Source organism: Pelecanus crispus, chromosome 1, assembly GCF_030463565.1.
Source record: "Pelecanus crispus isolate bPelCri1 chromosome 1, bPelCri1.pri, whole genome shotgun sequence".
NCBI classification, from domain to species: domain Eukaryota; kingdom Metazoa; phylum Chordata; class Aves; order Pelecaniformes; family Pelecanidae; genus Pelecanus; species Pelecanus crispus.
Window position 1 is genome coordinate 154,395,034 of NC_134643.1, and position 59,756 is coordinate 154,454,789.

Below are 59,756 nucleotides of genomic sequence, written 5' to 3' on the forward strand. Positions count from 1 at the left end.
GGGTGGCTACTGCAGACCACTGCCCCGTGCTGAAATACCCCGGTTCTGCCTCAGCAAGAGGAGCTGCAGACCCGAACGGGGCAATCTGCCTGCTAGAAGCACAACCACCCCCAAGCCGAGCTCCCCACGCAATGTACCACCGAAAAGAAAGATTCCTAAACAGGGGGCGAGTCGGCAGGCAGCTACCTTGAAAACAAATCTTATGAGGAGCGGCTGAGGGAACTGGGGTTGTTTAGCCTGGAGAAGAGGAGGCTGAGGGGAGACCTTATCGCTCTCTACAACTGCCTGAAAGGAGGTTGTAGTGAGGTGGGTGTTAGGCTCTTCTCCCAAGTAGTTAGCGAGGTTTAGATTAGCTATTAGGAAAAATTTCTTCACGGAAAGAGTAGTCAAGCATTGGAACAGGCTGCCCAGAGAGGTGGTGGAGTCACCATCCCTGGAGGTGTTCAAAAAACGGGCAGACGTGGCACTTCGGGACATGGTTTAGTGGGCATGGTGGTGTTGGGTTGGTGGCTGGACTGATGATCTTAGAGGCCTTTTCCAATCCTAATGATTCGATTCGATTCGATTCGATTCCATTCCATTCCATTCTATCCTATTCTATATCCTATCCTATTCTATATCCTATCCTATTCTATATTCTATCCCACTCTATATCCTATCCCATTCTATATCCTATCCTATTCTATTTCCTATCCTATTCTATTTCCTATCCTATTCTATATCCTATCCTATTCTATATTCTATCCCACTCTATATCCTATCCCATTCTATATCCTATCCTATTCCATATTCTATCCCATTCTATATCCTATCCTATCCTACCGGAGGGACGGCCACTCCCTTTCCGAACCTCGCCTCCGGGCTTCGGCTCGCGGCTGCACCAGAAGCAACTCGACCACCGACCCTGCGGGGTCAGCAACCCCCCGCCGGGCCCCCCCGCCGGTACGGGCAGACAGACAACGGACCGACTGACAAACCCCCCGCCCCTCGCCCGCCGCCAGCGCGCATGCGCGCCACAGCCTGCCGGAGCCCCGCCCCCCGCCGCTCAGCGCCGGCGCAGTCGGCCCCCGCCGGCGTCCCGGAAGGGCTCCTGGCTCCCAGAGGCCCTTGCGCGCTCCTTTCCGGCCGGTGCCCCGGCAGGGTGAGTGGCGGCGGGGGGGGGCGGGCTGCCCAATCCGCCGCCATCCGCCTGGCAGAGCCCGCGGCGGGGCGGATTTTTGGCCTGGCCCGGTGCGGGGGGGGGCGGCCCGGCCCGGCCCGGCCCGGCCCGGCCCGGCCCGGCCCGGCCCGGCGGGCACCGGGTGGTTCCTCTCGGCGGGTCGGCGTTCGGCGGGGCTGGGGCCCATCTCCCCGCTCCCCCGGGGCCTGCGCTGAGCCGGGCAGGGCGCAGGCGCGGGGAGGCCTGCGGGGCACTTGGGGGGGGGTTACGGGCCGTGCTGGGCCTCGGCGAGGGAGGAGGAAGCCGGAGGAAGCCGTAGGCCGCCGTAGGCCGCCGTAGGCCGCCGTCAGTCCCCGGAAAGAGCCTCCCGGCACCGGCATCTCCTTGCCGGGGCGGGCCGAGCAGCCCTCCTGGGTCGCCTTGAAGAAGAAAGGGGCTTGGGCATACGGAAGCAGCACGGGGTCGTTTGAAGGGTGCTTGGGGCTGGCCAGGAGCCCCGGTTGTCTTGGGAAGCGGCCGAAGAGTCTCAGATGTGTTTCACGCTCCCGTCAGGGAAATGAGAGTAAAATCTGCAACTGCTGCGGCCCCGCGGATGAATTAGTCGTAAATAAGTTTCTGAGTGTGGGAGTTGTGTGGCTTGTAAGGAGCTGGGGACGATGGGAGGAGGGCAGGTGACAGGGGAAAAGTCTGAGGGAAGTTGGGCCTGTGCTTGACGCCTGCATGGATGCTTTTCAGCGTTGCTCAAATGGCTCCTGCAAAGAAAGGTGGCGAGAAGAAGAAGGGACGCTCTGCCATCAATGAGGTGGTGACTAGGGAGTATACCATCAACATTCACAAGCGGATCCATGGCGTGTAAGTTCTTGTTTGATTTGTCAGTGAAATTGGCCTATGTAAAGTGGCATTTGGAAATGGGTTCGGTAGGTTTTGAACTGCAGAGAACGACAGTCCTTAGCGGCACCCATGCTGATGCATGATCTTGTAGTCCCCTGTGCTACGGCTGCGTCCCAAGGAAGCAGCTCTCTACCTGTGCAGACCTATACTTGCAGGTGGCTTTCAACAACAAGCTCGGGGGGGTTTTTTGTCAGTGTTCCTGGACATAATTTGAAGTTAGAGCTATTTACCTCTGTGCACAGGGCGTCATTCTTTCCCAAGCGAAGTTTAAAATTTAGCCCACTGTACTAAGTTTTAGAAATTAAATATTGTTGCAGTCAAATGATTGGCTCTGTGCTTGTCACTAAATTGTAAGGTATGATTTGAGTTACACAATATTAGTTGTGTGCAGATGAGAGTAACTTTTTACCTGACAAAATACTGAACCTCGTTACAGCCACGTAGTAGTAAAGTGCTTGAGAGGACTTGTTGAGAAACTGCATCTCCGTTTGATTCTGTCTGTATGTGTATGGCTGCAGTCACGTGAAAGAAGACACTTTCTTTGATCCAAATCAAAACAATTAGTGAAATTGCTGAAGTTAACTTGGAATAGGAGAGAAGTGAGACAGTGGGCTACTACAAAACTGTGGGTGAGGATGGGAGGCAGTGGTACCTTTAAATGGCAATAAGATGTTCTGGCCTTGCCTGCTGATTGTTTATGGCAATTCAGTGTGTTCTTAATGATGATGGTCCTGCTATCCTCTTTTCTTCTGGGGTTATCCTCTTTTCTGTTTAGGCATGAAGTAGTAGGTGGGGGAAATACTTTATGTTTAACGCTTGTCTGGCTTGTAATCAGTCACCCACCCCTGATTTCTAGCACTAAATACCAACAGCAGTGTACAAGTAATACTAAATATAACCCACCGTGGGACCTTAGATCCTACTGACTCTATAGTTGCATGTCACAGTGTGGGTATAATATCTACAGCAAAGCACTCAGAGTGCAGCTGTAACTTTCAGTGTAAATGGCCAGTCATGCACAATCTGTCCATAACAGGCATGAGAGAAGCTGCACTTGTCAAAAACCAGTTCTGATGGTGGTTCAGTCATGATGACATGAAGAAAGTAACCATCAAACACCATTTAGCAGAAGCTGTTACTGAGAAGAGCATCAGTTTTGTTCTTCCGCTGTTTATTTCAATACTGAACAGTTCTGTCAAGTTTATGTTACCATTGTTGTATTGCTTTTTTCATAGGTTTTTCATTTAAAGCATCTGTGACAGCTCTGATCCCTTCGGTAATATTGCAAGAAGTTTTCATGTCAACATGTTATAAATAAGACTTAGGATCTGGGAGATCTTGCAGTTGCAAAATTTTACTGAAATTACTCAACATAACTATACGTGGTTTCTATTAGGCATAGATATTAAGGTTAGCAGCTCCCTACCAGAGTAGAGGTCTGGTCATACTATGATGCAGCTATTGAACTGCTGTTGAACACAGTTCTTTTGATTGTATGTTTAGAGAACGTCAGTGGTTGAGTGCTGCAACAGGTGTCCAATGCTGACAGTTTCCTGAAGTTAAAGAAATTGCTCTTGTGTTTGTCCTAGGGGCTTCAAGAAACGAGCACCGCGTGCTCTCAAGGAAATCCGTAAATTTGCAATGAAAGAAATGGGTACTCCTGATGTTCGCATTGACACCAGATTGAACAAAGCAGTCTGGGCTAAAGGAATAAGGTAGGTTTCTGCAACTCTCCTTATTGGGTGAGGAAGAACCTTTTAACTGTGTATGTGGAGGTGCAGGGCTTGAAGAGGTCGAAGAGCATGTATCCTTTTTGCCATATTTGCGTTTCCTTTGCAAATGCTTCCTTTCTTACAGTGTGCACGCCAAGCTAATGTTCCTGTCACCTCTACGTTCTGGTCAGCTCCCTCAGTGTACTTGTAGCAAAGCTTTGGTAAATTGGAATTGAAATAACTTCATTCTACCTCTAATAAGAATAAAGCAAAGGAAAGAAGGAATGCAGGTTGGGGGCAGGGGAAGGATTGGGGTATTGTAATACTCTTGTACCCCAGTTCCTATTGTAGCAGACAGTTTTTAGAGACATAGCTTTTTAGTGCTACCTACAGTCCCAGGGTAAGTACCTGGGATTTGTGTAATGTGTCTGAACAGGATTAGATTTCAAAGCATGCTGAACTGATAAATGTTACACAAAGAAATAATGAGGTGTGGTTTTAAATAGGGCCATTAATCTTGTCTTGAAAGTATGAGTACTTTGGGGGCCAAAAAATTACAGCTTCTGTTAAATCACTGCTACAGAGGCAGTTGAATGGGCATTTGACAGCGTGAAGATGGTCCAAAGGGACTCCTGTGAGGAGTGGGACCTCTTAAACCATAATGGAAGGTTAACTGGTAGAGATTAATACTGTGAGTGATACACTAGATACACATGAACCCTTGTTTTAAACCATGCCTTCTGGGAATTAGATTCATGAGTCTAGCCTGTGACATGTTTACAATCCTTTACCTGGAGCTGTGTGTTCAGGCCAACCTTCCTTCAAAAACAGGGTGGGAAGATGGGGCTAAGTTAGTGGGTCTTCTGGACAGGGCTTCTCTGTTCTTCCTGTTGAGCTCTTCCAGTTCATATACAACGAAGAAGTAGCAGTTGAGCCAGGTGACAGCATAACTTCAGAGCTGAGTAGTGAGGCTACTGACCAAGACTTCCTTATATGAACTGGTAGAAGTGTGTTCTGTGGAGCAGGGATTCATCGCATCTGTCTTTCCAGTGTGAATTTAACTGCAGTTTTCACTAGTTAGAACAGATAATGTATGCAAAGTTAAATATCTTCCTCTGGAAGGATCAGGAGAGGCTAATATCACCATGTCGGCTAGTGTGATAGTTGATGATCTAAGTAGTGAAAAATGTCAAGAAGGGAGTAAATCGAAGCAAGTTCCTGTGTCTTAATTATTGCATCCATCTGATTTAGTAAGTATGCTCTGAGAACATACAGCAAGGAGGCAGTTCCTTCTCATTCTGTGGAACAAAGTACTCTGAACAGGAGTTTCCCAAAATCCTGAGTTCATTTGAGGTAGGAGATTACTTGAAAAATGGTGTGGACAAATAATTTTGTGCCCTCTCTCAGCAGCATATTTTGGGTGTTATTAGGGGCAAGCTGTGATTTGCCTATTCAGAACAAAATCATGTAAGCAATTTAGTTGTGGTTCCATGGGCTTTGTGAGGAAGAAATGTTGATCAGTTGTATGCCCATAAACAAGATCTTGGTTCAGGTCTAATGCTCACTAGAATTTCCACAGCTTCTGGCAAACAGATTGGGTGGTACTCTGACTCCTGACAGGAGCCTCAGGCTTTCAGACCAGATTGTTGTGGTTTGGTTTTTTTTTTCCCTTGTTATTTCTATTCAAGTAATAAAAGCTTGTTAGTAACAGCTGCTTGCTGATCATATTCACGCTGTGCTTCATGATCTTTTTCATAGTATATTTCCTGGATCAGTGGATCCATCAGTGGACTGATGGTGCACTTCTGACTTTATGCTCCCACTGGATTACGGATTCATCTTATTCAAGACACAGTTAAATCTTACTTGCTCACTTTAACAAAACAAAATGCTCCTCTAAAGCAAACAGTATAATCTCTAAGGTACAGGATTTCGCTCTTGTTATGATGCCAAGATAGAATTGACTCATGATCATGTCTTTGCACAAATAAGCAAAGCCTAAGAATTTTGGGCCAGGGGTAGTAACCATGGAGCAGAGAACTCTTCTATGAATTAACAGGTTTCAGTACATATTTTATTGAAAATTAATTTGTCATCTTCATTTTAGGAACGTTCCTTACCGTATCCGTGTGCGTTTGTCCAGAAAGCGCAATGAGGATGAAGATTCACCAAACAAGCTATACACACTGGTTACCTATGTACCAGTCACAACATTCAAAGGTAAGGTTGCATGCCGTCTCCTCCTCCATGCCATGTTTTTCTGAACAAGTAGCCAAGTGGGACAGCTCCTCCTGCAATGCAAAATTCAGATGAAGAGTATGCTGAAGGGGTCAGACTGCTGGCTTAAACTAGCTCTGCTGTAGAGAACAGGGCTGCTAGCTTGCCTGATCAGCATTAAAAAACAAATACAGAATTTAGTGAAATAATCCTGTAAATTTTGAGAGAATAAAAACCACTGGCTGTAGTTGTTAGGGTAGTTTAAGGTTTGTGTTTTCCTATATAAAGTACATCCTCTGATGTCAAAAGCTCAGGCAGGTTGAGCCTTTTCTGCTTGTCATCTGAGAAGTATTTTATTTGCAGAATTGATTTAATATGAAGTATTTGTTTTAACATTTGGTGAAATACTTGCCTATATAGTTTGCTCTTCCAGAAGTAGATCAGCAAACTGGCTTTGAAACTGTAGGTGGACTTTCCTGTGAATACACATATATTGCATATACATAAAGGGGATTGTCCTAGTAATAGGTGGTGATAGAATTTCTTGTTTTGCAGGTCTACAGACAGTCAATGTGGATGAAAATTAAACCGATTTTCATTACAATAAAAGGATAAAAAGAGTTTACTCCGAAGTTGGGGGTTTTTTTTATTGTCCAGTCTCTTCAAGCTCTCATCCGTGAAGCACTGAGTTGAACAGGTGACAAACTCTTGAAGTATCTTGCTCCCTTTGGCCTTGTACATAATGGTGTAATTTTCTTAAAGATGCTGTAGACTTCTGTTGGATGTGCATGAAGTAAGGAGGAGATGTGAATGTTCCTGTGTGGGTGGCAAAGTCCTAGTGTTCTTGTTTTGTTCCTTTGGGAATAAAGAGCCACTACACATGTATTTCAAGTTAAGGCCAAGTTTGTTTAAAAACCAAAACCAAACAAAACCAACAAAAGCCCCAACTCCCAAAACTGTTAGCTCAATCCTTCATATATGTAATCTCCTGCAGATAAAGTAAACTCCCTATGTTTGGTTCCCCGCTGGTCTCCTCGGCAGAGTCAGTAGGCTTCTCCCAAGCAAGTCTGTGCACTACACTGAAACATAGGATTCTGACCAGTGAATTAATTGTGAGCGTGCTAGCTCGGGGAATTTGTTTAACGAAGTAGGGACTAAAGGCACTTACCTTCCATAAATCAATAAATACTGTCAATGCAAGTCTAGTACAAAAAGGGTTTATTGAAAAGTGCATGTTTTCACAGGCCAACATCAGAAGCACAGTCCATGTACACTTAACATCTCAGCCAGACATACAAATTGGAATACAATCAAATATATTAAAATAGTTTCAATTACCAGCATTGAAACAGTTTTCAGTATTAGTGCAAAAAAGGCAACCCAAACAAACTGCAGACAGTAGCTGAGAAGTGTTTTCCCCTGTTTAAAGGGGAAGAAAAAAAGAAAAAAAAAAGACAACTGGAGCCAGCCTCTGCTCTCCCTGTGCGGAAGGCGGCTTCGGTGTCTTCACACTGTAGACAGATGTTTCCTTTTACATCCAAAACAAGAACATAATTAATAAATCAAAGGCACAAAACAAACCTACACACCCTTTAGCTTTTAAAGCTCTTAAACTGAAAACCACAGACCAACAATTTTTTTATCAAAAGTCCACTGCTAACTGAAAGCCTTTTACAGTATGTGCTTTGGCATAATTTCAGTGCATTTCATTTTTGACAGATTTGCTACTACTGTGTGTTTAGTTTTGTATTTTCACCCCGTGACTGGCAGCTCATTCCATTTGTTTTGAGACTGTACTGATTTAGCTTTGCATTCTCAAGTTTTGGCTTCAGTTCTAAGGGTTTTTCAAAGAAGTTAACTAATGACTGTTCAGTCAAGAGGGATGCTAAAATGTGTTCAAAAGAGACAGTCCAGTCCCCTTCAGTCACAGGTGAAGGCTGAGAGTCTTTGTGAGGGGTCTTCACAGTGTCAGTAAAAACAGAATCCGGGTCCGAAGCCGAGGCCTCGGGCTGTAAGTCCTCGGTGAACTCGTCCGATCCGCTCCCCAGGCTGATGCTTCTTTGTCCTACTTCTCCAATCTGAAGTAACAGTGTGGTCACAGTGGCAATGGCTTGATAGAGATCATTCTCCTCTGGATCTTCGTGAAACATGCTATACAAGGTTTTGCAGAACTGAATGAATTCCCTCTGGAAAGGATGAAAAACCAAAATCAAACTACTGAACAGCTGCGCTGTGGGGAACTGTAGGAGTCAGGCGAGGGCACAGTACGGCAGAGGAAGGCAGAATACCGTATACAGACTTGATCATTTATAACTTTTGCCTGCATTTTAAAAAATGTTAGCAAAGGGATTTCAACCCCCACTGATGCTAGGAAACCTTGGTGCTGCAAATCCAAAGGGGAACAGAGCAGAGAAGTATTTTGCTGCCTTGATGAAGGAGACCAGGACCTCCCAGATGACCGAAGGGCAACTGAGATACAACACAAGGGATACAATCCGTTACTGGTGGAAAACTGGCGGCTGTTACGCAACCAGTTGCAACCAAAGTAGCCATCCACAGGCTTGCAAGCAACTTCCCTTCTGCTGTTTCTCCACATCTTTCCACAGCTCTTTTTCTTCTAACACTAAAATGCAGACATCTTCCCTGCCCAACCTCTCTCTCCTTCCTTCCTTCCCTCGCTCACCCGTCACAGATGATTATCAGGCTATGAGAGGACGTTTCCATATCCTGTTACGAAATTTGTGAGCCCTCAAGTTTCATACAGTCTTATGTTGGATAATTCAGGGTGGAAGGGACCTCAGAAGTTCCATCAAGTGATGTCTCTATGAGAGATTGTGTGGCCCTGCCAAGCTGAGAGGTTAGGTACATGCCAACAATATAAAACTTTATTTAGCAATGCTAGCACAGAAGGCATTCTGGTGTAGTCCCATCTTTCTTTGCATGTCCATACATTTGTTTTACTGATACAGGACCCTTTTCCCTCCAGTAGATTTTCTCATGCCAACAACATACACAAAGCTCTACTGGCATTAGGGAGGATACGGTAAGATGATGAGAGCCTTCAGCTGTCTTACTTAATGCAGTTCTAGTCAGCATTTGGGTATGACAGGGCAAGTCCCAGTTGGTGATGGACTAAGAAAGAAGTTACTGGTTTGGTCAAGAGGAGGTCAGGGAAGACAGAACAGCAATATGCATTCTCAGGAATTCTCTGGGCTTGGTAGGAGGGCTTTTTCCAGCCTGAATGAGCCTGTTTTCCAGCCTGTTGTGCTGCAGGTGCAGGTAAGTCTGAAATTCTTTCTATTCATCCGGCAGTCTGAGGCAAGGGAGGTGCTAGAAAGGCGGCTGAGAGTTTTTGAACATGATTCCTGCTCCCTGGATCAGAGTAGCCCAATCCTGATATCTAAGCTCAGGCTGAAGTTACACTCTCAGAAAGAGCTAAACTTGTATTTAGTCTTTTCATTTTTGAGTGCCCTCCACTTCTTTACAAACAGACTGTAGCCCCTAGTATACATACCTGGCTCATTTTTGGCAATTCTTTTTCAGTTTTAGTATCCTTTTCTTTGGCTAGATCCTTCAGCATCTGCTTCAACTGCTTCTGGTAATCTACTGCATCACCTTTTTTAGAGCAGATGCAAAAAGGAGAATTAAGTTTTCAAGTCGCTAGAGTAAATTGGCATTTCAAAATAAAACCCAGAGGGTGGAGATAATGGAGTTGGTTATCTCATGTGCACATGCATTACAGAACCATTCTGGACATACCATTCGCTTTTCCAATGACTAGTGGTCTTGAAGTTGACAGCAAAGGATTCTTTAATGGTGACTGGCTGTCTCGTTCATTTTCTGTGAGAGCTAGCCAAAAAAGTGAAGAATGTAATGATTAATCCTTCCAATGTTGCATAATGGTTATTTATGCTTTTAAAATTTACATGTTTGAAGAAAGCAAAATAATTGGGCAAAGATGTTTTTAAACAGTACTTCATTAAATCATACTGTAAAATTATGTTAATGTAAGTAAGACTGGTGCTGCAGTGCAAGAGTTGGAAGATTGCCAAGAATGGCACAGTTAATTAAAAACACTGCACAGAGAAACTACCACAGAATTTTGTCACTTAATCAGAACTGGATCAAAATGCGATAAGGAGATTTCTGCTGTACATGAGAGTACCAGCCATCCAGAAATGTTATTCCAGTTCAATATTTTGTCTAGAAGAAACCATGTAATTGGCTGCAAAAGATCTCTGAATGCAGCAGACGTGAGCCTTGACACTGTAGATCTAGAAATTTCACCCAAAAAGGTTTTGACGGGAGTAAATTTTAAAATGCAGTGAGTGTAACTACAAATGCAAATCCTATATGCTCCCAGCTGAAGGAAGCAAGATAGGGCTCTTCATTAAGCAGCCTTTTCCCAAAAGCCTTAAGCAAGAGTTTTGAGGCAAACTGAGGTATTCAATCCCTTTCAAATTTCTTACCAGGTGGGATATGCAGCTTATATAGTAACTTTATCTTTTCATTCATTTCTCCATTATACATAACATCTGCAAAAAAAAAAAAAAAGAGCAAGAAGGAAGTGGACCAGAGCATTTACTTCCACAGTTTAAAATAAATCGGGCATCTCTGTGCACAAAAGATAATTGTTTGCATGGACAATACATGAAAACATATGGCCAGTATATTATACTGAAATATTTTAAGTTCTGCCTGTCAATGAGGAACAGCAGGTGAGAGCCATCTGGTCTGGTCTTTGTTCTTGTAAAAGAGACTGGGAGTACCTAACCCTACGGAGCTTCAGAATCGTTTAAAAATATCACAGAGAATGGCAGGGAATCTAGCAAAGGCTGTTTGCTGCCACAGATTAACAGGACTGTGAGGGGCGGAGAGACGGAAAACTCCCTTTGGGGCCTTCACGTTGTTAATATTTCTCCCCTTCAGCCCTTACTGCTGTTCTGCAGCATAAGCCCAAAAGAGGTAACTACTTCACATGTAATATAATTCGTATCTTCAATGACCAGTAGAAATGACATTCTAAACTTTCAAATGCACTGAAATACTGTGAAGAACTTTTTAATTTTTAAAGTTGTATCCCTCTAAGAATCAAAATCCTCTAACAATATAATACGGGTTGGCTTGCTTCACATAAAAAAGTTCTAGAAAGCTTAAGGAGCGAGAATACTGATTTACTGATTTTACTCTTCAGCCAGATTTTGGGATGGGCAGCCTCATCTCATCAGAACAGCTGGTGGGCCTCAAGACCAACCCTAGCACAGCTCTCAGTCCCTGCTGGCCAGATTGGTTTTTGTTCTGCTTGTTGTCAACATACAAGGCATGCAGCAGTCAGTTGTGTGAGAAGCAGTTACAAAGAGGTATGCTGAGGTTTCCAAAGGTACACTGAAAGCAACAATCCAGTAGAGAGGATTTCCTAGCAGACCCAAGTATAATTTGAGTTCTTAAATATTTTCAACAAAATTACTATTGTCCAAGAAATCAAGTATTTTAATACAATATGCAATCACGTCCTTAGGCCGTCTTTTAAATCTAATCGACTTTGGGTGATTTGAACGTAAAAAATCAGTAAAGGTCACTGGTTAGGCTAATTACAAGCCCAAGAAAACCATCTGCCCTCATCCTCCCCTGCCAGCTGTATGGCATTTTAACATCCATGTCTCACCCGCCTGCCGCCCCCCACCTCTGCCCACCTTCCACCCCCCGGGGGAGCCAATACCTAAGCAGCTGGCGAGCCCCTTGAATTCAATCAGCCGGTCCATGTTCTCATCCAGGAGCCGGAAGGTCCTTTGGGCGAGGACATCGGTGTGCTCCCCACAGGTCCAGGGCGAGACCAGCCTGTACAGGTTAGCAAACTGCTGGGCATCGATGCGGTACTGCTCGGCGTACGGTCTGCTGGGGTCGTGTCGCTCGACGACCGGACTTGTCGTGTCCCAGTAACACCTTATTAAATGTTCCCTCTAGGAGAAATCAGAGGCAGGAGAGGGGGGATTGTGGTGTGCGGTATCAGAGAGAGCGCAATCGGCAGAAAAAGGCATTCACATCAAAGTATGCTGGAAATGCTCAAAATTCTCTTTGTGCAAGGTGTTTTAACGATACCAAGACCATTCCTGTGAGAAAAAGCAAAGTATGAATCTTTAATTAGAGCAGCCAAGCGCTCTCATGATTTCCAACAGATAATTAATAAATTTGAAGGGAGACTGGACAGGCTCTTGGAAGAAATTCGCTGCAGGCTACTGACACTCTACGAGCCACATCTGGCCCAGGATGTCTCTAACCGTCCAAAGGGACAGAGGGTCAGAGAAAATTCAGGGTAAGTGTTATACAGGCTTGACCTGCTCATTTGTTCTCTCTCAGACCTCTCCGTTTGGATACCGTACCTATTAGTCTTCCCTAGGGACAGGCTGATGCAAAACAGAGAGTCCTAACAAAACAAGCTGTCCCGGGGGAGCAAGAGAGCTAATGAAAAAGGAACCACCACCACGAAATGAAATGAGGAAAGGGAGGAGTGCAAGCCAGTCAAAGCTCAGAAACAGAGCAGCAAGGAGGAGGAGGGAAGCACCGAAGAGCAAGCCCCAGCAACATCGTCTTAAGAGCCACTAATGGAGGGAGGATACACTGCTCTTAGCCACAAAGCTACGTAACACTAAGAACAAACCACAGTCATATTCTCAGTACCTAGCATTTGTGGCTATGAACAATACACAAAAGAAATGGTCCATTAAGGGCGGTAATTACATGCTTGGACCTCTAAATCAAGTACAGTTGTATAAGCTTAGATGTCCCTGTCTCCAAATAACTTTTATAATAATTCTTTCAAACATCAGCTTGACAGAAAGGAACTGAAGTAGCAACTGCTTTTACTTCTAAAAAAAACCAAAATTAAAAGTACTAGAAAATTGGGAAGAAATAGCAAGGACACCAGTTTGTGGGGATTTTTTCCCCCATGGAAAACAGAGTCTGCCTTTAAAGAGCATTAAGAGAGCAGGACTTAAAAGTACTGCAGAGCTCCTCCTGGTGAGCAGAGCTATGTATTATTTAATTTATTATTAAAACAGCACCTCTCCTACGAGGACAGGCTGAGAGAGTTGGGGTTGTTCAGCCTGGAGAAGAGAAGGCTGCGAGGAGACCTTATTGCAGCCTTTCAGTACTTAAAGGGGGCCTACAGGAAGGATGGGGACAATCTTTTTAGCAAGGCCTGTTGTGACAGGACAAGGAGTAATGGTTTTAAACTAAAGGGGGGTAGATTTAGACTGGATATAAGGAAGAAATTTTTTACAATGAGGGTGGTGAAGCACTGGAACAGGTCGCCCAGAGAGGTAGGGGAGGCCCCATCCCTAGGAACATTCAAGGTCAGGTTGGATGGGGCTCTGAGCACCCTGATCTGGTTAAAGCTGTCCCTGCTCCCTGCAGGGGGGTTGGGCTGGATGGCCTCTAAAGGTCCCTTCCAACCCAAAGCATTCTATGATTCTATTCTGCATGTGAAAGTTACCAGAACTTAATTTCTCATGGACCATTTCCAAGCAGCAAGTTAGAAAGGAAACTCTGAAGCAATTCTCCTTTGAAGGGTCAGTTCATCACTATTCCTCTTTAGCAACTGGGCAACCACAGGAAGGACAAAATGACAAGATCCCATCGGAATAGTACCGCCCCCGCAGAGGACACGAGGTCTGAGGCGGCACTGCAGAGCTGGAAGTTACACCCAGAAGCCTCAAATAGGTGCATCCCCTACTTCTCAGGGAGACCAACCTTGAACAAGTCATACAATTCCTCTAAATCTTCAGGAAGAATCGAAACATCTGGGATGACAACTCGGAGCTTAAAAAGAAAGAAAAACGTGTTAGTGACAATCTTTTCTCCTGTCATCACTGACATGGGCAGGCCCATGAGGTCCGCAGGGACTGCATTTATGTGGTACAGCTGAAAACCGCAGTACTGAAAAATCTTTGCCATTTTTCACCCTTCTTCAGGTTCACCGGTTGGACAGATCTGTGAAAAGAGAACTCCCTCAAGGGCTATTGGAAACAAAGACAGGAAGTCCCTAAGCTACAGGTCACAGGAGGCTGGGGAAGCATCACATCACGCTTGCTCTCTTCTTACACTCTTCCCCGGGGCATCTGCCTAGGGCCATGGTCAGAGATAAGGTGCTGGGCTGGACAGTCCTGCAGTTGTTCTGAATGTTAAAGCCACCCTAGAAAATAATGCACGTGGCCACAAAAGAAAAACCAAACCCATCAGCATCCCAAGAAAGAGCTTTTTCCAGCATTAGTAATGATTCTTCCTGTTTTCAAGATCTGGTGGTGCCTTTAAAAAAAAATGAAAGCTGTCTGCCTCCAGAGAGGAGGTGTTAAGCCACCTCAGTTGAAACAATACCCTACTCACCACATTTTGCTTGGTTGTGTCTTCGTGGCTTTGCAGGACACGGATTCGGTGCTTGTAGCGCATGTGCTCTATCTGTGCTACAGAGTGGTCTCCAAATTTCTGCAAGGGAGGAACAGAAGTTTATTATGTTTATAGTATTTTATCGTATTTGTATTTCTCATTTACTGGAAATACAATTTTTAAAGTATTGTGAGTCCTTGAAGAAGAAGCATACCCAGTCTTTAATTGATCTGTGTAGGTATTTATACTACACCTAGCATTGTGCATTCGAGCACTTATTTGACAAATCTGTAATGATATGTATTAACTTTCAAAACATTCGTGTTTAAATTTAACCTTTTCTCTTTAAAAACTGTAACTTAACTGACCAGTAGACACGGAGCTGTGTTTTACCTCATAGGAGTCATGAATCAGGTTAGCTATTTCAGTCACTGGAGATGCTTCCTGGTCGTCGCTGAAGAACGCGTGGTGATTACCAATAGGTGGCAGAGGGCTTTCCTCGTTTTTGACATGCTCTAAAAACCTGAAGGGAAGAAACATAAGCAACACAGATTACTCAGCACTGTGCTTTTCTCAGTATAATTCAGCAAACAAGTCTTATGGCTCAGACTTAGAAATAAACTGGTTTTGGGACTGCTAGGTTTTTTAAAAATGCCTTCACAATTACTCATCTGAGGAACGGCAAGCCAGCCAAATGACTAAATGCTGCCCAAGGAAGAAAACTTCTGTCTCCTTGAAGTCTGGAGCAGGAAGCCTGTCAGTCTAGGGAAGGCACAAAGAGCAGCAGTAAATATTGCACTTTGACGCAGTTGATGCATGTCTCGGCGCTGCCAGGAAATTTCACAGGACATCTGATGCACTCGTCTGATGTACAAAGCCCATTGTTTAAGCCAGACACTGCGAAAGCAGCAGCAGCAAGGTAACACGGAGGGTCCCACTGGTGCCTACAGAGCACTGTCGATATCACAACAGCACCCAAATGCCTTTGTTTTATGGTCCGTGATGGAAGGAGCACTCCTGCGTGGCCATACCTGCTCAGGATCATCAGGGCCTGCCCGTCATCCTTGCTGTTACACAGATCCACGGCGTTGGCTTCCAGTATGGCCAAGCCCAGCTGGAAAATGGCTTTGATCCCGTCATAGAAGAAGCAGTCCACAACATTCACAGCACTTTCCAGAGGCATGATGCTCAGGAAAAGGGTAAGGAACCACGACAGAGAGATGGAAGCTAAGGTTGTCAGATCCTTCATGTGTTCAGCCAGCTCTGGAAGTTGCTCTTTTATAAGCTCTTCGAACACTGACTGGTCTACCTGAGCACCTGCAAGTCATAAAGAAACAGTATTAGCCAGGACTGACACAGGAAAAGAAATTCTTTAATGATCGCTGTCAACTATCAACTGCAAGACTTTCTTAAAATTTAAACTGACAAGATATGCACGCATCTACAATAAAAATCCCATTATCCTCCTGCTGTGATCGCAGCCCCAATCTTCATGTCCGTAATCCTTACTGTACAACTTTCTGTAAAAAGACCATGTTGATTCTGCTAAGGGCCTTTAGAGTGCAATGAAACAGTAATAGCAGCAGCTGTTGTTTTCGGCTAAAAGAGCACATAATAGTTAAGTGCTAGTGAAAGCAATCTTAAAGCATTTTACTGTTTGACTTGGGATCTATGCAATGAAAATAAGACAGTACACATTCCTCTCCAGTGTAGGTACTCAAGCAAGCAGGCAGTAGAGCTTTCGTTCTAAGTGAGAAAATTTAAGATGGGAATCCAGATATGGCTACACACAATAAGCAGGAAGAAAAATATTTACACATAAACAGACATGCAGATATAAATACATACTTGCATGCATAATTATATACAGAGAGAGAGAGAGAGAGAGAACAAAAGATTTCTGCAATGTCCAGATATAACCTTTCCTAACTGTCCCAACCAGTCATTCCAAAAGGAGCAGATCTGGGCTCTGTTCCTTCTGTTTTAGCTACTAGCTCAGTCCTGCTTTGTCAATAGATACTGTAGAATCAATATAGTTTCATATCATTGAAGTGGCCTGTGTCTACAAACCAGGTCTGCCACATTAAGAGCTTTAACTGAAGACAGTAGAAGTTAAAAATGTTCCTGAATATAAAATGCAGTCACCTTTTCAATTATTTTGTCTTTCAAGTTATTTCTTTCTCATAGTCCATATTCTGGTAATATGACGAGACAACTTTAATTGCTATGAAATTCCTGAGACACATATACCCTTAGCACTCAAAACTTCTGTTGTCCACAAGCAGAATATAACCTGGACAATTTGTGGCAGACTGCCAGCGTCTTTTGGCTTTGCATCCAAATCACAAAAAACCAGATACGACATTTCTCTGTCTTTAGAACTTTTCACATCAAGCCGCAAAGAGCTTCTGCTGGTGGCTGAACAAACATTACACCACCACAAATCAAAAGTAAGTGCCCAGGGACATGCAAAGAGCTTTTGAGAAGCACATCAAGCATGGTGCTTTGCTTTGAAGAGATAGCCTTCTCACATCAGATGATCACAAATAAGAATGGTAAAGAAAACAGAGGCAAAAACGGACTGGGGTTACTCAACAGAGCGCAGGTTTTTGTCTGGTTGTTTAACAAGCTTAATACAAACAATTTCATAGCCATAGTTAACATAGAAAAAAAAAAAAAAATAGAGCTGGTTTTAGGGGTATTTGAAGGAAGCCAGAGACAGATAGGCAGACACATATAAAAAGATCATTCCAGGCTCAGAGGCAGCACAGGAGAGACAAGCAAAAGCAGAGGTTTAAAAGGAATGTGCAATGCTACCCAGATCTTTTGCAGATCATATTATCATTAAGTGTTGACACTGTAGACAAAAGTCAAGCCAGGTGTATTCAAAGTTACTTTTATGGCCACGTTTTCATTAGGCTCCCAGAAACCATGATACCCGAGCAACTGAATCTCTAATTTATTATAGCACGAAACCATAATGAGGTAGGGGAATACCAGGGCAACCATTTAAAAAATGATGACCCAAGATGCAAACTACATGACACCTCCAAGACTGAAAAGGCAAATCAGAGAAATAAAGTGAGGTTTTCACTGTTTCAAGAATTGTAATAGCAAGATGATGACAGTCTAACAGATGAAGTGGGGTGAGATGGTCTGCTGGAGAGGATGGAAAAGTCACGCTAACCTGAGAATAGGATGTACATGACCCACCACTCCTGACCCAAGTACAACTTGTTTCTATCTTCCAGCTATCTGCTTATAATTTTCTCTATGCATTGCAGAAGGGAGAAGAACAGAGGGACTTCCTGAAGTAGGAGATAATAGGTGCCAGCCCTGCCTGCAGGCTTTTCCCATTTGTAAGCAGTGAAATGATGAAAAGGCTTGTTAAAAGACAGAGCGATCATAGCTGGCAAGGCTGAAGGAGGGACATGGTCATGTGATAAAAATAAAAACGTTGAATAGGACTGAACTGCCTACATTTTGAAAGCAAAAATTATAAAGAAATAAATACATAAAAGATTTTGAATGTCATAAAGAAAAGGTCCAAGAGAAGATGGAGCTAAGAAGGCCTGTTATAAGCAAAGTCATTAATTCAGTAGCTTTTTTTACTGTAGAGATTAGTGGCTGACACTGAAGAGGAAAAGCACAGTGATGGGTACCAAGGTCAGGTCACCAAAGTTATAGAGAGATCAAAATTTGGACAACAGTGTTGGCAGTGTGGACAACAGAGAAAAGTTGGGTCTTGGAAGTGTTATGCAGGAAGAAACAATACAAAGTTTAGACAAGAGCTGGTTGCAAATCAAAAAAGAAGGTCAACTGAAATGTGAAGCCAAGAACACTAACTCAAGCAACAGGAACCAGAGGAGGAGCAGGGTGGAGAAAATCAGTAGCACCGATTTGGTCACACTAAGGTCTAGGGTAAATCAAAGCTGCAGAAGTAACTGCTCAGTGAAGCAACCACGCTGCACTGTGGTGCGGGCCCTAGGCTGATGATATCTAGAAATGCCCAAGGACAGATAAAGTTGTGTTTCTTTTTTAATCAAGGAAAGAGACAGACAAATGTGGGAGTAAGTCATTGAGATGGCAGATTAAAGTCACGTTTGGAGACAAGAACCAAAGTTCTGACAAGTGGGACAGTTACAGCACCCAATCCACTAGTTGAAAATACCAATGGCATTCAAAGCACCACAAAACATCCTAAGCATCCAGCAAACTTTGCAATAACTCTGCTTTAATTTACCTTACCTGCCAGTTCAGTGACAAGACAATAACTGCAGCAGCACAGTGTCAGGAGGGAGGTATGACAATCCCATCCTCCAAGCAAAAGATAAGAAATCTTCTCAGACATCTCCTCCTGCTCCCCAGGCAGTACACGAGTGCCCGCACCATTTCTAGCTCCCAGAACCACTACCGCCAGGGATTTCCTCCTATCCCCACCTCCTCACAAGTGACCCTGACCCCTACCTTTGCTATGGTGATGGTGTAACAGCACACACTGTAACTACAGAGTAAAGTTAGCATTGAAGAGGGAAAAGCTATCAAACATCTCTGTAAGAGGAGGAAGTGAAGCGACTGCAAAGAACAAATACTTTTTCTTGTATGCATACCTGCAATTACTGTGTCAAGCTGCTCAGCCCCTCTTTTCTGTGTTAGGCAGGCGTTTTCACAACAGTCTTAAAAATAGTTGCATTGCAAAGAACAGGAGACACAGCACAGGCACGCACTGCAGAGGGACTGGGCTTATTTCTCAATGCAGCAGCCTCTCACATTCAGAGGGTTTTGTACCAGCCCTCGTTACCAACGGCCGGTTCAGGTGCAAGCCTGAAACATTACTCCGGCAGCCAGGCAATGCAGACCATCAGATCAGAAATAGCTACCCTAGCAGACCTTTCCTAGTTCACCTTAAACAGCTCGAGTCTCTAATACTGAACACTCCTAACCAAGACATGCAAGCTCTTCTGTTTTTACCTAACAGGCAAAAGCGTCACTGCCTTCTGACCAACACGAAGAAAAAGACAAACTGTAAAGTTGAGCATATATTTGTAGGTCTTGCAGTTCAAACCCTTCGAATCAAAACCAACCTTAGCTGGAATCTGAGCAGCCACCGCTGCTGCCCCTGCACACCACACAAGTCGATGGACCACCTCACCTGGGGGGTCTGGACCTCAGAAGACCTTGAGCATTTTACTCACCCCAGTGCCATTTGGCTGCCCCTTCCCAGTTAGCAAGAGAGGCACGAGCTCACCTATCACTCGGCGGTTGAAGTAATCCGGCAGCATTCGCTCACACACAGCAACCAGCAGCCAAAAGGCTTCTTCCTCTTTGGCATACAACAGCAACACGGAGGTCAAAATATTCATAGACTTACAAAGGCAAAGAAGAAAATGTGATTCGTTAGTGAGAGCAAATCCTGAAAAAAGCTAAACTGTGGGTATTTTTAAAGAAAGAAAACTAGCCTAACATGACATAAACAACTAAAAAAAAAACCAGCAAGAGAAAGGTAACAGACAGTGAATACATAATTGCAACCCAAAGGCATAACGAGTTTTTCAAACTGCTTTTCTTAAGAGCAATAGGAATCAATGGAGAAAAGCACAGTACTGGATTTGCCCAAATGCAAACTAGGTAACTGATAGTGCAAGATGTTTTGGGGCTGCTTTCCCTGCCTCCCCATATTTGTATTTCAAAAGAAGATAAGGGATCTGGAACTGGTCTGATGTTAATCAGCATTTAGGGAGCTGCACGGAAGGTAAAGTTATCATTTTAGCTGGCCAGCGGGGTAAAGTACTTCATAATTTGTCATCAGTTTTGGAAGAAAGGAGAACTTTAGTTCATTAAACCTATGTCCCAGTGCTCTATGTGAATCTCATCTGTGCAGGCCAGTTTACTTTGCACTATCTCCAAGTATTGGGTAAAAAACGCACTTTCAAACAGAAGCATTAGAAACGTTTTTTTCCCTCCTTTAACTCTAAACACAACTCGCAAAATGCTGAGGGAAGACTTCTGTTAAGCCAGGGTACCAGCCTATGCACTTGTTTTCCAGAGTAAATGACATTTAATGTCTAGAATTATGCATTTTTCATAACTAAAAAGACATTATTTATCAAAACCACTGTTAAAAATACTCCCAAGAGACTGATAAAACTGGGAGAGCAGAAAGAGGAAAAAGCCGGCGTTACTCTGCTGGGAGTTTTTCACCTGGCAGTATCCTATTTTGGGGTTCCTGTGCGCATATGCCGTGAGCACCCTTCTCAGGGCTGCTATCCCCGTCTCGCTCTGGAAGGCGGGGTGCTCGGGCAGCGAGCGGTGGAGGTCACGCTCGATCTCCTCCGTCGCCATACAGCACTTGCCCATGGACGCCTCCACCAAATGCACGTAGTAACCGGGATGCGAGGCGAGATCTGTCACAGCGTCTGAAGGCAGCAGGGAGAGAGAAAGAGGAACACGGAAGTGGATTAGGATGACGCTAAACTTAAGTGTTGTGGATATTGCTGCTCAAAATAATGTAAGCAAGATGGTTTTCCCCAAGGTCTGTGAATTTAATGAAATCTCCAGACCTGAAAGAAATAAAGTCCTAGCAGAATACATGTCTTGAAAACAAAATCAATATTAGCAAAGCTTCTGTGATGCAACATCATTCAAAACACCTTAATGTTGACATTGAGCAGAAAACTTCCCCAGCAGAAAGTATTACTGGGAGAAATGTACTCAATGCTGTTCACACGCTCCAAGAAGGAAAAACGCCACATGAAGGAATGCTTTTTACAAATGTTTGAACATGTCATGTACTGTATTAAGGACTAAACTTGAGATCATATTGTAAGCACATTCTGGCTCTGCCAGATCTGTGGATGAAACAAGTTGTTTTTTCCATCTCCGGTTTCTATTACCCTGCCAACATCCAACAAGAAGCAGAAGTAGGACTGCTTACTTCAAGATGCCATTATTTTGCAATAATTTGATTTGTCTAGAGTTAAATCAATATTTATGCTACAATCTAATTGTTGCTTGAAGACGAACATTATTTTATGAAAACACGACGTTAATTTTAAATTACACAGATGAAGCAGATGTTATTTCAATTCTTCTGCACATCATGTCATATTATCCAGAGATAAAATTTTTACAGATCTACCTAGGTACTTCCTTGCACTTATTAGTTCGGTAGCTGATCATCTCTATTCTGTAAGCACTATCATAAGCTCCATGTAAAGGACATTTAATTGCCCTTGGGAGATCTCTTGCCTAAATGTTTTGCCATGGTCAGAATCAGATGATGCTACAGCCAGCATTTCTCAGAGTGCTCACCTGAGAAAAGCAGCCAGAGTTTGCCTCTTAAGGATTCAGGGATTCCCATTGCAACAAGTTTTCTGATCTTCTCTGTGCGAAACATGCACACAGTTCTGCCGTATTCTACAAAATGGTCATCCCACAGACTCTCCTTGATTTGCTCCCTAGACTGGGAACAAAATGATATATTTTAAAAGAACAAATCATGTGCACGTGAGAACTGGTAAACAGAAACATTTTACATATTAGAAATTCCGCAAGGTATTTGCATTACCAATGGATATGGGAAGTCTGCTCTAAGGACTACAACTTTCCACATTTTGCATATGGAATTCACCACACGGGGGAGAGCAGAACTGATTAGACAGGGAGAAAAATTATAAATAATCTCCAGAAAGAACTGGGGGAGAAGGAGAAGAAAAAACTTCAAGCAAATAGAAAACCTGTTACCCCATACCTAACTTCTCCAGTCAATACAGAGTTCATTTTACTAAAAATGAGTATCTGTTTGAATGTCATCCCAGCTTTTTTTTTTTTTAATTAAAAAAACCTCTTACAACTTCCCCCAAATTTTATATACCTTTCCAAAATCAAGGCCTGCCATTCCTGACTGATGAAAGTCCGACCTTAGTGCTTCTGCATTGAGCAAGTAACTGCTCTCCTTTCCACATTCACTTCTCGCCTTGCTTTGCGAAGCCTCTGTTCCCAGATGCGCAGGCTCACCGTCCCTGAGCAGGCACGTGGATCCAAAGGGAGGACTATTCTGCAACACAGAATCAAAGACTGAGAAGAGGCTAAGAACCACATCCTCAGCTGTCTTCAAGACACAGAGCTGGGTTAGCCTTTCCCTTTTGCATCAAAATGTTTCACACCTTTCAGGAGGAAAGGCCTTACTCAAGACTTTATTCAAATTATCATTCATTTGTATATCAGAAAAGGGGTTGTTACTTTAAAACAGAAGTTGTTAGTCAATTCTACGTTTCCTTGATGACAAGCTACCAATCTTCTACTTTGGTTAGGATTTGAAAAACAGAATCAGAGAAGAATTTAGGTTGGAGGGGACCATCTTTTTCAATCCTCTGCTCAAAGCAGGGCTCCTCAGACCAGGCTGCTGGGAGCTGTGCCCAGTCAAGTTGAGTAGTTCCATGGAACGGGAGTCCACAGCCTCTCTGGGCAGCCTGGTCCAGCTCTGCCCACCCTTGAGGGGAGATCTTTCTCTTTTTATCTGTTCGGATTTTCCCTTGCTGCAACTTGTGACGGTTGTTGCTCGTCTTTTAGTAGGCACCTCCAAGAAGAGTCTGGCTCCATCTTCTCTGTAACTCCCTGTTAGCTAGTGGAAGACAGGCTGAAACAAGGCCTGCTCCCTCAACCTCTCCTCATAAAGCATGAGGGCCACTCATAAGATGGCCCTCCACTAGACTTACTTCAATTTGTCAATGCTTTTCTTGTATGGTGGGGTAGAGTCAAAACGGGACACAGTACTCCTGATCAGCCTCCGAAGTGCTGAATAAAAGGGAATAGTAACATCCCTTGACCTGCTGGTTACACTCCTGCTAGTACAACCCCATATGCTGTTGGCCCTCTTGACTGTAAGAGCACACTGCTGACTTACAAGCTCAACCTGTTGTCCACCATGACTCCCCTGCCTTTTCCACATGGCTGCTCTCCAGCCAGCCAGCCCCCAGACCCTCCTGCTGCATGGGGTTACTCTGCCAGGCTTCACATTTGCCTTTGCTGAACTTCACAAGGTCTCTATCAGCCCATTCCGCCAGATCGTTGAGGTCTCTGCGAAGGGCAGACCTGTCCCCCAGCATATCCACTGCTCCCCACAGTGTGTCAATCACAACTGTGCCGCGGGTGCGCTCCATCCTGTCAGGCAGGTCATTAAAGAACGCATCAGACAGCACTGGCCCAAGATCAGATCCCTGAAGAAGGCAGGACAATGGACCAATGGATAAACATATTGAATTCATAATCCAAAAAAACCCAGAAGTTAAGTACCTCGTTCTTATTTTGCAAGTTGATACAGTGGACTGGGTTGCTGGAGTTCACTTCTTTTAGCCTCTGGAGCAGGTTCTCCACCAAAGTATCCCGGTCCTTCAGCTCAATGAACTGAAAGGCCGTCTTGCTCCTTATGCTAACAATGATGGGATTAGGAAGAAGGCTTGTGTCCTCCATCTTCTCTATACTGATTACCTTTTCCAGAAATATTATAGAAAACATGTTATGCACCACATCCACAGAAACATCTTCAAATATTCTACATGTTCCAAAATGTACAAACAAAGCATTCATTTACACACATGCTTTAAACATGCTTATTCATATTGGCTTTCCTTGATCAGACACATCCTATGACCTGAGGTCTATGGTCTCTCTAGAAGCTCAAAGCAGGCACCAAAAAGTATCCCAGCTGCTTTTTTTTTCTTTTTTTAAATGACTTTGAGGCCCACTTCTGGAGAGTGGACTGAGGGGAAAGAGAGAAAGGGGAGTGATGATTAAAACAAGACTTAGAAAAGGATCAGCTTGATCAAATTCTGGGGGATTGAGGAGGAAATTTACTTTCACACTCCTGAGGACAGGGGAAAACAGTTGTTTTGTTGTTTCTGATTAAGTATACAACACTGTTCTCTTATTGGTTTCTACTTCTGTAACAGTGGAATATAAGTTGCTACAGTTAGGATATTTTGATGTTACTCTGTTATTAGTCAAGGATGAAAGGAAAGCTTTAATTAAAAGATCATAACAGCCTTGTATCCACAGCAGATCAGGCAGGTGTTTGCTGACAGCTCCCTTCTCCTCTCCTACTCCCACCACCTTCCCATGCATCCTTTGTTCCATTTAAATAAGTCTCTGACTTCATGGAAATATGGCAGCTTGTCACTGCCTCCAGATCATCCCCTTTTTCTCTCTGCCCCACAGGTTTGCTAGAGTTTGTCTACGGAGGGGGAACTTCAACACTTCTAAGTGTTGATCCCAGGCAAGGATGCTTCTATATTGCTAGAATGGGTCCAAGCTGAAGTTTCCATCAACATCAAGCTGGACATATGTGTTTGTGGAACTGGGAGGGGAGTACTGTCCAAGGCTTGGACCGATCAGACTCTGGTTTTGCAGTGCTCTGTCCTGCTGCATTATCTGTCCGTACTTCACTTTGAGGATCATGTTGAATCACCCAGATTTTCAGGAACTCATGTCCTAACGAGTCCCAGAACAAGCTTTACAACAATCCTGTAGGCACGATACACACAGACATCCTACTCTTTTTCATCAAAGTCAAGTGACAGTGGATGCTTATGGCAGAAAAAGGCAAATAGAGACCCGAAATGAAACAAACAAACAACTCTACCTCTCTAAGTGGGATGATAACATTGCAGCAGCCATTTTCTTTGCTGGCAAAACAGATATAACTGTCTGAAGTATACATCCTTCCCGCTGTGTGACAGCGACTAAATGGCGTCCAGAGAGAACAGTCTACAACTTCATGCAGCTTCTCCTTCCTGGGCAATCTGAAGAAGGCCCGAAAGAATTCATTCTGCGCTCTGGCTTCAAGATCCCTTAAGAGAAAGCAGTAAGAGCGAATCACAAGACCCCGAAAGCCAGGACATCCAGCGCAAGGTTCGTTTTCTTGTTAGCCTCACCAAGAGCGAGGGAAACAGAATAAAAGCACCGTGCACAGCAATCTTCACTGCCTATGTGAACAGATCGATACAAGACCTACTTTGAAATACAAAAAAGAATCATTATCAACACTTGCTTGTTTAACAATAAGATCAAAAGCAACTACTGTAGTCACTAGGAAAGGAAAGGACACTGATTTAAATCAACTGGTTTGCTGGGATTTTTTTACATTATTATTTAACCATGCATTTTCTGTGGGTGCTGTACCACTTTCCAGCCTCAAAGAGTTACAGGTTTCAATGCCCAGGAGATAACTAAATCTTTCATCTGATGAACATATGTTGAGCAACGGAGATTAACTATGTTCCTTGTTTCCCTTCCCAGTAGCATTACCAACATCATCCCAGGGATTTGCACCTGCACCCGAAGTAATGCATTTGCTCGATGAGTACTTCCAAAGTGGAATGGAAGAGTTAATGATGGTGGCATTTACATCATCGCATCCTTGACTTGCAGAGGTATCAGCCTCAGAGCCCTCAGAACAGTGGCAAAACGCAGAACGGTTTCAGGTCACTTACAGACTCAGTTGGGAGTAACAGCACCAGCTACATTCAGTTTGGACTTGGCTTCCTTCCAGTCACCCATCCACATTTATGTGGAGAGAAAAAGTTTAAATAAATGAAGCTTTCATTACTGAGCTATGGTTATACAGACTTGGCTTTGGTTTTTTTTCTTCCTCCTCCTTTTTAATGAAGAAGTCTGCATTAATTTAGAGAGCTCTGCAATTACATTATAAACAGGCCACGGCTATTAGCTTACCAACAGCAGCTCCAGAAACATTAGGGCTTAAATTCTGTCATTTTCTTTACTACAAGTAAATTTTTCCAAACATGATTCACCTTGGGGGGGTGGGGGGAGGAAGCTTGACTTTGTTCCATTGAAAGAATTTAAAGCGTGGGCTGAAGCATAACAGGGAGTGGTACCTTGGTGCTGTAAATCCCCTCTCCGCTCCTTCCTTCACTCTCCTCTTCTGCAGACACCTTCCCCCCATCCCAGCCCTGGTGTTTAAAAGTAAGTTGAGACAGATGAAGCCTCTGCTTCAGTAAGTAAATCAATTGTGTGGGTTTTTTAATTTCAGTTTATTCCATAAAGAAAACTAAAACCATGTGAAACAGAGAAAGACAACAGAGAACAAACCGAGACCTGAGAAGGGTGGATCTGTATCTGCGACCAACAGAAAAGACAGAATGCGCTCCACCAGTGTTCAGCTGCTGTTTCCTTCTCAAGCATTATCTTCCTTAATAAGATTATCCAAGGAAAACAGACAAATAGTCTCCTGTTTTTTCACAAAGAAGAAAGAGAAACCCTCTTTGTGAAGGAAGACAAAAAGTTGCTCCTGAGTTAAAATTCCACAGCGAGAGCAACTCTGATAAGTGCCCACAGCGATCTGCTATTGTGACAAAGCTGGATCAGGATATGCCTCCTAGTTAACTCACCACTAAAATATTTTCCATTTCTGCACAGCACAGATGAATGCTGCTGATAGCATCTGCAGTCAGGTCCGGGTAGAGCTGTGCTCTCCTGCTATTGTGCTGAGAAGGCAAGACCCTCCCTGGATCTACTCAGCTGAAAAATTTCTATACCTTTATGCGAAAAGAGGCATTATACAGAAGAGTGGGACCTCTGTTGAGGCAGAGACTGTCTGTTATTTAAGAGATGACTGTTTCTAATGCTCCAAAACCTGCAGTTTCTGAGTTTTCAGGATTTTGCTGCATCTCTTGGGGCTGCAGGCTCCAGGTGTGGGGCCTTTCAGACAAGAAGCCACAGGTTTTTAAGCTGAAGGATGACATTTCCTGTATCCGAAACTAAGTAATCACCAAGCACTGCGTCCAGCCCCCTCAGCCTGTACCGGGGGAAGGCTGCCAACCCCAACATCCCTGGAACTGCCTGTCTCCCGTGACTCATGACACAGGGCCACCGCAGAGAGCACACCGCAGCCAGAGCTGCCCCAGAGACAAGTGCCGAAACAGGGGCCAGCCTGCTGGTGGGAGGGATCCCGGAAAGAAAAATGGTAGCATGGGGATGAAATGCTGTCAGCACCTACCGCTGTGGGCTCAAATAAGAGGTTTTATTAGAAAGTGGCACACCGTGAAAATATTTCCTGTTAGGCAGGCAAATTCTAGGGCTTAAAGCAATTGCTTCTCTTCATAAATAGAGCCAAACAAAATTAGAGCTGGTTAAAAAAACCCACACCCTATAGCTCAGAGAAAAAAAAAAAAAACAACCCACAAATGAAATTAGCTCCTAAAACAAGGCAGGAAATTGTTTAAACATGTTAAAGATGCAGTGACCGGCCCAGGTCCCACAGCTTCCATTTTGAGTTTCACAGTACCTCCAATGCTGAACAGAAATACAACCTTTCTACCTGCAGCCCAATCTGTTTGAAATTTTCTTCTCTAGCTTAACAATTTCCATGGTGGTTTGGTTTTTAACCAAATGCAGTGTACTGAGCTGTACCTAAGAAAGAGAAGGAATGCTGTTGTTATGTAAAAATAATGTTTATCGAGTGTTTACACATGCATCAGAAGAATAGAAGGAGAGAAGCTGCAATTGCCTTGTTCCCTACTTTTCAGAAAACTCAGCAATTCTTTCCAAGTGCAGTTCCCAACTTGCACGTTAAGGGATCCTGGACTGCCTCCAACCCCAGCACTTCAAAGTGAACGGCAAGTCTGAACTGCGATAACTCCTTGTGTGTGACCCCTGCATTACCTTCCACGAGTTTTAAATTAAAGGAAATAACACACAAGACTAACAAAATGCCTAAAAGTATCAGGACACTTAAAATTATGTCCTCACTGTCAAATGTTTTTCTCTGCTTTAAATCTAACAGAAGTCAACTTGGCAAGATTTTAGCTCTGCTGAGTCACTTAACTGCCTATCTAAAATCTAAACAGGCTGGTTGACCTCTTGCTTTTAGAGACCGATTACTAGACTCTTCTTGCTATTCAGACTCCAGAAAGTTACAGATTTTGGAAATAACACACCCAATGAGAGATGTCTTGTTTATTGGAAGAACCGTTAAATTCGCGTGGCAAGAAAGGCTCCTCGTAAGCAAGCCAGGAGAAGTTACTTGAGAAGAGCCAATATGGACTTGTCAGGACAAACGTAAACCCAACATAATTCCCTTACGTAGCAGGAACACTGGACTTGTAGGCAGAGGAGATGCAATGGATATTTTAGCCAGACTTTATGAAAGCCTTGATATTTCCTCACATGGGAACTAATAAAACTGGGTTGAAGTGAAAAGCTGTTGTACCAAGCCAGCTGAAAAAGAGTACCCCAAAAAGCAGCCCTCAAAGGCTCCCTAGTAAATTGGAAGGCTGTATCAAGAGGACCTCCTTGGGGGTCTGTCCTGGACTAGCTTCTGTTCAACATCTTTACCAGCAATCTGCACAACGGATCAAGAGATTGTTGTTATTAAACTTGCACACGACGTGAGGCTGGTAGAGGCTAATGAGCAGAAGAACAGGATCAGATTCAGATTGATATTTATAAACTTAAGGGATGGTGAGGAAAAAAAGCATTACAAGTACTTTCAGCTGTACATTATAAGCTGCACAAATGCATCATGGAGATCAACCTCCATCAGCAGCCACTCAGCAAAAAGAAGAGACCTAGGGGTTACATGGGATCACAAGTGGAACACGAGCCAACAGCCTTGGGCTCACAGGAGGAAGAGGAGCACCGCGCTGGGCTGCAGAAGTGCACAGCCAAGATGCAGCACAGCAGTCCCAGAGTTGCTGCGGAGACGGCCACGCTGCTCCTGCCCTGATCAGCACCAGCGAGGTATCGGGGGCAATCCTGTATCCCACCACCCCACATCTGCAGCCGCATGGGATAAGTGATGAATGTCCAGAGAAAAGCAACCAGAAAGGGCTAAAATCAGGACCAGTAAGAAAAAACCTGGCTGAACTAGGGCAGAGCAGTTTAAAGAAGAAAAGAGAAAGGAGATGCATACCAACCTCCAGCTACACAAATGGTTGCTCTAAAGAAAGAGAGAACGTCTGATCTCTTCAATAGTACTGGGTAGGACAAGAAGTAACAGACTCAAAAAGCAGCACAAAAGATTCAAGTTAGATTTCAGAAAGACTTTTCAATGATACGACAGTGAAGTACCGGTATGGATCCTGATATTTCCATTACTGAAAATCCTTAAAAACAGGTTAGGCAACCATCTGTCACGAGGGACACACAGAGATAATCCAAACCCTGCAGTTTGCCAAGCAGATACAATAAAAGGAGGTTCTTTCTAGTCACTTCCTCCTTGTTGCTCAAGGTTTTCGGCGTTCTCTGATTCCCTCTCTGAAGGAATTCATGCAGACTGAAGTGACATTTACAACTCAAGATACTTCAAACAGTTTCTGTTCAGCTTAGATCAGTGTTAAAAACCTGCTTTGCCTTCATATAAAGCAAAACCATCCTTCATTGGCAGTTCACAGTCAGACATGAAGAAAAGAAATCGAGGTAGGTAGAGCCTGGAGAAGCGTATCGTACTTTTGAAACCTTACTGACACCAGCACTAAAGATTTTAAATCTCGTGTCCTGCTCTGGACAATCCTCACTACATTTGAGGAATGCAATGGATATTCTTGCATCCCGAAAGAGATGAAATAAGAAATACAAGAAACCTATCCCAGAGATTTTAGTGACCTTCCTATTAAAAAAGAAAAAATAGTTACCATATGCTCCAGTAAAATTGTATGGCACATAAATATATCTGCAAGAAATGGCATTTGTAGTTATCAAACACCTCAGCTTTACGTTGCTTTTTATGGTAATTAACTTAATTGCCATTAATCCCCTTGTAATCCATTGTTCCGAGCCTTATCCTCTCATCAAGCTTGTATATTAATTTGTTTGACTGTGGATATGATATAATTTGTGTCACAGACTGTGGGCCTAATCCCACAGCCTCTCTGAGTCCTGACACCCCACTGCTCAGCAGGATGACCCCAGAACCTCAGGAACAGCAGTAAAGGTTTCTGGTTTTCAGAATGTAGACTATACAGACCATGATGACACTAAAAATGCATTTTTAAAAAATAAAGATATTGAGATGAGCTTCTTGCAAAAGAAAGCCTAACAAACAAAAGAAATCTACAGCAATTTCATTAATTTGACACAGCTGGAATAGTTTTAATGATGTGTGGATTATTGCTTTCATTTTGATACACTGCTATTTGCTTCCAAATCATGCACAAAAATTAACAAAGACAATTATTAGGGAAAAAATGTCAAGTGAAAAAGAGTTGTTCTTGTAGTACTACAGTGGCTTCGGGGAAAAAAGCAGCAACAAAAACTTAACACATCAAAAAAGTTTAACCCCCCCCCCAAAACATGTTAGCATTAAAAACCAGTTTATCCACTATTCAAACTACAGTCTTGCTTAATCACATTACATCAAAGTGGTTGCTGAAGTGTGACAAAGGGCACCAGAAACAGCAACTTATCTAACCACTACCTAATTCATGCAGAGGAAATTGGATTTTGGCATCTTCCACGTTTCCATGTTTTCCTTTCTGCCATCTCAAGTTACAGCACATCAACATCAGCACAGGTTAGAGAATATCTTGCCCAGGAACTCTCCAGTAAATATACTTTTATCCTTCCTTCTCCTCTGCTCCCCCCAGCCCCACCTTTTTTTTTTTTTAAGTTGGAGGGAAGGAGAGGAAAAAACCTGTTTGAATAAATGTGTGGGATGGTTTCTGTTGCTTGTTTGCTAATAGACATAGTACTTCTCAAAAATGCCACAAGGTACTTACAGGTTGATAGCCTGAGAACCTCCTTATTACAGCATATTACTAAGCTTATACTTGTCTTTGCAACTGTAATTTTAGTTTCTTTGTAGTTTTCCATTCAGTCAATACCCCTGATTCAAAGACTTTTTTGGGAAGTGACAATGATGAGTTAAAAATCAGTACATGCTGAAAATATCTACCCCCAGTTTTTTGTTACATCTCCTCTGGATTTACTTTCCTTGCTTCGTGCATCTAACTTTTCATCCCAAAAGCGGGAGGAGGGTGGAATGGTAAAGCATGGAAGGAGGCTTAGATACATCCTATCACTCAAAGCCATATCCTACATTAGTCAAAGTACATATCCTACATTTCTTGGGCCAAAAGCCTATAATGCTAACAGCATCCAGTTACACACACATTGTAAAAACAACGGTCTCTCTTCTGTTAAAAGGAACCCTGGCTATGAAAAAAAAAAGCCTGCAAAGATGTTCATGGCTGCTCACCACTGTATCACCTCAAATGAATTCCTTGATGATATCATGGATGAAATCCTGGTGTCAGTGATTTTCCTTATCATGTGTACATATGAAGTTGCAGAGGAATTGCATTTTATAGTTTTAAACTCTGTTACGAAACTTTGCAGAAGTGTTTAGCTGAGTTGTACACCCAACACCACTGCAAAAACATCCCTCAGAAACAATAAAAGGGCTACAGGGCATGTCTCTATTTTTTAGGAAAGGATACCACACATTCCTTATGTTTTAGCCAGGAAGCAACACCTGGGTCATCCCCTTCATACATCTGGCAAAGGGAGAGGAAGGAAGAGCAGGAGAGGCTATGATTCAGGAGGGGATAAGCACTCCACTCACACCCCATTCAGAAAAGAAGTATTTTAAACCAGCACCTTAACACTGACGCCTCAGGCAAATTCCAGTTTGGGCTACTCCATCCTGCCCACCTAAAATTCCTCTGGGTAGTTTCCCTTTCCCTTCCCCACAGCAGCAAATAAAACACAGAGTTGTCTGTTGTGCTACTGGCAAAGAAATAGTTATCAATCTTCTCCCTGAGAACCCAGTGTGCTTCTGTAGTGGGAGAGGAATGCAGAGATGCATCTCGGGGACGCATGGGGTAGAGCTGACAACAGCACATTAAGCTGCTGCAACTGCCTGTGGGTTTTTTAAGTCCTATAACTGCTTCCTAAGCTAGCTATGGCAATCACGCTAGTGGGAAATTCCATGGTTCAGATATGATCGAAAGCAATAATTCTACAGAATTGACAGCACTGGGAAAGCCTACACATCACCAAAATTATAAACAAAATAATGTTGTTCTTCAAGGAAGATATCCCTTGCTGCAATCTACCCTTCTATGGGGAATGGCACTTTTAAAACAAATGAACAAAAAACCACAGCAATATTTAAGGGAAGACTGTAAAACAGAAAAAAGTATCTTGCACACAAGTTAAAATGCACCTATCTGATACACCATAGTACATCATAAAATCTCTTTTTTGCCCAGTCAAGTAAACCTTTGAAATCTTACCCAGCTAACAAAGCAAACCGTGAAACCCACCACTGAACCTCTGCTCACAAGGGAGAACATTTTAGCTTTTTACCTCTTGGTAATCTGCGTAGGATCCTGCAGGCCTGGATCCAGTTCAAAGATCTCATTATCCAGTAGCCTTCGGAGCGTCACATCTGCCAGTTGCTCCATGATCCTGAAAGCCTCGGCGATATTGAGGAACGTGGAGAAGTCACGCTCTTTATTTGGAGTGGTGACGCGGACTGTGTCGGTCATGAAGACGTTGGAGGTTCTTTCCAGCTTCTGGACTTCAACCCAAGGAATGATAAGTTTCACTGCCATCGGAGAAAAAAACAAAAGTGGGTTGGAAATTCTGCTTACGTTTTTCAGATTTGGGAAACAAGCAAATTCAGAATGAAATGCAAACAACCGAAGAGACACCTATTTTTACAGGCAAAGACCAAGCAAAAGCTGCAATACCTGTTATTGCTCTACATTAATTCTCCCCCACTCCAAAAGACTGTCTTTTTCAGAATCTATCCCTCAAAATTTTACCTATTTTTGTAAGAAGTGCTGGACTGCAGAGTTCTGCCTTTCCAGAAAACCTGCCATACGCTGTGCTCCTAACTCCTTTACAAGTCGCTTCTGCAGCCTGCTTCATTACTACCAGAAGAAACGGTTCATTTCAAGAGTAGGAAGAAAACAGGGAGAGGCTTTGTAATCTCCCAGAAATAAAACTGTACACAGGTGGAAACCAAATAACAGCACAGTACTCGAACTTTTAAAAGAAAGCTAATTCCGATACAAAGAAAGCTTTTGCACATGGACATTTTGATAAAGTTTAAGTGTTACTATAAACACGGTTTTCCAAAAAAAAAAAAAAAAAAGCCACCTAAGCATTGGGATCTTCCCATTTTGGTTACTTTTTACTTATAAGGTGCAGAGGCAAATCTTGCCCTAAACATTAGCTGTAGTCAGACTTGTTTATAGGAAAGAAAAAGCATAGGACACTGTTCTCTATACTTAAACACTGCTGAATCATATAAATACAAATGGTAAACAGAATCAGCTTATTTTATATAACCACTGCAGGATGTTACTTGCCTCTCTTATACAAATCTCTGGGTAGAAATTAGGCTGGAAAGGACTTTAAAATAGATTAACTTTCTACTTAACAACTGTTGGAAGCTTCCCAGGGTTCTCTGTGCCAATAACATCAAGACTACACCCCCTAACATCCCTAGCTGGTCTCCTGATGCCAATAAAGCAATAAAAAGGCAGTAATAACAAACACTGTCATATATATATAACACTTATCCATGATCATTAATTACCTAAGGAGCTACCCTTAGCAAGTTCTCTGTACTACATAAACCACACCTGTCAAGATTATTTGCAGATTACATTTTTTCTTACTTAAATAAAGCACAGCTGCGTCAACACGCACAAACTGTTGCGAATGGTCATAAAATCATATGCACGGGCGCAGCCAAGGGAAGAAAGTTTAAATAGTGCCGTAGCAATAGCACTATTGTTCACACAGGTCGGAATCACATAGGCTCTACAGTGTTGGTTATAGAAACAGCATAGCAGACTGTAAGGGGCCCAAACTTCTGATGAAAGGTACAAAGTCTTCAAAGTTCTAGGAAAGCACAAGTTTAATTAAAAATTGTGAAGAAACCCTGGCACGTCCTTTCAAGAAGCCTGACATTCTAAGCCTCTAAAATTCTGCAAATACTTCGAGGCTTAGATAAAAGGGGACTTGTCCTGGAAAAAATGTGCCATGGAGTTTATGCTCACATAAGCCATAAACTAATTTTATGAGAAGCTGAAAACAGGTTCCAATATTGCGTTCCAGGTCATTTCAACATAAAATAAAACAAGGGGAAGGGAACAGTCTTGCCAGAAGCAGAAGACTTAATGCTTTGCCTATAAAGAGAGTTCAGTCTACAATTTGGGGGGATTTGTATAGAATCAAAACACATATAAGAACTATTTTTATTGCAAATCAGATATTGTTTTTTTTCCCTGTGCTGTATTGAAGAATGCAATAAATGTGATTTCTTAGCAATATTTTCTAGACCAGATTTAACCAGATTTCATTTGTGATTACTACCTGAAAGAAAAAGACAATGAATGACTTGTTTTATGTATAATCAGCATCACCAACAGTAACAAGCAGAACTATAGTAAATCTGGATTATTCAGTGTAATACTTGTATTTCATAAATGTGACAAAATACTAGCTTTGAAACAGAAGCAATCTGCTTTATTGGAATCAGTGAGGTGGGAAGCATTTCAACCTATAATGCTTCCCATTGAGCTAGGGAAGTTTTGTTTAACCAAAATAAAATTCAGGGGTTTATTTCACATTTCCATGCAAATGCATGGGAACACCAAGGCAATGCAACCAACTGTAACAGTGAGCGAACAGTGTTATTTTCCATGGTCAAAATACAAAGTTGCAAACATGGAGTTGTTTGGGTTTTTTTGCATTTTCATAATGAATTATTATTAAAAGGGACGAGAAGCGATTTCTTCTTAATACACTGTGATGTTGTACTTCCAGTATCATTTAATGCTCTGTGGTAGTGCATAAACAAAAAACTTGGAACAATATGAAGGATTTTTCTCTCTCCCTCCTCTTTCCCCATTATCTATCATTAATAAGTATAATTTTTGCTTTGTGTGCTTTGGCAGGCTGGATATTGCAGATTTAATGAGAGAAAGCCTACAATGACAGCAAGAAGAAATAATTAACGAAGGATATTATTTGATACTAAACAGAAAACAAGGAGATTAAACAAGAACTCAGGTATCTCCTGTGTATCAAGAAACCCCATTACAGTCTTCCCAGCAAAACTCAACTTTAGTTTTTGTATCAGCACTTTAAATCTAACTCTTCCACCTCTTGCAGATAAGACAAAATCATTGGCCTGAAATAATACAAGGGAAAAAATGACCTCTAACTCTAAGCATGTCTCTCTATGTTTTGTGTCTTAGAAATTACCAATTGCTATCTTATTTTTACATTAATGTACTTCATTTTTAAAGCTACAGTTTTATTTGACTAGCCACCCCAATATTAAATCCAGACAGTAAATGGTAAAATTTTCCTAACTGTTATGACTGACAATTCTTGCTGTATTTATAGCAGTACAGGTTTGTATTACTGTCCTCACTGAAGCTGCAGCAGGATAAACAGGACTTAAAATGCTATCAGTTTGTGAACAATCTTACTCAACAGAGAAATGCTATAGAGTTTAAATGGCTACATTCATTTTTACCTTCTAATATCTATTACATTCATTTTTACCTTCTAATACCTATTCTGACAGGCTTTTCATAATCACATGGCCCTTCCTCTGTAGAGGAATACCATGACCAAAGTCTTACAACTCGCTTCTTAAAAATGTACATTTGTTACAGTCACTATCATGCACAAATTTGCCACCATCTGAAGGTCTAAAAGCCCCAGGACACACTTCTCCTGGCATTCCTGCACCGCCATTCAGAAACACAAAGAAATCCCTAAATTTCTGCTTTTTTCCTTCAAAACCTCCGAATTTTCACCTGGTTCTCCAGGGCACAGCCCTGTTACGTTTCCTGGGCTATTTTCTGGACTCCAGCATCCCTGGCCCCACTAGCCCTCGCCCTGCCACCCGGCAGCGATCACTGTGCTTCCCCGCCTGTGGGAGGGAGCTGTCCTTACTCACCCTTTTCGGCACTAAAAGCCTCTATTTCAGAATCTGTAGGAGGTCTGTTACATTTTAAGGCTGCTTCACTACGGCAAGAAAAAGAACCAGATAGCAGCTGTGTCTGCATAGTCTTACAGCCTCATTTTTATTACTGGATTAATACTAAAATGTAAACATAAAGGCTGAAGCAAAAACTAAATTAAACAGGATCTTTCAGATGAACAACAAAAAACTCAGAAACTAAACTTCAGAGGCGAACTAGGCTCTTCATAAATATTCTAGCTATTCTGGCTTTTAAAAATAGTGATATTTGTATCTCTCCCCAGAGTTAGGTTTCTTACACATTTACACTTACATTCTTTGCCCAGGAAGAAGGAATAAAAACAGAGATGATTGATGCTCAAATAAAGCCAGCCTTGCCGAGGAACTTTTCCTTTCCAACAGCAACAGGAATAATAGGTGATCAACTTCTCGGCTTCAGGGAAATTAAATCTGGATTCAAATTTCACCAGAGCTTCTCGGAACTTTTCGGGGTCTTCCTCCTGCTCAGCGAGCTTGCTGCTCGTTTCCTCCGCAATCAGTGCCTGAGTTCATAACAAGATAATATATCAGGATAAAGCCAGGGCATTCACACTTGAGCAAGTTGCTACAAGCTACCCACCCAAATTTCAATAATAAAACCCTTTCTTACAAAGAAATTCAAGTTGACTTGCAATTTTCACAAACGGAGATATTTCTGCAGTGTTTGCATCTTTCATACATTTTGAATGCTTCCAAGACTTCTGGGGGCTTTTTTTATTTGTTTATTTTTTCAATGAGTCTGGCAGAACCATATATTTATAGTTTCACTGCAGCTTATGATTGCTGTTATTTGGTGTATACAGAGCAAAGGCAGAGTAACAATTGTGTATACTGACCAGTACTATTTTCCTATGAAGAAGCAAAGCAGTGAGAGGTGTCAGTAACTTGTAATGCGCTTGGAACCATTAAAAACATGGTTTCAAGAACATCTACGTAAATATAATTAAGTGTTGAGAATTTTAACAGTGGTATTGCAACAAAGGAGTTAAGTATGTATCACACCATTCAGACAAATAATCTGTATGTTACAGCACCTGGTATAATTTGCAATTCCCAAGCAGTCCTAATAGGCCCAAAGTCTACAGCAGAGGCCAGGGTCCAAAACCTGGACTTAACATTAACTAATGAAACCTGAAGAATTTTAAATATGTGCTGTGCTGGGTAACAGGCTGCCACAGCATTATCAAGAGAGATTAATTTTTACTCAAGCCTTCCAGTGCACTTAGATAAAGTTGTTTTTTTAAGAAAGCAGGATAAAAACTAAGATTTACATGGTGTTCTTCTGCCTCTCTGCTCCCTTCTTCCCCAACTTCAGAGACCACTGAGATCACAGCAGCAGGGTTGAAATTCACCAAAAACATTACGTTCCTACAAATTTTCCAAACCAAAAAAGGGGATGGGGGGGAAGAGCACCTCACTAAAGCCCTTAGCAAGGAAAAGCTTGCAGCAGGACCTGAGGTACAGTAGTCACCAGCAGACACGCACCGCCGCCAGCCACCACCAAATTCCTCTTGGAGCGGGTATTTTACTAAAGGCAGAGCACAGGGCACCAGGTTTTCCAAGTTTTACTGCACATGCCATTATTATTTTAAATCTGGTCTTCAGTCACCAAATTCCCTTACTTTTACAATTCTTTAGCCTTCCAAAAGGATGCTCATTTCTGCAACCCTGCGGCCAGCCAGCAGCTTCACTGCAGTGCCCAGCCACGACTCTCGCATCCCGCAAAGCCACCAGCAGTTTCCATGCCGGACCCTTACAACGCAGGTGATGTCGCACAAGGGCCCGTCCCCTGCCCCTATGCTGTGGGGACTGCGTTGCTGTCTGTACGGGTGTGCTGCCAGCAGATTCAGGCACCGTAGCTATCACCTGCTGGCACCTCTGAGCCCCATCAAGAGGGACAGGAGTATGGAAATGAGCAGAAACGGGCAGGAGAAACTGATGGGATAAAGCTAGGAAAAACGCACGAGATAGGAAGAGAAACACAGTAAGGAGGAAAAGCTGAGATACAGGAAGGGAAGGTATTTAACATAATGTTTTGGAGAGGTGGAGGAACTGAAAGCAGATGCTGAAGAAAGCTCAGCTGCACATCACGGGGAAGAGAACAGTGAAGCTCGAAAGGGACGGGTGGGATAAAGATTAAATTAGATCCTTCATTTTTGAGGTGTTTCCAAGGAAGTATGAGTAAAGATGTGCAGATGCCAGCCACATCATGTGCCAATGCCACACAGAAAACCAATAAATAAGTTTTAGATGGACAAAACCAAGTATGAATGACAACCGCTTCATGACATTTCTAATAAACCACATGTAATCGTGCAGGGAAGGGTGGAAGTAAGACAGTTCCCTTACCTTCACTTTCCCTTTGACAAAATTAACAATATCTTCTTTATTGTCAAACACAGATAAAGTATGGAGCAAGTTTTGTTCCAGCCATTCCCAGTGCTGGTTTATCTCCTCTGCAGTGGCACCTAGAAAAGCAAAAGTAGTGTATTGAAACTCACCCTACAAAATAAAATTAAAAGGAAGGAAAAAAAGTAGTAAAACGCACTATTTCATAAATTCATTATGAGAAACTGAACTTTCAACCTCAAAATTCTTGGTAGCAAACAGGTCAAAAAGGTCTTGTTCATAGCAGTATAGTTAGAGAAAAACAAAAACCTCATTGTTTTACAGAATTAGTTTTAGTGCTTTTAGTTTAATCTTCTCAAATGCACTCGGCCAGCAAATGCTGCATTAAAAGTCAAAGCAGAAAAAACAGCAAAACTTCATCCTGAGCTGCTAGACTGCAGCTTATTTTGACATGACGTTCCTTAAGCAGCCACTGGAAACCTTTGATTTATGTCCTGTTCCCAAAAGTGCCTGATCTTCCTTTCTCCCTCCCTCAGTACAAACATGCATACGCGCACACACCCCCCACACATGCACACCCTTTGAGAGGAATATACATGGTCATTATCTGCATCCTATTTGACAAGCTCTCTATAATAATTAAGGTACCTAAAAATAAAAGAGTTTCGTTCAGCAACACCTCAAAGGTCTACAAGAGCACATTTCTGCAGTTTGGGGAAGAAATACAGTGAACAGCAAATCTTTTGACAAAGATTTTCAAATCTTAAGGACTTCCTTCTCTAAGGGTTTATTTGAGGGTTTTGCTGTTGTTGTTTTAAATGTAATGTGTTCACACTAACTCCAGAAATAATATTACAGTCACCACCTATTTGCTTTGGCTGTTTCTGCTTGAAACTGAACTGTCGCTGCATCACACGATGAAAAAAGTCAGCGCAAGACGGCCAACATACAGGGCAATCAGGGGAAAATCTGACCCCTCCAGATCTCACTGGTCAGTGCTTAAACGTTATAGATAAAAAAGTAAAGGCAGCAAAAGTTGCTTTTCCTAATACCTTGCTAGTGGAAGAAAGGAGAGAAGTAGTTGGATCTAAGAGACATACAAACCACAGATTAATATAATAGTAAAATGAATCTCAAATAGAAGACCCATTATCTCAAGATTTGATTTGTGTGTACATTAGAGATGCATCATGTTGCCTCACAACAAAAAAAATTACAAATTTAGCTAAGGATTTTCCACTTTCCTCTGCTCTGTTTTCCATGCAGAATGCCAACTGGCAGGGAAACTTTCCAAGCTTTAACTTCCCTGACAGGAAGGTCTTGTGATGGAACTTCATAAATATCATTAATCAAGGTTAAATAAAGAAAAAAACAACCCCCACACGCAAGAGACACTTAAATGCCCTTTAGGTAAAGAAAACTAGTTCTATCAATGGTTAAGAACACCAGAAATAAAGTCATTTTATAATTAAATGGCTGCGCAAAGCGAATACAGAGTTGAATTTTTATTTCTGAGCAACCCAAAAGATACCAGATGTATGGGAGAGCTGGTGGGCTGCCTCTTGTGAAATAAGCTGTGAGCAAGACGCCTTTCACAGCAGCATCCACACGGCTTGGTCAGCTCTGAGCCTGGGCTCTGGCAGTGGCTATCTCCCACGGGGGCTCTTGCAATCTTTCCTGCTTGCCTTTAGGTATCTCCAGGGATTCTGCTCAAACACTGAAAAGATCTCTTTGCTCCTTTCATTTGGTCAGGCCAACTCCTCAGCTTTTTGGGTCTCTTCTTCATTTCTAATTTCCTTTTTATGGCTTAAAGTCATCCTGTGATTTGACCCAAGCATTGCCAATCTCTTCCTTCTTCCTCTTCCTGTGCCAATGCTCTGCACAGCATTTTATTCCACCTTTTACCCACCTTCTTTATGTGCCTGTGCCCAATGTATATTTAGTCTAACCACAGCCTCACTCCTCACAATCTCTTCTTTAAACCCACTTGTCACCAAACCCTTTTGCTCTCCCTCTCCCAAAAGCTACTTCACTTCACTGTGACTTGGGCTTCTGTTTTGCTCACAACCCTTCTGAAACAAAAGTCCTAAGTGGCTCTACACTAGGGCTGAGGTTAAGGGGTTTTTTTCTGTACTGGTGTAACACGATTAACCATCTGGATTGAAACATCTCTGCCAGAACAGCCGTGCTGGGCAGGGATCAGACTTCCTAGCAGCCCTTGGAGATTTGCAAAAGTCTGTAACACAGATATGACCCTCACGCATGTATTATCATTTAAGCCTACAGCTCCTGGAACAGAGGACTGCCAACATACAATTAAAAAATGTCATTTTAATTAACTGCCTAATGACATGATGGCTGTTCCTAATGAAGTTACACCAGGAGACTGGAAGGAACTCCTGGCGCTGCTCCTTGTCCTTGCTATACAGCAGGAACCTTAATTTGACTTGCTGCTCCTTCCAAATCCAGTAATAAAATTCTTAATGCCATGTTTGCATGAAGCACCTCGCTCAGCCAGGGCAGAGCTGGGCAAGCAGCAATGGCCACTTCTGTGTGGGAAAAGTCCTCCAGCTTTCTAAGAAAAGAGTTGCGTGATGCTGTTCCTCTGACTCCTGTTGCCAACGCCCGCTCTCTCCTGGACACTCATGTCAGGGTTTCACAGCAGAGATATTTTTCAGAAACAACTTCTGCTACCATGGTTCTTCATTTTTGTGCAGCTCTGGCAACCGCGTATGTCCTATCCACGCGGCATACAAAACAGAGCCCTCTGCTATCCATTTTGTTACTATAAATCTCATTTTCTCAGGGCTGAGCATCCATTCAGAAGAGCCAAAGAGAATTCTAGAAAACATTAATCAAATAAGTTTATCTCAGCAAAATCCTTAACCATTCCAACCAGGCAAGTTTTTGATTTGTGGTTTCTTTAATATATTAAAAAAAAAACCAAACCCCAAACCAAAAACTGTGGGAATAAGTGTGGTTAGGGCAACTATCAGCCCCAGAAAGCAGTATTACTTATATTCAAATCATCAAGAAGCCCATGACAGCAAAACTGAGCTTGCTTTTCCAGTGAAAGCTACCTGGCTTCGTGAGAGGACTATAACAGCATGAAGCTCTTAAATTTCTCCATGAGATGGCATTATTTAAATATAAAAAGGAGGGGCGTAGGGATATAAAGCACAGAGCAATTGCAAAACCAAGAAAACCTAGCTGCAACAAAAATAGCACAAATAGACTTTATGCAAGCCTCTTCACACACATCTGGCACGTGGAAAAATTCCCAGTATTAATAGGGAACGTGCAGAGGGGTCTCTGCTGAACCAAGGAAGACATGCTGAATGAGCTTGTACAGAGGAAGGGGGTGAATATACAGATTGCCCCTTCCATTTAAAGGACTACTGTGTCAAACACCATCGACAACATGTCAAAACTTACATTAGCTATTTCATGGCTTGATCCGTGTAAGAAAGGAAAGAACAGAACAGAATAGAGAAACAGAATAGGAGAAGAGAAGAGAAGAAGAAGAGAAGAAGAAGAGAAGAAGAAGAAGAAGAAGAAGAAGAAGAAGAAGAAGAAGAAGAGAAGAGAAGAGAAGAGAAGAGAAGAGAAGAGAAAGAGAAGAGAAGAGAAGAGAAGAGAAGAGAAGAGAAGAGAAGAGAGAGAGAAGAGAAGAGAAGAGAAGAGAAGAGAAGAGAAGAGAAGAGAAGAGAAGAGAAGAGAAGAGAAGAGAAGAGAAGAGAAGAGAAGAATAGTCCAGTGGGAAGGGACCTACAATGATCACCTAGTCCAACTGCCTGACCACTTCAGGGCTGACCAAAAGGTAAAGCATGTTGTTAAGGGCATTTTCCAAATGCCTCTTAAACACTGACAGGCTTGGGGCATTGACTGCCTCTCTAGGAAACCTGCTGCAGTATTTGACCACCCTCTCAGTGAAGAAATGTTTCCTAATGTCCAGTCTGAACCTCCCCTGATGCAGCTTTGAACCACTCCCAAAGGAAAACCTGCTGTAAGCTTCAATGCTAGGATTTTACAGACTGGAGAAGAAGGGATGAGAACAGCCCTGCAGACTGGCCAAGCAACAACAGGGTGAATGGAACAAGGGCATTCAGATGGCCTTTAGTGTGCCGTGGGCAAGTTGCTGCAAATCACATCAATATCACTTCCCTGAAGATGATCTTGAACTTCAGAGGTTGCAGAAACACTGCAAAAACGATTAATGCACAACAGACCAGGCAATTAGACATTCCCTCCTGACAACTTTACCTCCTAAATCATGTAGCATCTTCCAAATGTTCCAGTTATATTTCCTTATAACCAAGTGTGGTAAGACATTTCATAGCAAGCAAATGAAAGACTAGATTGGTGAAAGCCTAGACTAAGTAGCTTCTTGCTGTAAGGAACTCTTACTACTGTAGGAAAAGATATGCATATGAACAGAACCAAGCTACTTTGCAAGAGACAGAAAATTAACGCAAAACACCCTCAGCTAAACAAGCTTTCTAGAGAAACTTAATGTGCCTAGTTAACACTTTTTCATAAATCCTATCCGGGATTTTAACCAGAGGTTAATTTGGTTGTTAAACAAGCTATAGGCAACAGCGTTCCACACACACACACACACTACTAGCTGGGGTTACCTTGAGCTTCTTGGACATGCAGACACTGACCATGCTCAGAATCGGTTTGGGGTTTTTTGTCTGTAACTCACCAATAGCTATGGCCCAGTAAACTTCTGATCCGTTCAATAACTCACCACATGCAATGGCAGAGTAAACTTGTGAGCCTGGAACTTGAAGTAAAATTCGAAACGGCGCAACGCGTGCATTAGAGTCTAACACAGCATCCAGGGCACCAACCAAGCGACCTGCAAAGAAAAGGGAGGGAAAAGAGAATTAGCACCAACTTTCACTTCTGTAGCCTGCAAGTCTTTTCACATCTAAAGCCATAAAATTAAAATACAGAACACAACGATAACAATTCTTCCCCTATTTTATGCTGCGATGTACAGATGCTCAAACTGCAAAAGGCAAACCAGATTAGAAGATCAAAAGCATACTGAGTTCTTTGCGTTTCTGGTTTTGCCTCATATATATGTATATAATCACAGAATTGAAGCGGAAAGACCTGAGGGCACCTTGGGAAGTTACCGTTTCAGCCCTGTGCTAAAGCTGGATGAATCCACCTATGCTGTAAGTGGTATTTGTCTAACCTGTTCTTCAAAACCTCCCACAACCAAGATGCAACAACTTCCCCAGCTAGCCTCTTCCACTATTTTTGTTAAGTATTCTTACAGAAAAAAAAAAAAACAAAACCCACAAACAAACAAGCCAACCGCCTCGATCTTAAACTTTCTTGCTGGAAATTAATCTTGCTCCCTGGAACACAGAGAGTAATTGGCCACAAGCATTTTTTATGTTTATGCTTGACACACTGAAAAAGTATCATCATAGTTGCCCACCTTTTAATGATTTTTCTTTTCCTAAAGAAACCCCAATTGCCTCATCTCGTCCTTATGGGTCATATTTTTCAAAGAGCTCATTGTTCTTGAGCTTAAACTGGAATCTCCCCAGTTAATCTTTAAGCGTGACACTCCAAGCTGGACATGATGCTCACTACCAGTCAGGTCTCAGCTGTAAGAAGAGTGGAAAATCACCTCCTTTATCTTGTGTACACACCACAATATCCAAGAAAGCTAGCAGCTGTATCCCACTGTAAATCATCCCTTGACATAAATACAGGCAAACTCCTTTTGGAGAGCTGGAGCAATTGCTGCCCCAAAAAAAGACTTTCCAGTCTGGAGGCCAGCTGGAGCTGCTGGCCTTTCCCGTTACCTGCCCCCCAGCAGGCAAAACCAAGCTACGCATGAAGAAGTTATTCAAGTGCCATGATTTGCAAGCTGGCATATTAAAGTAACTCAGAATTGGTTTATGTCACCTACAAATAGCAATTCAGAAGTAGCTTTATATCCAGTTCCCCTATACTGTATGTCCTGCAGAGACAAGACCTCCTACACAGAGGGATGGCAGACAGTGAGGAATGGCTTTACCGTGTTTGCTTAAGCCACTGGAGTATCTAGGAAGTTTTCTGCAATACTGCCTTTTCCCTTTGCACATTTAATATCTCCAACCTGTTGTATTTTTGTTCTTTCACCATTAACACAACATAAAAGGAACTATTCTCAGCCTCCAAAAGTTTTGCCAGCCCTTGGCACCACGTGCAGTTTTTATAATTGCATTCTCCAGTCCATCACCTAAGTGATTACTGGAAATAATAAAATGAGACCTACAAAGTCCTCATTTGAAATGCCTTCTCACCTGGACAACAAACCACGGCTAATTAATTTAAGTACAGCACAACAAAGCAGCAGTGTAACCACTTTCTGGTCTAGGAGGTGTAAGAAGCTCACATGGAACAGCATCAAAAACCTTCTGAGAGCAAAGAAAATTCATCAAGTACTTCCTCCTTGCATTCACACACATCATTGACAATGCTTTCAAAGCCAAGCAGAAGTTGGACACAATATGTTTTAAAACTACTGTGAGATATTATTCAGCACCAGTTTACTTCTCAGCTAAATAAATGTCCAGGTATTATACCCATGTATTTAAAATGGAGACCAGAATTCGGAGACCAATAATACATATAGTATCAGAAAATGCTAAATGCTCTCCTATAACGGCAAGAAAAAGACACAAAAATTTATCCAAGTATAAAGGGTAGCAAATTATCTGTGCTCACAGAAAACAGAGCACCAACTTCAGTGTGTGGTCTTCAAAAAGCTGGATTAAACCCCATAAGATAGCATCAGAAGTAGGGTTTAACTTTCAAATTTCAAAATACTTCAGACATTACAAAAAAGAGAAAGAAGAAGAAACCTAAGAAGTGCTGTGCACGCTTTCCCCTGATGATAGATCTAGGAGAAAGATTTCTTCTTCATTTCACTAAAGTAATGGAAAAAAGTCAACTAACAGTAAGTACTACCAAAATCCCAAGAGAATGCTTAATGAACATCTGATTTGTGAAATACTTTTTTTGTTTTTTCAGAAATTATGAAAAAACCCACATGGAAGTACAGAAGTAGCTGCAAAATTTTGTTTTTACTTCTTAGCCTGTGCAAAATTAATTCCTTTTTCTGTTCCTGAATAACCGACCAGAAAAACCAATTCCTCTTCTCACTGTTTACTTCTGCTTACAATTTCCACTTCGCTTACCAACTATTAAAGTTTCCTCCTTCAACTGTGCAAAGAAAAAATCACCTCCCTTGTCTAAACTACCCATAGCTAAAATATTAACTGAGGACAACAAAGAGGAGCCAGAACTAGGAATCAAGGACAAGAAAAAAAAAGAGGTTTTTTTTCATCAGGAATTTTCATCAGGATACCTGCCAGAATAAAGCCCAACCATCCCAGCCGTGCACCAGGAGTCCCTGCGAGGGCTTCGCAAGGGCGCTGCACCCCACGCCTCGATCACCTGGAGCTAGCGCTGCGGCTGATGGGGGTCCCATCCTGTCCCCTGTAAGGACAGCGGGGGGAAATAAAAGCACGTACCGCTAAAGCCAAGCCTGCCAAACACAGAGCAGCAACCTTGTTTGGCAGGACCCCATGACTGTGGTTTAGCACCGGTACTTCTTGCAGTGGATCAGCTGCAGATGAAGTTGATCTTTAAGCGCCGAAAAATAAAGGAGAGACTGACAGAGGCAGAGACGCAGGGAGGAAGGGAATTACTAAGTGTGCATTTGCAGGAGCATGAAAAGGATTCAACACTAATAAATTCAACACTAATAAATAATTCAACACTAAATAAATTACCTAATATGGTAATTTAGTTGACACTGAAGTAGCATGAAAATTACTAAAACTAGAGGCAAATTTTTTCCAGTGTGAGTTGCCTCGTACTCATTTGGGGTAACTTTCAAATCATAACACTTGTGTTACGCTTCTCACTGAAGCATCAAAAAATAAACAACCTAAAAATCCCTGAACAAACAAACAAGAAACTTTACTCAGCACACTGATTTTGAAACGCACTTTGAAAATACATAGCTTGTGAGCAAGCACCTTTCTAATAAAATGTCCTAAGAGCTTGTTCCATGGAAGGGTCTCTTACAAAATAGGGTCTGTTTATGAAATAAAAGGGTTTCTGGCTCACAGGTACATATAAATTACATAAAGGGTCTCTGGCTCACACGTTGATGCATTAGCATGCCTTCAGTTAGGATGCAGCAGACCTGTATCACAGGCAACAGTGAAACCATTTCTACCTACAGGACAGTCAAAAATTAAAAGGAAACAGAAGCAGAGGGAGAAAAGAGAGAAGAATTGCTACACTGGTGTCCTTCCCAAAATTCTCATAGTTTTGTATTTTGGGTTTTTTTTTTACTCTGTGTGGGACAAGATTTCTGGGACGACCTTAAAATCCGGAGTACCTCTTTCCCTTTAACAAACCACTCCACCAACTTCTCATCCACTTTTTGACCTCCCAAGACACAGAAGTATTTCAGGAAAGCACTTAACTGTACAGTAACTGCACTAAGGAAAGCTGCAGGCGTAGGTTTGCAAAGCCTTCTGCTAAAGACCGCTGACAGAACGTTGCAGGTTCCTCAAAAGAGACAAGTTTCTTCACACAGAAAGAATATTTCCAAGCTAAAATTAATACCTAAGTTTCAGGTTTAATGTATACTTCTGACAAATATGGAGGAGAGGACAGAAGAAGTGGAAGAGGACACACTTCTGAAATTGTATGCTTCTCGATAAATCTGAGGTGGATTTCAGGTAGAGGGAACATCTATCTATATTTTTTTAGAATTAAGTCTATAAAACAAATCTGGAAAACTCGCTACAAATCCCACACCTTACTTGGTAGTTTTATTTCACTGATACATCGACTTTTGTGCATATTTTATTGCTTCAATATTGGAAATTGGAATATCTCAAAGTAAAATAAGTGTTGTACTTCTAATTGCAAATTGATTTTTATCAAATTTACATGTGTATTACGGATACAATACCACAAATAAACTCAAGTATAAAAATTAGCAAGGAATCATTTCAAATTCTGCAATAGGTAGGGAGCGTCTCCCTTTTACAGAGGTCAATCTGTAACCAAATGGGACGCAAACAGGACATCAAGCACAATGAACTTGTTCGGCATTTCTTCACAGGAAAAAAAAAAGTCAAGGATATTTTATAACAATCAGGTTCTCAAATGAACTATCACAAGTGAACCACCCTTCATCTTTAAACATGTGGTGCCTTATATGCCCCCAGAAAGATGAAAAAATCCCATTACAAGTTATCCTGTGTCATGCTCATAACTAATCCAGAAAAAGGAACATGTTTACACTAAGTTAATCTAACACCATTTTCTAATAAACATACTGTATCTTTCAAACTAAAGAATGCAGGCTCCTTTCCTGGATCAGCATTAATTATCCACCTGGTATTTCAAAAATTCTTTTAAACTTCTGAGACACTGGGCAGAGGGTAATTAAAGCTGAACTCAAACTAAAAACTGGAACTAAAAAACTATCCATTATTTCAGTCATTTAGGACAATACCCAAGAGACAGTCCAAGGCACTAACAATTATGCCTGGCTCAACAGCACATGAATTAAGGCATCCTCTACATAGAGCAAGACGATTTCTGCTTACCTCCATCATATTTTAAAGGCAAATTTTTCAGAATTACTCAAATGCCTTCCCATAAATAGGGTGGTCACTTCAGCAGCTAAGCCATACTGCAAGGCAGAGGGACTTCCACTGATCACTTAGGAGTCTTGGACCAATAGATTAATTAAATCCTCAAAAAATAAAACAAAAAGGCCAAAGCTGCTATTGCTTTTTTTTTTTTTGGGGGGGAGGGGGGAGCGGGAGGCAAAAAAAAAAGCAGAGTTAAATCTAAGGCTAAGTGACAAGGAAGCCTGCAGTACCACAATACTGAGCAATGTTATCCTTGTAGTTTTACTTTGTTTTTAAATAAGGCATCTGGTCGGCATAGCCAGGATCTTTTGTTTAATGCAAATTCGTAAGTTCATTACAAAGCAGGAGGTGAACGTCAGCGTAGTTCAAAGGTGCAATAACATGTGGCATCTGCAATTAGGTGGTAAGAAATTCTGACAGCACTTTTAGAAGCTGGGGAGCACTAGGCTGGATGCAAGGCACAAGGAGGCACCTCTTCCCACCCACGCGCCACAGCCCTGAACCTCCCAAATCAAGCGCTTACACCCGCTCTCCCAAAACCAAAGGGGTCACACAGAAGACACAGCCCAGCCTGTGTCTCCAGCATCCTGGGGAACAGCTTTCGCCGCTGTACAAGCAACCTGACTGCTGCAGAAGTTTGAAGCGGAGGGAAGACTGCCTTTCCACTTCTCTTTGGTCTACTCGAAAAAAAAAAAACCTTGCGTTTTCCACTGCACCTGAGACAAGCACAGCTGGACAGATGTGCAACAAGGCCCGCCTTAAGGATATCTGCCAAATCGAGCTCTTCTGAGAAAACAGGCAGAGGACCACCACCACCCAAACCAATTTGCCAAGATGCTCAGCTCCTCCAAAGCTGAGGCTGCGGGCACCTGGCACTTCCGAAGGTCAGAAAAGCGGTGGCACCACGTGGTCTCTAGGGCCTGCAGTGACTGCTGGGTGGCTGCTCTGCAGGGCCATGCAGAAGCACAGCTGGTGGCTATGCTCACCTGTATCACGCTAAAATCCCCATTTTAAACATTCACACCCTTTTTTTCCAATCAGACTAGGTTATTTTTGTAAGACAAACCATCAAATTGAGGGATTTATGATTACGGCCACAGTCCAGCATCCTGCCAGGCTCCCGCTCCAGCACAAAGCCACGAAGCGTAAAGCATGTCTCTGAATTCATCCTCGGGAGCTCACTGCTGCTTTTCACTGCTGCTCGCTACTTCTGCTCCTCCATCCAAAAGTGGAGGGCTGAAAGAAAAACAAGCCTAGGAAGCAAAAGCAGCAGTCTGACAAAAGGAATACTTTACCCGAAAGGAGAAAGCTCTTCCCAGGAAGTGGAAGGAGCTAACGGTACAGGTTGCTTCCCAGAGGATGCAGTTTTGCAACGAGACTTAATAGCAGCAAGAGGCACTCTAAGCTGTTCAGTCAGGCACACGAACTGGGAGAAAAGAGCAAATCAAACAATTCAGAGGATCATAAAAATAAAGTTGGGTTTTTTTTAGGACAGTGACATTGAACTGACAGCTTCAATAAAGCAGAATTAATCTCGGCTCTTTGAGGCAGAGAAGCACTCCATACCCTGAATCCTAATCACATTTCTTCACATAGTTGCTGCCATCTCGCAATGATTTGCAAAGAATTAGTCTCACAATAGCCATGGCGGGCAGCAGTGGGGCAGCTGAACGAGCAGCCCACCACCAGGCAGCAGAACTGGGAAGGATACACGGATGTCCCCATTCTCCGGCCCCCCACTGTCCCTGTGCTCCAGCTGCAGCAGAAAGGTGATTTTCACATCAACCAGGATAACCTCAGCCTGCCAAAAGGGCACTCCTGCGATGGCACCAAATAGCAGGGGTTGCTCGCCTGGCTCTGCGAGGCATCTCAGAAGCGTTCTCTAGGAGCAATGTCCTTCCTGAGAGAGGGATGGGGGGGTTATGAAGCTGTCTCCCATCTGGCTTCAACCACCCCACCACACAGGAGCCCTCACTGTTGACCACAACCCTGGCGCTGGCCCAAGGCGAGACCTGGAGCTGAGATGCACTGAGGACCACTGCTGTCTTCATCCTCACCTCTTACAGCCCAGGCAGAGAGCACCGCTTATCCCACAGGCACCAGGCATTGTAGGCTAGGGGTGGAGGCTTTCAAGACACCCCAAGGTAGGATACAGCCCAGGACAGTGAGCATGAAGCTACTGCTGGCCAGTGGTGGCCCCCAGCATAAATGTTTGGGGACGTCTCTAGATCTTCCGTACCATCTTGATTTGATTTAATGATTTCTCCAAAAGTTCAAAACTCAGATGTTTAACAGGTTGTTACTTTCACTCAGGCCTCCCTACAATCCACGTTTTTGCTGGGTAAGAGCACCACCAGTTATGCAAGGCCACTAACGACAGTGGCTCAGCATCTTGGCTTTACACCGACCACTGGCGTCACCGAGTTCTGCAAAACTACATAAACAGGTTTTGATACAATACAGCACCCGTGAAAGAGTATTTCTTATTAGGCTTCCCCCACCAAAACAAAGTTGCAGAACTTATTTCGGTAAGTACGTAAGAAAAAGGATGAAGGAGGGCTCCTCCAAGGGCTGTAGGAAGGCTGTGTTTCCTTTGTAACGATAAGGGCTCACCACACTTGAAGATAAGCACAGACAACATTAGATTTCAGAAGAAAGACCTAATGCTCTGTGCATTTATTCACCCAGGGAAATATCAACATTCAAGCCCTTACACTACTTCCAACATGGGCTTTGCCAGATCAAACACTGCCACTAGGTAAACTGGGTTGTTTTTTCTTTTTTTTTTTCAATCTGGCACGTAGAAACGAACTGAAACAAATTGTTTAATCATTATTCCTCAGTCCCAGCGCTCTGGGGAGGCTGGACATGAGAAACAAGGGGAGTTTGGGCATTTCACAGCGGAGGTCAATGTCCTGTGGTCCCTGTGACTCCCTTATCCCTGGGTGCGATGCTGAGATCTTGCTCTGGCATTGGACCACTGCGTGGGGAGGGAAAGACCACACCAGGGAAAGAGAAGAGAGCTGAACCATGCACCCACTCTCCCAGGATGACAGAAACAGCACTGCAGTCCTGGGGCACTGCTTGTTTCTCCTCACCTCTGCTTCCCCAAGGGCTGTTTCCCCAGGCGGGCGCACTGCCGTGGCAGGGCTCTCATAGCTGCTTATCTCAGTCCTCTGCCATCAGTCCTGGTCAGGCCGAGCCTATTTGTACAGCCCCAAAGGCTCCAAAGCCAAATGCTTCAATTCTTCCTTACAAATGAAAATACCTGAAACTCTTTTCCACCTGAAAATGGACAAGAAGGTGGGACACACAAGCTGCTGCTGCAGTCCTGTAAATTACCTGGATATAGGGGGCACTACTTGGGGCAATATAAAGAAGTCTTTCTCATTTTTGGTGGGTGCTGTAAATAACACTGAAGAGACTGATCTAATATTACTTAAAGCCACCACAGACATGCTCAATTATTTTGTAAGGAAGACACGTTTTCCTGTAAGTGATGAGACACTGGAGCAGGTTGCCCAGATGTGGATGCCCCATCCCTGGAAGTGTTCAAGGTCAGGTTGGACGGGGCTCTGAGCAACCTGATCTAGTGAAAGATGTCCCTGCCCATGGCAGAGGGCTTGGACTGGGTGTCTTTGAAGGTCCCTTCCAACCCAAACCATTCTGCGGTTTTCCTGCCTTTTTCTGTGCCATTTGGCCTCCGCAGCACGAAAACAAAAAGCCATCGTAGCTGTTCACTGGATTACAGTGCTGCACAGGTTGGTGGTCAGTCTCTAAGCAGACACAACCCAGCCCCACCTCTCCATGTGCAGGTATATCCTCACCTTTAATATTAGTATTTAACACAAAGTTAGCATTTCAACACAAGTACCTGCACTTCGCCTTACCCATCTCAGCTGTGCCTGAGGAGCAGGAAACCCATCCCAGAAAGGCAAGCAGCATGCACAATCCAGGAGGCTCGGGGATCAGGAGTAAGTCCGGTTGTTCTCAGGGTACACAGCCCCTGAGCTGGAAGACAGGGACAGGGAGCAGAATGAAGCCCCCATAATCCAAGGGGAAATATTTAGTGACCTGCTACACCACTTAGACACACACAAGTCTATGGGGCCGGATAGGATCCACCCAAGGGTACCGAGGGAGCTGGCAGAAGTGCTCACCAAGCCACTTCCAATCCTTTATCAGCAGTCCCGGATAAACGGGGAGGTCCCAGTTGACTGGAGGTTAGCAAATGTGACACCCATCTACAAGGGCCAGAAGGAGGATCCAGGGAACTACAGGGCTGCCAGTCTGACCTCGGTGCCAGGGATGGTTACGGAGCAGATCATCTTGAGTGCCATCATGCGGCATGTACAGGACAACCAGGTGATCAGGCCCAGTCAGCATGGGTTTATGAAAGGCAGGTCCTGCTTGACTAACCTGATCTCCTTCTATGACAAGGTGACCTGCTTAGGGGACGAGGGAAAGGCTGTGGATGCTGTCTACTTAGAGTTTAGCAAAGCCTTTGACACCGTTTGCCACAGCACTCTCCTGGAGAAGATGGCCGCTCATGGCTTGGATGGACCTACTCTTCCCTGGGTAAAAAACTGGCTGGATGCCTGGGCCCAAAGAGTTGCAGTGAATGGAGTTAAATCCAACTGGTGGCCGGTCACAAGTGGTCTTCCCCAGGGCTCAGTAATGGGGCCAGTTCTGTTTAACATCTTTATCAATGATCTGGACGAGGGGATCAAGTGCACCCTCAGTAAGTTTGTAGACGACACCAAGTTGGACAGGAGCGTGGATCTGCTTGAGGGCAGGAAGGGTCTACAGAGGGACCTGGACAGGCTGGATTGATGGGCCGAAGCCAACTGTATGAGGGTCAACAAGACCAAGTGCCGGCTCCTGCACTTGGGTCACAACAACCCCATGCAACGCTACAGGCTTTTTACAGGCTTGGGGAGGAGTGGCTGGAAAGCTGCCTGGCCAAAAAGGACCTGGGGGTGTTGGTCAACAGCCGGCTGAACATGAGCCAGCAGTGTGCCCAGGTGGCCAAGAAGGCCAACAGCATCCTGGCCTGTATCAGGAATAGTGTGGCCAGCAGGAGCAGGGAGGTGATTGTCTCCCTGTACTCAGCGCTGGTGAGGCTGCACCTTGAATACTGTGTTCAGTTTTGGGCCCCTCACTGAAAGGAAGACATTGAGGTGCTGGAGCGTGTTCAGAGAAGGGCAAAGAAGCTGGTGAAGGGTCTGGAGCACAGGCCTTATGAGGAGCGGCTGAGGGAACTGGGGTTGTTTAGCCTGGAGAAGAGGAGGCTGAGGGGAGACCTTATCGCTCTCTACAACTACCTGAAAGGAGGTTGTAGTGAGGTGGGTGTTGGGCTCTTCTCCCAAGTAGTTAGTGATAGGACAAGAGGAAATGGCCGCAAGTTGCACCAGGGGAGATTTAGGTTGGATATTAGGAGAACTTTCTTCACCAAAAGGGTTATCAAGCATTGGAACAGGCTGCCCAGGGAAGTGGTTGAGTCACCATCCCCGGAGGTATTTAAAAGATGTGTAGACGTGGTGCTTAGGGGCATGGTTTAGTGATGGACTTGGCAGTGTTAGGTTAATGGTTGGACTGATGATCTTAAAGGTGTTTTCCAACCTAAACAATTCTATGATTCTACAAATTGGGGTGCCCAGCTTTGCAGGTAGGAGCCTGGCTCTCCCAGTGCTATCCCTCCTTGCAGCTCATGCCTCACAGTCAAACGCTCTGACAGAGAAGGCACCCTCTTAGGAAAGAGCTTATAAGCACGCATTCTCCTTAAAAAATGTTACAGTAAAATAAAGAGAAAAAAAAATTAAGAGGGGGGAAAAAAACCTGCCGATCTGAATTCCAGCTGTGGGCAAGGCTAGATAACATTTTGACAAGAGTCCAAGCTTTCAGTAAAGTATTTGGATTTCCCCCACTCCTTGTGCAAGGCTCTTCAGAAAGCTCTTCCTTAAGAAAATAAAACCATGAATACAGACAGTGAGCACCACTGATATTCTTTATTAACATCATTACTGTGGCGTCTTCCTCTCCTCAATCTGCTGCATTTAAGATAAAAGTGACTTTTTTTTTTTTTTTTTAATTAGAGCTCAGATTGAGCCTTTATCTATCACTAACTTGGTTTGGCATCTTGGACATATTTTAAGAAGAAAAGGCAAGCTGTTTTGAAGACTATATTGGGACAGATCTTTTTATATGCTACTCATTTTGCCTTTCACCCTTCCAAAAGGTAAAAAAGTTTAAGGGGATACCCATTTGCATTCTCTACTAAAAATCCAAGTCTTCACCATATTTTTGACCCTTTCCTGCTACAATGTAATGAACAGGGGCAATCTAGATGGATTCCCCATGTGAGTCACAGGAACCCTCAACCCCTGTGGTCCCCTCGCTGCCTTTCTCTGACATAAACTCTATTATAAAATTATTTACCCAGACCTTCGGAGATGCACAGGGCTACTAAAAGCTGATGTATTTACGATGATTACAGCACTGTTGGGACGGAAGCGTATGAAAGAGCAGCAAAAGATCTTTTGCTTTTTTAACTTCCATAAGAAGGACATAGATCTTATCAATAGCCATTTTTCTGTATGCATCAAAAAATTAAAATCCTGGCAAAGGGAAAATAAGGAAGAGAGCTCTTATCATGTAACTGGTCAGATCTCCATTCACAACCAAGAGGTTCTCTATAGATCAGTTTGAAAACTATCACCCTGCAGGAATTTTACTTAAAAGAGAAAAATAAAATCCTAAGACAGGAGTTCACTTCAATTGCCAGCATGTAGCTCAAGGAAGCGTATTTATTGTGCCTATCACATTTATTTTTACTAAAGGAATAACACGGTTCAGATTCATATACAGAAGATGCTTCTTTTTGCCAGTGTATTATCTTACATTTAAAGTTGTGAACCATACAGGTTTATATGACCTGAAGAAGAAATTAATTTCTTCTCAAAATGTTCATCCTCTACAAGTTGCAAACAATGTAAGACCACATCCAGCTTGGAAAGTGCCCTGAGCTGAAAATGGAGACTGGAAGAACAGTAGGGGGAAATATCATAACTAAATTAAAACCACCAGTAAAACAGGAACAAAACATAATCTTTTATTGATCTACTTCATGCAAGAAGTGAAAGCAGCACTGTACCTGAAAAAGTAAAGACAAAAAGCTGCTTGAAACAAGAGTTCATTTTAAAATGTTATTTAATCTTATTTATAAAAGGGAAAATTCTCAAGTATTTAAAAGAATCCTAAGTGTGTTTTTATATACTAAGAGCGTGCAATGTGAAGTACTGTGTAAACAGCAACTGCAAAGCTAGCTGCTTGGGAAGAGTGAAAACCTACTCTCAGTCCAGTGCCCATGATGAAATCATTCCCAACAACTCCCAGAACAAGCAGTTTTGCTGTCAAAATGCACAGAACTAATCTAATCAAACAGGAAGATGAATGACGCTTTCAACATACCCTAATAAAAATGAAAGTAGCAATTCACTTACAGGCTAAACCATCCTGCACTATTCTACCATAAGGGATTTGACAGTATTTTTGACTGCTGATGGCATCTCAAGTTTACCATTAATATGTAACCTCAGAACCAAAGATATCAGCAAGTACCAAATCCAAACAACTTTGACCTGTTAATCATGGCTACATCACAAGTCTTTTTGTAGGGATAGCTAAAGAGGTCTCCAATTAGGAAAGAAAACCAAAACAAAACAAAAACACAGAACCAACAGAAATTGCTGAGCTAAGTAATTTAAAAAAAAAAATCTATAACTTAAAATTAGTTTTAAAATCAGTTGTTAGTTAAAAAATTATAATTCCATTCCTGTAAGTTATTTCTAAAACAGTACCAATTTCCTTCCTAAGTCTCTGATCCAACAGAGCTCTCAAGTAGAGATCCAGGTAAAGTGGCAAGTTAAACATTTACTTGAAAAGCATATCCCTCAGGAAGGCAGAAACCAGAATAACACTGGTCAGGAATGAAGATTTAAACGCAGCCTCCATCATTCTTTTGTACCCATTGCTTGCAAGCCCAGTGTGCATTCAGTAACTGCCCTAGGACGCAAATTAAATAACAGCAGTAAATACAGTCTCTCTCTTACAAACATCTGCTCCGAGTCTGACTGAAACACAGTACTCAAAGAAAGAAACGTAGATATGGAAGAAAAGCGCTTTTGTGTGAGAGATGTTCTCTAGTCCATCCTTCAGGAATTAAATCCACATAAAATATACCCTCCAGCTGTGCTAACTTACGTAACGGACAAAACGCCCTGGCAAGGAGAGAAATGTGTCCTAGAAAACAAAAAACCACCATGCAAATATGAGGATAGGGCCACAAAACAGATGTCCTCACGTAGGTTCAGTGCAAATACCATGCTGTAGTAACATGCACAAGGGCAGCTCAGGCGTCACACCCTTCCACGCTGTTTAAAGCGAATTATGTCATGGGTGGTCTGCTGCCCCATCTGCACTCTTTACTTACGAAATCTAGTCTTCTAGGGGTTTTGTTCTGCTGATCCCACATGGGTCTAACACAGCCTGAGGATACGCTGCCGCCTCCTCCTCCTCCTCCTCCTCACCAGAGGAGCTCCGAGATTCTCTTTTACCATGGCACCTGCTTTCACGTACAGGATCTTCACATCTTGGAAACTTCTACCTTTCCATCAAACTTAACTGCAATTGGCCAGGGCTCGATTTACTAAAGGGAAAAGAAAACAGACATGGATATTGTTCTCACTTAAGCTTTGCTCTACAGCTTGGTAGACCATACTCTGAAACATGGTAGTGCTTAATAGCCCTTTGTATCTGTCAGTTTGGAAAAGGCAGGTACTAATAAAGTGTCTCTGTAGTCATGTAAAGCAAGAACGAGGAGGTAAGCTTTGCACCGAAAGCAGAGTTACCAGCAAAGCCCAATTGTTTCTCAGTACATGTCTCTGTTTAGCTCGTCCCAAGTAAAAGCTGTGAAAAAAAATTAAGCTATCCATCTAATTCCAGCTATGCTTAATGCTGCCCCACACTTGCTTTTTTTCTTATAGGACTCTAACTTCTAAGCCTTTTTAAATACAAACATTTCCAAATGGTTTAAGAGACTGTCAGAATTTATAGTTCCCTTGGAAAACATTGTCTGAGATAGGAGCGGCTTTCCTTTGCCAGCCAAAAGAGATTTATGCAAGCCCATGCACTGTAGATTCAGCAAAATGATTCACCTGAAACTTAACCAGAGAGAAAAGCAGTTTGGTTTAAGCTTGCAAATTTCTGCCACAGAAAGCTCAGGCACGAGGAGTTAACATTTGTGGATCTGAACCTCATGATTGTCCTGGACCTAAATCAAGCAGCTGTAAACAGCTATTTTTAACTCTGAAAATTAATCCATATAGCCCTTACAATCACAAAAGAGTGGCCTATGACTTCCACACAGAGGGCAGGGGAAAATACGAGGGCAGATGGTTGTTTAACTCGATGGCAAAACTTCCATCAATCTTATCACAGCTAGCATTTCATTAGTAATACATTGATAATTGTGGCTTGGTGGATGCTGTGTTAAGTTTTGTGCTCCTTTATGACTCCACAGCTAGGACAAGCTCTGAATTTAAAAAAAAAAAAAAAAAAGCAGAAAGCAGTATTACTGACTAGCAGGAGTCAATGGTTCAGGAACAGAAAGTTTTAATAAAATAAATATCAAACCTGATAATGTAGCTTCTTAAACTGCCTAGAAAATACTGATTTTGAAAATACCTGACCATTCTTTCAAACACACAAACCACCACTAAAACCTCTCATTTTTAAAAAGTACGAAACAAACAGCCTCACCTGCTTTTAAGAAAGAACGACACTATTAAACTGTACTATTTCTCCAAAGTATTGTTTGTTCGTTCGAATTCAGTTGTTGCTCTCTTTGAACCAAAAGTTTGGCCCAAATTCCCGACGCGGTTACTCTACAACGTCAAGGCAGCCTAACGCAATGCTCTCACTGGAGTCATTCACAGATCTGTACTGCTGCGAGGGTAGAGCGTGACCCTTGTTCTTTGTAGAAAGATAGAAAAAAAAAAAAAGAAATATATATATCCTTCACTACACGTCCCTAGAGTGTCACATGGATACAACGTGCCTCATCTACAGCCGCATGAGCCGTATATAATACATAATATATATGTAATTAATGCAAAAATAAGTCAGAATCCGCTTTTCCACAGCACTGAATGAGCAAACCCTCTCCCGGTAAGGTCCGTATCGGTCAAAAGTCTGAAGCCCTGTACGTATTTGTATCACTCCCATTATACAAATTTGGGAGGGGGGGGGAGCCTTAGGGCAGGTGGCGTCCGGTCGGGGGGCACAGCCCAGCCGGGCTGCCCCCGGCAGCCCCCCGGGCATCCCTCCGCCTCCGCCCGCCGAGCCCAGGGACCTCGGCCCGGTGCCCGCCGGGGCTTCCGCGGGCTGCAGCCGGCCCTGCGCGGAGCGGGGCCGCCCCGACCCCCCGCCGCCTCCCCCCCGGCCACCTCCACCGGCGCGGCGGCTCCGCAGCGCGGCTTCGGGGCTCCGAGCTCGCCCGTAGCCGCGTTTAAGCAAGCCAGCGGGAGGGGAGAGAAGGGAAATAAAAATAAAAGTTGCTTTAGCGCTGGCTCCCGGCTTACAGAAGCACCAAGCGGCTCCCGAGGCGACTCGGGGGGCAGCCGGGGCCGCCCCCACGGCCCGGCCGGCGGCAGCCTCCGCACGGCGCCCCCGCCCTCCCCGCTTCGCGCTCTCCCCTGAGCCGAGCCGAGCCCAGGAGCCGGCCCGGCGAGGGGCCCCGCCGCCGGCCGAACAAAGAGGCCGCTCCCGCCTCCCGCCCCGCCGGCGGGGCCCCCCGGCGCGGCCAAGTTCCCGCGGGGCAGCGCGGAGGCGGGGGTAGGGGGGGCCCCGCCACCCGGCCCGGCCCGGCCCGGCCCGGCGCCCCGCCGAGCCCCCCTCGCCACCAGGTACCCGTGAAGCGGCCGCCGCCGTCCCCGTGGCCCCGACGCCGCTGCAGGATGAAGTAGCCGCTGCTCTTCTGCGTGACCCACAGCTTGAGGGCGTTTTTCAGCAGCACCTCCTCGGGCTTCAGCCACATCTTCCCCCCGCCTCGGAGCGTCTCGCCCTCTCTACCCCCCTCCGCCCGCCCGCCTGCCTGCCTGCCTGCCTGCCTGCCTGCCCCCCACCGCGCCGCTCCGCACCCCGGCCGCCCGGGTCACATCGCCCCCCGCGGGCTGGGCTGGGCTGCGCGGCGCCGGCGCCGGCTCCGGCTCCCTCTCTGCGGGCCCGACCGCCGGGGAGGGGCCGAAGGCGGAGCCCGGGCTGCGGCCGCCTTTTCGGCG

The 59,756-nt window shown here is 43.4% G+C and overlaps 2 protein-coding genes across 3 annotated transcripts; one reads left to right on the forward strand and one right to left on the reverse strand.

Annotated features, from left to right (window-relative positions):
- The first annotated feature begins 1,076 nt into the window (after positions 1-1,076).
- Positions 1,077-6,604, forward strand: RPL31 (ribosomal protein L31). Of its 2 annotated transcripts, none has more exons than XM_075719063.1 (5): positions 1,077-1,141; positions 1,895-2,011; positions 3,640-3,765; positions 5,870-5,982; positions 6,535-6,604. In XM_075719063.1, exons 2-5 carry the CDS (start codon positions 1,905-1,907, stop codon positions 6,564-6,566), a joined length of 378 nt encoding a protein of 125 aa, XP_075575178.1. In that variant the 5' UTR covers positions 1,077-1,141; positions 1,895-1,904; the 3' UTR covers positions 6,567-6,604. The 2 variants fall into 2 exon arrangements, with proteins under 2 accessions (XP_075575178.1, XP_075575184.1); XM_075719069.1 differs by lacking the exon at positions 1,077-1,141 and adding an exon at positions 1,579-1,798.
- A 1,102-nt stretch (positions 6,605-7,706) lies between these two features.
- Positions 7,707-59,512, reverse strand: TBC1D8 (TBC1 domain family member 8). Its single transcript, XM_075708629.1, has 20 exons — positions 59,386-59,512; positions 43,428-43,583; positions 38,720-38,838; positions 36,645-36,873; positions 32,686-32,926; positions 25,001-25,208; positions 23,656-23,850; positions 22,235-22,417; positions 21,673-21,823; positions 20,563-20,777; positions 19,610-19,727; positions 15,393-15,678; positions 14,755-14,884; positions 14,362-14,460; positions 13,729-13,797; positions 11,699-11,939; positions 10,449-10,514; positions 9,739-9,828; positions 9,494-9,594; positions 7,707-8,165 (listed from the first exon to the last, which is right to left on the reverse strand). The coding sequence occupies exons 1-20, from the start codon at positions 59,510-59,512 to the stop codon at positions 7,707-7,709; spliced, it is 3,483 nt and encodes a 1,160-aa protein (XP_075564744.1).
- Positions 59,513-59,756: the final 244 nt, after the last annotated feature.

What these genes read in the sequence shown, in the direction of transcription:
- TBC1D8 (XM_075708629.1), bottom strand. Translation starts at nt 59,512, where the DNA reads ATGTGGCTGAAGCCCGAGGAGGTGCTGCTGAAAAACGCCCTCAAGCTG. An exon ending in ACTCTGGCTGCTTTTCTCAG is followed by an intron (nt 20,778 to 21,672) that starts GTGAGCACTCTG and finishes TGCTGCCTTCAG; the next exon opens with ACGCTGTGACAGATCTCGCC. An exon ending in AGTCATTGGAAAAGCGAATG is followed by an intron (nt 9,595 to 9,738) that starts GTATGTCCAGAA and finishes GCTCTAAAAAAG; the next exon opens with GTGATGCAGTAGATTACCAG.
- RPL31 (XM_075719063.1), top strand. Translation starts at nt 1,905, where the DNA reads ATGGCTCCTGCAAAGAAAGGTGGCGAGAAGAAGAAGGGACGCTCTGCC. An exon ending in CACAAGCGGATCCATGGCGT is followed by an intron (nt 2,012 to 3,639) that starts GTAAGTTCTTGT and finishes TGTTTGTCCTAG; the next exon opens with GGGCTTCAAGAAACGAGCAC. An exon ending in ACCAGTCACAACATTCAAAG is followed by an intron (nt 5,983 to 6,534) that starts GTAAGGTTGCAT and finishes CTTGTTTTGCAG; the next exon opens with GTCTACAGACAGTCAATGTG.